Source organism: Panicum virgatum, chromosome 9K (genome assembly GCF_016808335.1).
Source record: "Panicum virgatum strain AP13 chromosome 9K, P.virgatum_v5, whole genome shotgun sequence".
NCBI classification, from domain to species: Eukaryota; Viridiplantae; Streptophyta; class Magnoliopsida; order Poales; family Poaceae; genus Panicum; species Panicum virgatum.
Genome location: NC_053144.1, coordinates 3759235 through 3812407, shown reverse-complemented (window position 1 = coordinate 3812407; position 53173 = coordinate 3759235). Strand labels below are relative to the sequence as shown.

General features: G+C 47.5%; 5 protein-coding genes across 5 annotated transcripts in view; 4 read left to right on the top strand and 1 right to left on the bottom strand.

Moving 5' to 3' along the window:
- The window catches only part of LOC120648965 (F-box/FBD/LRR-repeat protein At1g16930-like), a 4733-nt gene extending 1004 nt beyond the window's left edge, over positions 1-3729 (top strand). The window contains exons 2-5 of the mRNA XM_039925584.1: positions 1533-1542; positions 2137-2831; positions 2908-3039; positions 3163-3729. Of these exons, the coding sequence (XP_039781518.1) occupies positions 1533-1542; positions 2137-2831; positions 2908-3039; positions 3163-3561 (1236 nt within the window). The 3' untranslated portion in view covers positions 3562-3729. The remainder of the gene's footprint in view (positions 1-1532; positions 1543-2136; positions 2832-2907; positions 3040-3162) is intronic.
- A 531-nt stretch (positions 3730-4260) lies between these two features.
- On the bottom strand, positions 4261-7994 carry LOC120649437. The gene is made up of 3 exons (XM_039926229.1): positions 6642-7994; positions 6468-6565; positions 4261-4587 (listed from the first exon to the last, which is right to left on the bottom strand). Exons 1-2 carry the CDS (start codon positions 7861-7863, stop codon positions 6477-6479), a joined length of 1311 nt encoding a protein of 436 aa, XP_039782163.1. The 5' UTR covers positions 7864-7994; the 3' UTR covers positions 4261-4587; positions 6468-6476.
- Positions 7995-19499: 11505 nt separating this feature from the next.
- LOC120649436 lies at positions 19500-22805 on the top strand. Its single transcript, XM_039926228.1, has 2 exons — positions 19500-20933; positions 22527-22805. The coding sequence occupies exon 1, from the start codon at positions 19623-19625 to the stop codon at positions 20895-20897; it is 1275 nt and encodes a 424-aa protein (XP_039782162.1). The 5' UTR covers positions 19500-19622; the 3' UTR covers positions 20898-20933; positions 22527-22805.
- A 13097-nt stretch (positions 22806-35902) lies between these two features.
- On the top strand, positions 35903-40827 carry LOC120649435. Its single transcript, XM_039926227.1, has one exon. The coding sequence runs from the start codon at positions 38806-38808 to the stop codon at positions 40402-40404; it is 1599 nt and encodes a 532-aa protein (XP_039782161.1). The 5' UTR covers positions 35903-38805; the 3' UTR covers positions 40405-40827.
- Positions 40828-46462: 5635 nt separating this feature from the next.
- On the top strand, positions 46463-52584 carry LOC120649434 (cactin-like). Its single transcript, XM_039926224.1, has 13 exons — positions 46463-46809; positions 46929-47020; positions 48103-48199; positions 48505-48576; positions 48695-48757; positions 48851-48991; positions 49211-49306; positions 49753-50037; positions 50339-50477; positions 50558-50700; positions 51144-51317; positions 51783-52049; positions 52132-52584. Exons 1-13 carry the CDS (start codon positions 46486-46488, stop codon positions 52249-52251), a joined length of 2013 nt encoding a protein of 670 aa, XP_039782158.1. The 5' UTR covers positions 46463-46485; the 3' UTR covers positions 52252-52584.
- The last annotated feature ends 589 nt before the right edge of the window (positions 52585-53173 follow it).

Sequence of the window (53173 nt, the reverse complement as noted above, 5' to 3'; positions counted from 1 at the left end):
ACCCACAGGTGCGGCTCGAACTCCTCTCCATTTTCCCCAACCTAGCCCCCACCTCCGGTGCCTCCCCACACCGGATTCCGGCCACCCGCCCCTCCTCTGTTTCCCAACCCGGCCAGGGACCCATGGTGAGAAGGAAATAGAAGTCCAGGGGTCTAGATGCAAGATTTCCTTTCCTTTTTCTTTTGTTTTAAAAAACAGCAAACTTTGAAAATACCTAGAAATTCGTACAAAAATAAGAAAAATTCAAATCCAAATGTTTTGGATTACTTGTAACAAGATCTACAACTTTCATTACATGCACATATTTATTTTCTGTCTGTATTTTAATCTAGGAAAAAGATTAGATTACATAGGTTATAATTATTCTAGGAGTTCTACTCACTAACTATGGGTTATTTTTGGTGGGTAGATACTTCATACCATGCTTAGCTTTGTGTAAAAATTTGAGTACCAGTTAATACTTTTAACTAGATGAAACCCTAGTCTTGGCTAGATATAGTAGAATAATATATTCTTTTATTTCTGGATGTTATGATTTAGATATATGTATGAAACTTTTTCTGTGTATTTACAATACTAAATGAACACCACTGTACAAATTTAGTTAATTATAGATTTGTGTAGATATTTATTTTATTTAATCCTTGTTTAGTAGACTTTAATTATGAGAAATAATTTATGTTGTTTTTAAATCATGAAAATATTTCTGAGTGTTCTTTTTGAATATATTAGCTTGGCCATGAAGTTTGAGCACCAGTTCATGACTAGAACAGAAGTTAAAAATGAATCTTGTTAGATTGATGTTTGTTTTGTTTATTTTCTCAGAATTAATTCTGTGTAGATAAAATCATGAAAAATTCACAGTAGCTAATTCATCCCTGTTTCGACCTTCTGTTAAATTTTCAACTTCTGTTTTGCTCTGTTTTGACCTATATAATTCAATCTTGTTTCAAGAGTTGTCTGAATGAATGAATTGTTCGGATTAAATGGATGCATGAAAAGATATGATTTTTACAGAGTAGATTGCTCTCTGTACCTTCTATTTAGAATAATTTTTGCTGAAATTTTTTTTGTTTATGTACTGAGTTATTTAATTATTAGCAAGCCATGACCTGCATATTATAGGAATCAACTACCGCTTGTTTGTGCAGTTAGTGAACTTCTTTTGTGCCGTTGATCATGATGCCCTGGGTAGTTATAAATGTAGTTAACTACTCTATAAACGATTGCCCATGTGATATGATTGTTTGCTACTTGTTAGACTACAACTTTATCGTGAAGGAAAAATAATAGCATCTATATTGTTGAGCAACTCAGAACTGTGCATTCATACATATGCATTGCTGCATTTCATTTAGGTACGATAGATGAACTACGTGAGGGATGTGACATTGAAGCCGAGACAGAAGACAGTGAATGGTGGACACGTCTAGAAGATGGATGGATGGATGGATCCCGATGTGCATGATCCCAAGGAAGGTACTTGCCAAGCGAGTATCATCTAACTAACAGTGACTCAGTGTTAACCCCAGGCAAGCCCCGGTGCACATCCTATGACTTCAATTTATGACATCTATATATGTTTCTATTATTTGTGCATTAGGTTTAGGAATTATTTGGAACTCTAGTTGTATGATCCCTAGGTTCCCTGTAGTTATACTAGTATGTATGGGACGATAGAAATGCTATGCTTAATAAGATCTCGGTAGAAGTCGAGTGATTTCGGGTCACTCGCGAGATATAGGGTATTTAGTTATTTTGGAATATATGGAATATTGAATTATGCGAGAAAGAAAAAGAATTTGGAGACCGGGCGGGGAATGACTAACCCTGCCTGTGTCGGTTAAGGACCGTTCGTTGCCTGGCCCTGTGATCGAGTTTGAATTGTACTAACCGCATGCCGGGAGTAGGAGGTAGTCGAAACCGGTAAGCCGAGTGCTGCTTTGCTTCGAAAGTACAGGAACTCGCACCCAACTCCTGGGGCGAGTCGAGTAGTCGCAGAGAAATGAGATGCATATGTTTATTTTTTGTGGTCTCACGTTGAGCTCGGCTGACCATATGTCGTTGGACTGGTTCCTGTAGTTCGAGGCGGGGAGGGAAATGGTTGGCATGTATAATCCGACGGGGCAAATACAGTGCCGCTCGTCCTCGTCGACGCTCACCTCCTTCCCTGCGGCGACCTCACCGTCCCGGTGTCCCGCGCCCTCGCCGCGCATCCAGGTCCCTTCCGCGGCATCTACCTCACGGGTACTCCCTTGGACGCACACCGGGCCGAGGTGTCGCGGTGGCTCCGCCTCTTCGCCGCCAAGGGCGTCGAAGAACTCACTCTCTTCAACCGCGCCCAGACGATGGCGGCCAATCCGCCGCTCCCCGACACCCTCTTCAACTGCAGCTCTCTCACCCGTCTCTACCTAGGCTTCTGGAGGTTCCCGGACACCGCAGCCCTTCCCGACACCCACACTGCTTGCTTCCCCTACCTCCTGGAGCTGGGCCTGTGTGCTCTCCTCATGGAGCAACGGGACATCGCTTTCCTCATTGAGAAGTGCCCCGTTCTCGAGAAGCTTGTGATCGTTGGAAGCAGACATCCTGTGTACCTCCGCATCGAGAGTCGCAGCCTTATCTGTGTTCAAGTCTGTTCGGCCGTCGTGCCTGAGATCGTCATCTCAGATGCCGTGAGCCTGAAGAGGCTCTTGCTTTGGGAAGCTTGGGGGCCTGGTTGTCTCGCCAACATGCGCTGCAGGATAAAGATTGGTCATTCTCCTAACCTCCAGTCTCTGGGGTTCTTGGTGCCAGGGATGCACGAATTACAGATTGGTGACACCTTAATCGAGGTGGTAAAAGTTGTTTTGTTCTGTGTTTTTCTGCCTCAAGTACTTTGCTTGATTGTTTAATGGAATGTGCCTACAGGTTGGTGGTGAGGCAACTGTCCCGAGCCTGCAGATTCTCGCTGTTCAGGTGCGACTTGGAGCAAGCCGCGAAGCTAAGAAGCTGCCCGTGCTGTTGCGATGTTTTCCTAATATCGATACATTGATTGTCCAGGTAAGGTTGACCTGAATTCTACAACCCATGTGACTGCTTATCAAAGTTTTGTTGATTATTATTATACACGATTTGTGTGTCTGCTTCTTGAAAGTATGTTGACATGATTAATTCAATATGCAGTGTGAGAAGAATGTAAAAGATCATTTCAGGGGAGCTTCTCCAAAGCTTCATCAGCAGTTCTGGAGAACAACAAATGCAATGAAATGCGTGAAGGTGAGTCTGAAGGAACTGGTGCTGCACGGCTTCCAAGGGACGGTCATGGAGATGGAGTTTCTCAAGTTCATCGCCCGTCATGGAAATGTTCTGAATTCGATTGTGGTTTTCACGAGCCACCCTTTCAAACCTGCCATGATCAAACAACTCGAGAGTATTCCTTTCGCTAGTGACTCTTGTAGTGGGGTGTTACTGGTTGCTCAGTTTGAGGAGGGTACTCCATGGTGCTACAAGAGAGGGTTTGCACTTTCTATCAGGAATCCTTTTGATGTCACATACTGTCTGTCTGGGCCTTGCGGTACTTAGGGTATTAGCGGTTGCACTTTCGAACCGGGATCCTTTTGATGTCACAAACTGTCTGTATGGGCCTTGTGGTGCTTAGGGTTTTGCTAAATACAAATAACATTTGGTGAGTTTATGCTGATTACATTTCTTGTGCCTGGGCGCTGTTTGCGTGGCACATCGTTGTTCTTATTATCAGATGTAGAATGTCACTGGCAGTCCAGAAGTCTGTTTTGTTTTCATGACAATCAATTTTTGCTTGCAGTAATGAGTTTTATGGTAAATCAGCTCTGTGAGCTGCGATGTTTAAATCTTTGTACGTTGATCACACGTTAATGAGAGACCTAGAGTAGCCATCACATTGTGGATGACCATCATAACTATCCATGTAGAAGATCGACTGGATGCACTGGTGCAACCTGCTAGTACAGATGCCCAAAGTATAGATGATTCTCACAGACGCAGAATGATGTCGCACATGCAATGGAACGATCAGCATATATAGACAACGTGCATGCATATCCCGCAATGGAGAACAAAAAAAAAGAGAAATTTTGATATTTGACATGACATTAAATTCGTGAGCCTCACTTATTTTGATATCCGTATACACAGAGGACCTGAATGTACGTTTTAAATGCCAGGTTGCCATTTCCATTTGTGGGATTGTGAGAACTAAAAAGCCTACCAGTTTCCATGATGCATACTAGAAGATCCCAGATCTGACATCAGAAGAGCAAATTCTTTGCAACTTTTCAAGAGTGAGGTTGCAAACCACAGAACAAGTCAAATCTTTGTATTGCTAATTCCTAAGGAAACACATTAACCACCACATCTTGGGGTTACCACCATTTGAAACCACCTCGCTGGCAACAAGTGTATATGGGTGGGTTGAAAGTTTCACTGCTGCCGGCAACACGCCAATGGCAGAGCATGCAGTTGATCATCATTACATCATGGTGCAATTTGCTAGTGGCAAAAAAGCAATAGTCTTGGGCTGGCCAATTCAGTAGCAGGCTGCAGCAGTTGTAGTGCCTTCATCTTCAACACCTGCACATCAAAAAAGAAAAAAAAAACCTTCAGCATTTGCAATTACATCAGTGGTTAGGTTTCAACATTTGAACAGAAGATCCAAATCAATTAGAATATGAATAGGTCAAACATTGACAGAAATGTTTGTTCCAACAAATAGAACCACAGGAGAGAAAGCAAAATGTTGTACACTTATTAGAAGCTCAACTTCTAGAAAATTGTTCCAGATCAATCCACTAAACAACTGACATCATTAGGGGGGTGGGGGTGGGTTACATAATGACTGAAATAACATGCTACTGAATTCCTCAATGGACAACTATGCTTAAAAGGAGACAATACGACATTTCAGCATTATCTTGTTGCAGCATCTTTACAAATTGACCTCATAAACAGTGCATTACATGTTTTTACTATGATAACTTTGCAGTGATAAAAAATGTAGGAAAACGTCTTGGGCACTTGACCAGATCAAATATCAAATCTATTTATGCACCCTTTGTCGGATCTATAAAATGCCAAACCAGAAATGATGCATGGCAACTTTTTTTTCCCTGATTGACTTATGACTATTAGCATCCTGCCACAGTGATCAATATAAAATACTAATTCTGAGACCTAAAGCTTATCAGAATATCAAACCAGGAATGCATGGCTGCAGTTGTTCCTAATGTTCGTTTTACCCGAGTCCCCAATGGTGTAGCCATGTCAGCTTTGTAGCCTTAAATCCAAAAAGCTTATCTCAATGATCCAATGCCAAGAATGTCACCGTGATACTCAAAGAAAAAAGAAATAGTAAACCTGAGCGCATAAGATTATCCAACCCCGCCTCACTACACTTGGAACAGTTACTCATGCTCTTTAATAGGAGCAGCCAGGTTTAAATCTCTATTGAGATTTATGAACAGAACAGTATTGACAGTTGAGCCTTAATTGGCATGAATTGCCAATGTGTAGAAACTAGGCAGGTCCGGCAAAAGGCTAGAAGCAACTTTTTCAGAAAGTCACCTATTTGGATCATATCATGAAAACTCAGAGGAAGAACTTGCCAAAAGGCTAGAAGCTACTTTTACCCCAAAGTGTAGCCTAGTTGGAATTTTCAGGAGGACCATTCGGGGAAATACCAACTACTGTAATTAAGATAAATTCAATGAAAATGGCAGATAAACTGAGCTTCAGCATATCAATGCTTTGACGAAGATTGCTATTTTCATCATACATCGACAAAGAAAGAAGCAAAACGAGCATCTAGCACCGAAAAACTTGATTGTAAAAAAGGAACAGCGAGATGCTGCAAACAGTGATTAAACAAATTTATCCATATGAGAAAACTAGGTTCCTAAAGAATGTAAACTATCCTCCACACAAATGACAAGTGGATCATGAGACAAGAAGTTGCCTAAATAATTACCAAATACTCCCTCCATCCCAAACTATTAGTCGTTTTGGATTTTCTAGGCGCATAATTTTTGCTATGCATCTAGATGCATAGCAAAATTGATGTATCTAGAAAAGCCAAAACGACTAATAATTTGGAACGGAGGGAGTAACTTGCCTAAACTATCATTGGCAATTCGGCATACTGTTGACATTGGACAACCAAAAATTTAAGCAACATGAAACATCTGAGTTGTGAACAAGCAGTAAGTTCATATTTTTTAAATCCATTAACTTGCCTAAATAATTACCAAATAAGCAAGCAACTCAAATGAGCCTGTCTGCACAAACAGCCAAATAATCTCAGCCAGCCTATTTTTAAAAGTAAGCATCCATCCATAGAGCAAGCAAATAAAACATAAACAAAAGGTATTGCGCAAGCAAGATGTTGAATAAAATGGCAGTCGTCCAAAAGTGCATCTTAAGGCAATCACAGATCTTGCTACAAACGAAAATGATACCTTGGTGGCTTAGTCAATCTTGGCCTTTGTTCGCGAGGCCCCAGGGTCCAACCTCACAAACTGGTATGCATCAGGTCCATGATGAACAGGATGTGGAACTGCAAACAAGAGGAAGCGTTGGTAGCAAGATTTATTATACAGCACAATGCAATGGAGCATATGCAACTGCAATACCTGGTGTGTCGGCAATATGCCCAGCAATCTCACTGCTGAGGTAGGGAGTATTCCAGCCAAGATTCCATACAATCCCATCATATTTATGTCGCCCAAGAAGTGTTGCGTCATCCAGTTTAACTGCATAAATATGGGTGACACCTTGTCCATGCGGGACTGCCAAACAGAGCATTTGAGCATCCCCCCCTCCAAGAATCGGAAAACATGGAACTTCCGGCCCAAAGTTCATACTCAATAATTTCTCCCTTGACCACGTGTACCCGTAGTTGTCAAGCAGCCATACTGAGATCTCACAGGTCATATCAGTCATCCTCTGGACGTGGACAAGCTTGACCCTGTCTCCTGCAGTGACAGTCATGCTTCTCATCTTCCAAGCATCTAAATCTGTACCAGGTGCCATGGGAGGAAGCTCTATCCTGTGCATTGTAGCGTCGTCACTGAACACATCGTACTGCAAGAGGCAGCCATGTCTGTAATCAACCCAGAGAAGGCCATCCTGCATAGCCAGACAAGAATCGAATAGCCATGCGAAAGCATCGTCCAGCTCGCCACGGGAGGGCCATGGCAGGGTCTTCGGCTCCCATTCCCCAGCTGTCGAATGGAAAACTCTGACCACCACCAGGTCCTCGAAGCCGATGCTGGGGTGGCTCTTATGTGGCGGTTCCATGTAAGCCACAGCGTACTCGTCGCCACGGGAGATCAAGCCAGTCTCCGGTCCAGCCACGGGACGGGATGGATCACAGGGTGGCAGGGAGTATAGCGAGGCATACCCCGCATAAGCTGTCAACACAAGAAGACGGGCATTGCCTCCGCCAGGGATCTGCACCAGTATTCTGTCCCCGTCTGCTGCGACCACCGTCGGCCATCGGGTTGGGTGTTCCCCGCGCATCCGGATCACTGGGTCCTCCGCTCGATGCGCTTGGTCCACATCAGGGTGGGCAACAAGTGCCATGGACAGGACAGGAGGATCCCGGAGTATTAGCGATACGTTGAGGTCACCCTCGAACGTGTCCGCCGTAGAAGATAACGGAAGCAGGTTGAGATCTGAACGATGGCACGCGATTGCCCTGCGGTCCATGAGGACCCATCGGGCCCTAGCGAGTAGGGAAGCCGGCGAACGGCTCGGCGGGGGGAACCGTGGGTCTGACAAAGGATGGTGATGGCAGCGGAAGGAGTAGGAGGAGGAGGAGGCGGAGGCGGAGGCGGCCATGGCGGTCGCCATTTCCGCTCAGGTTGCTCGCCGGTGATCTCGGTGGGTAGGGTTTCGACCTGGCGAAAGGAGATTCGATTTCGATCTCGACCTCGATCTCGATTCGAATGTTCGATCGCGATGGGAAAAGGTCGGTGAGGAAAGCCGACGCGAGTGAGGCCGTCTTGACCCGTGTGGGCCTGCGCAGGTGACTTGGGCCTGGGACTCTGCGTCCTTTTTATTTTTATATTTTTGGAAAATATTTTTTACAGAAATATATTTTAAATATCACAATTTACAGTTTTGTACCCCTACCGCCCGGCAGGGGGGCGGCAGGGGTCCAGCCGCCCGTCAGGGGGGCGGCAGAGACTTATATGTAAATTAAAAAAAAATATTTGCGCGGAAGCCCTCGGCGGGAGCCTGCCGCCCCCCTGCCGCCACTCCACTGGGCGGCAGGAGGCCTACCGCCCGGTTGGGGGGCGGCAGGCTCCCATTAGATGTGGTTTTAGATATTTTGGATAGAAATAAAAAGCATTAGTAAAGTATATGAATATGAAAATGTATAAGTTAGCAATTCATACACATACGCAAATGAGAACGAAATAGGTGATGCCTGAGAACGAAATAAGTATAACATGACGACATGTCCATAACAAAAATACGGAAACAGCTAGAACCACCTCCTAACCACCCCGGCCACCCCGGCCATGTCGACATCTTTTACGCTGTAGAATAGGTGTGCCGCTCTAGAGGCCCTACGTCTCTACCTGGACGTCCGGTGGCCATAGGTGTCTGGAAGGTAGGATCGGCTTGCTGGTTAGGTGTAGAAAATAACCGACTCCAATATTCGAAGTTCGCCTCAAAGGTATCCTATGTGGGCCTTATACAGTAGCAATTAAGATATCTTAATCATCGTCTTATAAGTCATATATTTTGGTATATATTCATCATACGTACCTGGTGGTGGTGGATACGAGGAATGACCCATATCAGGAAGCTGGTGGTGCGATCCTGTAAACCGTTCAAATTATTTAAAATATTCATAAAAATAAGAAGCACATGATAAATTCGGGCTACAGATTAGGTATTTACCATGCGTTCCTTCTGCTGTCGCCGTAGGGTAATACGAAGAAGGTCCAGCATCATATAACTGTTGTGATCCTATATGTAAATACAAAAGGAATTAGACTTCATACCACAATTAATTGAAATTAAGATATTGACTATATGTCTACCGAAAGGTCGTGGTGGTGCCTGTGTTGGTTGAAATGAGATCCCTGCAGCTGGTGCCATGGTACTAAACTGAGTCCCTCCGTGAGGTTGGTAAGGTGGGTGTGCATCACCTGTATGGACTGAGAATTAATTATTGGCTTCAAAGTAGAAAGTTAGTAAGTATCCTCACGTACCTGGATAATGCTGCTGAGACCAATAAAGTGCTTGGGAAGACTGCTGATGTGTGGGACCACAAGGAAACGAGGTCGAGGCTTGAGACGAACCGTACGAGTCATCGTACGATGTCCGGCTACCAAAGGCTTCAAGCATGGAATGGGCTCTTTGTGAAACTCGGGTCCAGGCCGACTCTTGCTCATTCCTATCCATCATAGATCCCCCTCGAATCCTCATCAAATTCGCCCTGGCATCTAAGTCCATCAACCTGCACATTTCAAACTGCAAGCAAGAAAAAGAAAGGCATTAACACTCTAATCTAAAGTATTTGAAAAGCGATGATAACTTTGACTCACCGCCCCAGCTAATGCCTCATCCCTATGTCGTGCGTACCCATCCTGTGCTGTCGCAACATGCGGCTGTGGTTGCATGTCAGCATATATCAAGCGGCAACGAGTCTGAGGCTGGTACCAGCTCAGGTACGCCCTGTACGAAGCCTCCGTGTGTGCAGGGGTCGCAAGCGCCATGTTCTCCTCTGCCTGGTCCCAACCATCGACCCAAGGCTGCACCCTTGTCACCCATATGTTGGAGAAGGGTTGCCCAGTCCTCGATAAACTAAATATTGAAAACAATTTAGTCAAATATGATTAGTTAACTATACAATGCATAGTCACTGAAATAGTATATGAATTGTTACCTGTGGTCATGGCGTTCGACCCGATCCAATGCTGACGGCACAGGATACAACTGCCTTTGACCGAACTGTCTCCTGACTCTGTCCGGGCAGTGAGCCTCAATGTAAACGTCGTACACCAACGCTGTAGTTGTCATCCAAAAGGCCTGGTCTTGAAAGCAAACCGAAGATATCCCGATCGGTGCACGAGTGTTTATAGCCAACTCGGAGTAGGGCTCCCACACGACGTCTTCAGGTGTCAACCGATCAAACTCAGCCACAAATTCAGGATAGGCCCGACGAGACTGTACGTGGGCCCACCTCTTCTGCACAAATTTAATAATAATATGTACAAATAAGAAATACAAAGAGGGTAAAACAAAGCAACAGAATTGCCAACAGAATAGTACGAGTAGCAGTCATTTCCGTACCTGACGAGCGTACCAGAGAGTCCCCATGGTAGGCCTATCGTCCTCGGTGTCACCGTACATATCCAGCTCATACGATGAGTGGTCGACAAGCGGGCGACCAATTGCTATCCTCTCGTACGACCAAAGCTGTAGCAGAATTGGACATCCTGTAAGAATTGCATTGTGCTTATTTTGCACCGATGCCTTGCAGAGGCCACGGTACGTGGCTGCAAGTACCGCTGCACCCCAACTGTATTGAGGCATTTCCTCCACAGCTGTCTCTGCGATCTCCAGTGCGTAAGGCACAAGCACCCTATCCACATAGGCCCCGTGTGAGTTGTTGAACATTATGTATCCAAACAACCACAACAGGTATGCCTCAAGGGATCGAGTGACGCTATCATCATCAGCATCATGTGCCAAATTGTCGGGCTGCATAGAAAAGATGAACATTTATGAGTACGAGATCAATTATAAAATAAAACCATAACTGCACTTGTCAAAAGCATAACTCTAACATTAATCGTAACAAAACAAGGTATGTACCTGGAACTGGAGGATCCATGCATTGGCAGGGCCTGTTGCTTTTTGGTGCTCTTCTACATCAATCGCGATGTCAATATTTGCAAAACGCTCTTCTAGATCGTCCAACCACGTAGGCAGGACGACACGAGGCCCTACGACATCCCCACTGATAGGAAGACCCAGCAGCATCGCAACATCCTGTAGGGTCGGTGTCATCTCCCCACAAGGGAGGTGGAAGGTGTTTGTCTCAGGCCTCCATCTATCAACCAGAGCCGTCAGTAGGGACCTGTCCAGCTGTACTGAACCACTCTCAGCAAGACGACCTATAGTAAGAAGACCAGCCCCACTCAACCTGAAAAATAGAACGATCAAAGGTAAGTACATTATGTACGAAACGTATACGAAACAAACGTAATCTTAAAAACATATCACCTGGGCACCCATCGTGGGTCAACAGGAATAAACTCCGCTGGTGGACGTGGACGCAGCACGTTAAGTTTCACGCGCTGAACCACTACAAGGAAGGACCGGTGCGACGAGTCTATGACTCCGTCAAGTAGAGCTGGCGTATCTTCGGCCATACCTAACACAAAAAATATAAGTTTTCTACATTTTCTACAATTTTTCTACAATTTTTCTTAAATTTTCATAAACTTTTCTAACATTTTCGTGCATTTCCTACAATTTTTGTACAATATATTTTTATAAATATATATTTCTAACATTTTCTAAATTTTTCTGCATTTTCTACAATTTATCTTAAATTTTCATAAACTTTTCTAACATTTTCGTGCATTTCCTACAATTTTTTACAATATATTTTTATAAATATATTTTTCTAACATTTTCTAAATTTTTCTGCATTTTCTACAATTTATCCGAATGTTTCATATACTTTTCTAACATTTTCTACAATTTCTGACTATTTCTCGAATTTTTTTCTAGTATTAAACAACTAATCAATACCACAAAATTTGTTGGTAAACCTAATTGGTTTTTCTAAAAACTAATCTTAATTCTACCTAAATTATATTAAAAATATTACCTAAATCGCTAAAATATCATTACTGCTGCATACACTAATTATAGAATTAAACATACAAAAAATTTAGATCGAGAAAGTTGAGAAATATTTATTACCTGCGGTTAGGATCCAAAATCCGGCAGGGCTTCGCCGTTAAAACTCCCTCCCTCACCCCTCCTCTCTCCCTCCCGCTCTCTGGATGTCGAGGGAAGAAAATGAGGAGGGAGGGGGGAGAGAAACCTTTTATACAGTATGGGAGAGCCTGCCGCCCCCCTGCCGGGCGGCAGGCCCCCTGCCGCCCAGTGGAGTGGCGGCAGGGGGCCTGCCGCCCGGCAGGGGGGAGGCAGGCTCCCGCCAACGGCTTCCGCGCAAATAAATTTTTTTTAATTTACATATAAGTCCCTGCGGCCCCCCTGACGGGCGGCAGGACCCCTGCCGCCCCCCTGCCGGGCGATAGGGGTACAAAACTGTAAATTATGATATTGAAAATATATTTCTGTAAAAAATGTTTTCCAAAAATATAAAAATATAAAAAAATGCTGGGACTCTTCTCACCAAACGCGAGCCCGATCTCTCTCGTGGTCCGCACTCGGTGTGGGCCGAACACAAAAGGTCCTGCGGTACCGAACAACATATAGCCCCGAGATCCCCTAAAAAAAACATATAGCCTCCGGATTAATATTAAGAGAAAAGTCTGTTTTACCTTGAACTTGTCAACCCCAACCTTAAAAACCAGATATCTTGCGTACCATAACTGTCAAAACTGAACAAACTACCTCCTTGAACAGGTTAAGGCTGTTTTGCCGGCGGTTTTGCTAATGTGGCAATAGAACCCACGTGTCAGACCCTACTTGTTACAAATTTATCCTCTATCCATATCCCTCCTTCCTTTCTCTCTCCTGGCCCACCGTAACGGCCGTTGCCAACCTGTCAGCGTAATGGGAATGGGGTACAAATAACCCTAGACAAAAACGTGATTCTGATTCGCGGACTCCAAATCAAGGCGGATCGTCTGTTCCTGGTGGACCTTCGGCCATGGTGGGGTCCACATAGCAGCGTCCGCAAGGACTCAGGAGAGGGGCTTTCCTTCTCCTGGAAGGAAACCCAAGGGGCTCATGACGTCGCACTGCATGCCGCCCAGGTGTGGGGCCCGAGAAGAGCGCGGCTTCCTCATAAAAATATCATAATTACGGAGGAGCCGTGTTAGCAGACAGCAGGGAAGTCGGCTTGGGGGACGAACCTCAAAGTCGCGTCCCATCAGTTGGCAATGGACGATGGCGGGGGGCCTGAAGCGTCCCCTCATAAGAGAAGACTTAAATGTGTTACAAACATCAGTCCCAGGAGGCTGATGACACATTTATTACATCAGATGGTTCATTACCGTACAACTCTACGCGATAGTGAGCAGAGAAGTGCCACTATCGCGAGGATTACAATCCACACACACGCAATGATATTAAATATAAAAAGGGGGTCATCAGAGTATTGCACCATGTGGTATCTCCTGCGGGTGAGCCTAATCCACAGGCAAGGCTGGGTGCAGGACGGTACCCTACTCGACGTCGTCCGGAACGAAGTCTGGGTCTTCTTCTGTAAAAATTAAAAATGGGGTGAGTACAAACGTACTCAGCAAGTCCAACCACACCCACGGAGGGGGAATAAACAGAGTATCATGCACAGGGTAATTCAAGAATAAGGTTAGGTTTACTTTTGCGCAAAGCAACATTTCATGCAAGGGTTCATTTGAAAGAAAGGATTTTCAAAACCAGTTTTCTTATACCGAGTAACACAAAGGGTTGATCCACACTGGATCCAGGTTTTAAGCTGCTACCGGACTCCTCATTCGCCGTAGCACACGGCACAACTGCCGGACACATTTCCGAAACAACTCACGCCAACCCATCCCAAAGTAAACACTAGTTATGTGACCACACCGTAACCCGCCCAGTACCGTGGTGTAACGTCCCGCCTCCCCGAGGCTGGGCCCGCTTACATCTGGCTGCTTTCTAGGACACAGACTGTCCTCACAGACCAACACCAGTCTTTTCTGCACACTTTGTCCTCACTCGTGCGCACCCGGGAAGAACTTCCCGGTCGGTCACCCATCCCCAAATTTCTCCGGGCCAATCACGCTTAACCTCGGAGTTCTTTGGAGACCGGCTTCCGGAAAAGAAGTTGCAACTTGTTGGTATGAGTATCCTATTAATCCTATTAAGCCCTGGGCCGGGGTGTCACACGTGGGCACGGCTATTCGAATAGATTCTTAACTCTGCAGAGGTGTGCAACTTTACCCACAAGCGGGGTACCGCAACTCGATCACCCTAGTGTCGGTGCAGATCCCAACAAAGCCATTACCCACCTTAGCTAGACCTAACTAGCCATCACGGGATGCACCAAGGGGTCATTGACCTATCACAGAGGTATTAACCGGGGCATAAGTCACACGGGGCTTATCCCTTCTCCTTGATCACCCGTTGCTCTCAGCTCTCCTGATGGCTATCAGACTAACTAGTGGGGTTTATGCTAAGCCGTTGCCCATACAACGGTCGAGTGGTTTGCACGATAGTGGAGTTAGGTGAGATGACACACCAACTCGGTCCTTAGTTGTGACAAGATGGATATCTCCTTTCCTTGCCCTGCCACACCGGCACGAGCACACCAAATGGCAAATCATACCGAAATGCCATCCATCCCGTCTAGACTCATCTTTCGAAAATCCACTTTTATGCCTTCCCATACACTCACACATTTTCTTTATAAAACAAGTTGTATTGTGTATAAGATCCTAAGCGTTCTAGTAGCGATTAACGTCCAAATAAAATCAGACATTAATCTAGGTGGTCAAGGAATGATCATAACAAATCAATGGGTGGCTATCCAACCGTGTTTTTAGCAAGCAAAACATATGCAAGTTTGTAAAACAGTTCAATGGGTGGTGTTTATAAAAACTAGGACAAAAGCATGCATCAAAGGGCGAGATTGAACTTGCTGTCTTCGAAGCCTTCGGGGAGGTCCTGGTCGAAGCACTATCCTTCGGGCCCGGGGTCGCGGAACTGGTCCTCGTTCGCTGGCTCGTAGTACTGCTCGTCAACGGGCTCTTCTTCATTCACACCGTGGTCTATGACACACACAAACATACACACAATCAAGAAAAAGAAATAAAAGTTTTATCGTTGAGCTCGAATCGGAAATAATTAACATATGGAGTTCAAAGTAATATCTTTGGGTGGTTTCCTAATGGCATGGTCAAAACTATGTTATGAGAGGCGTGGTAAAGTTTTAGGTAGATCCGAGGTCGTTTGTCGCATGAAATGATAGGTTATAGGATGGTTTAGGGGGTTAAATAAGGGTTCAGGGACTTGTTTGTAATTATATTTGAGAAGGCAGGGGCTTGGTTTGTATTTTTAGAAAATAACCGGGTTACTCCGAAGATGTCAGGGGCTCAATTAGAATTATGTTTATATTGAAAAGGGTTCGTTTGGGAATATAACAAAAGGAAGGTTTAAATTGCAAAAGGGCTTAAGAGGGTGGGGGTTCTTTAATAAAATGGGAGGAGAGGGGGGGCCTAAAGGCAAAACGACCACTCATCCCCTTCCTCCCGACGCAGAATAGGGGAGGGGGAATCAGGGGCGCCGGCGGCCATGGGCCCGCGGCCTGGGGCGCGGCGGCGGCCGGAGTGGAGGGGGAAAGGGGCAGCAGGGTGCGGGGATTCAATTCTGCCGCCCACCTTGGCCTGGGGCACGGCGAGGAAGCGGGGCAGCAGGAGCAGGCGGCGGCGGCGCTAGGTGGCTCCGGTGGTGGCGCTAGGGGAGCAGAGAAGGGCTATGGCGGCGGTGGTCGCTCGTGGTGGCGAAGGGCGACGCGGGGGGGGGGGGGGGGATTTTATAGCCCGAGCAGGTCGGTGGAGCGGTGCGGGGGTGGGTGGCCGGCTTAGCGAGGTCCGCGGGCGGCCATTAATGGCGCTCGGCCGGTCTCGCGCGTCGCGGAGTGGTGCGAGCGGCGAGGCCGCGGCACAGGGCGAGCTCGCTGTGCGTGGGTGTGGCTCGGCGTGCTTGGCAGCGGCCCAAGCGTTGGCGCGACGCGGACGGCGGCGTGCGGCGTGCGCGCGGCCCGGCGGTTGGCGCGGTGATGCGGCCAGGCGACGTGACGCGTCGTCGGCTCAGCGGGCAGCGGCGAGCGGTGTGGTGGGGCACGTGGGGCGCAGGGCGAGCGCGGCCAGGCGGCTGTGGCGTGGCGTGGGCGCGCGCATGGCTCGGGGCGCCGCGGCGCGGCGTGCGCGTGCGTGCGCACGCGTGGGCGTGATAGGCGGGTCGGGGTGCGCGGCCAGAGGAGGCGCGCGGGGGCAGGCGGTGGCCGAGCGGCGTTCGGGGGCCGGCCGGCGGGCGCGTACCGCACGCGTGTGGTCGGCGGCACGCTGTTCTGTAGCGTGGGGGCGAGGTCGGGGGCCGGGCCGGGCGGCGTGCGTGCGGCCGAGCGGCCGGGTCGAGGGCGAGCGCGCGCGGGAGGCGAGGAGGGTCGGGCCGGTGCGTGCGTGGCAGAGGGAAGATGGAAGAGAGAGAAGGAAGGAGAGAGGAAAAGAAAAGAAAAAAATAAAAGAAAATGAAAAATGAAAAAAGAAAAAGAAAAAGAAAAGGAGGGGATAGAGAGAAAAAGGAGAGGGAGATGGAGAGATTCGCGCCGCGATCGCGGCGCCCGGTCGGCCACGCGCGGCGTTGGGCACGCGTGCGCGGTCGGGCGCGACGCGCGGGTCGAGGGCGAACTGGGAAAGGGCCGGGGGTTGAAAATCGGACACTTGGAACAGGGCCCATACCTTCAAATTCATGACGAAAATCTAAAAATTGTCATGGATTGTGTGCAATTGTGACGCTTGTTTAAAAAGTCATAAAATTTTGGGCCTAGGGCCCATACCTTCAAATTCATGACGAAAATCTAAAAATTGTCGTGGATTGTGTGCAATTGTGACGCTTGTTTAAATTGTCATAAAATTTTCGTCATAAATCACCATATTTCTTGTTGTGTGCCGCCCAGGTGTGAGGCCCGAGAAGAGCGCGGCTTCCTCGTAAAAATATCATAATTACGGAGGAGCTGTGTTAGCAGACAGCGGGGAAGCCGGCTTGGGGGATGAACCTCAAAGTCGCGTCAAATCAGTTGGCAATGGACGATGGCGGGGGGCCTGTCACTTCACGTCATATCAGGATCATCCCAGGACAGCTCGGGTCCTCGTCCGGGGTTGACTCAGGGCACCCCCGGCGGAGGTCCCCACGGTAGGAGGGCAGAGAACAACCTCGGGTCATCCCGGGACGACTCAGGGCTCGCCCTGGGATCAGCAGGGTAGGCCCGACAAGCTATCTCATCGCTCGATGGGATTTAGAACAATAACTGCAGGACGCCCCCGGCCCATTTGGGGCAGGTGTTCACACTAGCGGAGGAATATTCTGCAGACCTCCGATTGGCTATAAATAGAAACGGACTAGCACATGTAAGGGGGGCTCCCGATCACAAGTAATAAACTCTCACAACACACAGGACGTAAGGTATTACGCCTCAAGACGGCCTGAACCTGTCTAAACCAGTGGGCCCTGGGGTGTAAGTGAGATGTCGGATAGGATCTTTAATGCATTTTTGTGGCATTTTCTGCATATTTTCGTCTTATTCTAGACTTGCATTAGGTAAGACTCTTCTCACTTGCTTCTAAATTTACCATGACCGAACAAACGGATGTGAGAATTAAAGAGTAATATCTTATCTCACATTTTAAATTTCTTGATCTTGATACGCTTATCATACCATCTTTTCGTCCGCTCTTTGTTGAATTCAGCTAGTTGAATTTATCTTTTGACTCCAGTTTATTGGAGATCCATGCTCCACCTCTTAATTGCCAAAAGGGATTTAAACTCAAGTTCTACAGGAAGATAACAAGTTTTACCATAGATCAACTGGTACGATGCCATTCTTATCGGTGTCTTGAAGGCTGTTCGGTATGCTCATAGTACCTCGGGTAACTTGCTATTCCATCCCTTCCCCATGACATTCATTGTTTTTCTGCATAATATTTTTGATCCACTTGTTTGACGTTTCTGCTTGACCACTTGTTTGGGGATGGTATAATGTGGCAACCCAGTGGTCTACTCCCAACTCACTGAGACACTTTTCGAATGTCTTATCAATGAAGTGTGAGCCTCTATCACTGATCACGACTGTTGGAACTCCAAAGCGAGGAAATATGATTTCCTGAAACATTCTCTTTGAGCTCTTGAGTCGGCCGCAACGCGGAAAAGTGCTCAACCCATTTGGACACGTAGTCCACTGCCACCAAGATATACTCACACTGTCCTGACATAGGGAAGTGACCCATGAAGTCGACTCCCCATACGTACGTCGTATATTTCCATTCGGAGATCGCTCTTTTGTGGCATAGCATCTCGGAAATTGGTATCCTTATGCTTCTGACATCTTGAGCATCACCGCGCAAATTCTTTGGCATCTCCATACATGTTTGGCCAGAAGAATCTACTATGCCAATTTTTAGGATGGGTTCGGAATGCGCCGCAATGTCCTCCATAGGGTGAGGAGTGACAACACTCAATAATCATGTTGGTCTGACATAGAGGGATGCAGCAGAGGAGTAACCATCTGCACAGACTTTGAATAGATATTTGTCATCCTAAATATGAAATTTGCTGAGGTATCAACTTCTTTTTGTCTTCTCCTGGAGGCATATATCCAGTCACCATGAAATTCACCAAATTTGCATACCATGGACTGGATGAAGTGACCTTCAAATGAGTATCATCTTTCAAATCCAATCCTCTAACTTGCATCCTTGGGAGATGATGAGACACTCAATTGTCTGCTCCTTTCTTATCTTTGATTTTCAGATCAAATTCTTGTAGAAGCATAATCCAACGGATGAGTTATGACTTAGCATTGTTCTTGATTAAGAGGTACTTCAATGTAGTGTGATCCGTGTATATTATCACTTTGGCACCAATCAAGTAGAATCTGATCTTATCAATGGCAAATATCACTGCCACAAGTTCCTTCTCCGTTGTTGCATAGTTGAGCCGGGGTCCGGCCAATATCTTACTGGCATAGAGTATAGTATAATATTGCTTATTTCTGCACTGATCCAGCACTGCACTGACATCGTAATTACTTGCATCGCACATAATCTTGATAGAGACTAGGTTGGAAGATTTTACTGTCTCACTGATGGAGTCTTGAAAGTCTTGAAATATATATTATACATGAATGACTCTTTGATTTTGGTTCCAAACTCGCTTCATCAGTTTGGATGTCAACTATATTTTGAATTAAGCATTCTAGATTGTTAGTATTTGAATTGGATTCAATGAGTGGTATTTGTAATGCACTGAAATTTTTTTTTACAGGATGTACTACACGGCCACGAACTTGTAGAAAAAAACTTTCCACTTACGTCGCGTAACCCGCCACGCCGAACGCGCTCCACTTACACGAACACGCCTGGGCCATATTGGGCCTACCAAAATGTTTGTAGGCCCATTTTAAGCTCCGTGGGCGGACCAAAATCCGGAATCCGATGGGTTTCCATGGCGGTGGCGCGTACGACACCGACTCGAGCATTTTTTCATTAAATAAATATAAACAAAAAAAATTCAGGATCAGCCTCCGCCGCTCCCACATACTTTCCCTTGCGGCCTTGCCCTCGAGGCCTCGACTTCGTGTTTGCGGGTGCCCTTTCCCTTCGAAGCAAAACCCCATCCTATTCCCCCAAATCCCTAGATCTCCTTCCATGCCGCCGCCTACGGAGATGCGCGGCGGCCCGCCGCCGGTCGTGGGCCACCGGTCGGGGTTGCTATTCGATCCCCGCATCAAGGCATCAGGAGAAGACGACCCCGCCGCCACCGCGGCGGCCACCTCCACCACGAGCAACGGCCTGGAGATCCGCCTCTCCGCCTGCCTCGCCTGCCCCCCTGCGATGTCCTATGTGCGCATGCGCACCGACGAGCGGCCGGTCAAGGTTCCCAACGTCGTGGCGGCCCACGGCGACCTCCTCCTCATCCATATGGCCATCCCTTGCGACGGTCCCTTCTACTGCGAGGTTGACTGGTTCGTCTACAGGGCCGATCCCGCGCGCCCATGGCTCCGTCGCATTCCCTGCGATCGCATTCTATCGCGCCCCGCTGGCATCATCTCCCTCGGCGACGAATTCGTCGTCGCGGAACTGCAGCTAATTCGTACCTTTGAAGGCCTTGATCGGGCGGCGCTCGCTGAAGGCCGCTCTGTGGACGTCAAGGGCCTCCCGATGCTGGAACTGCCCTACCTCTTCCGCTACTCGTCTGCCACCGACCTGTGCGAGCACAAGCCGCTCGCCATGCCCTACGACGGCGATGCTCTCAAGCCCTTCGAGTGGTTCACGGACAAAGTGTTGGCCGCCGACGGATCGGTGATGTACTGGGTCGACCTCCACCGCGGCATACTGCATTGCGATGTCGCTGCTGACTGCCCTGAGCTCTGCTTCATCCGCCTGCCGGAGATCGAAATCTGGAAGGATATCGTTGATCAACGATGCACATTCCCAGAGGTAAACCGCACTGTTGGCATATGCAAGGGCCTCGTCAAGTTTGTCGATGTCGACAATGGCCGCTTTGAAACCCGAAGACTGAAGACCAGGTTCACAGTCACCACCTGGGTTCTCAATAAGATAAAGATGCCAGCGGAGTGGATGAAGGTTGCTGTCCTCCAGGTGAACGATGAGCTCTGGACGCTCCCAAACTTCCGGGACTCACCGCTTCCTCGGTCAGCACCGCTGTGCCCAATGGTGAGCGCCAAAGATGTTCGTCTTTTCCACTTCATTCTGGCGGAGGATAAGCACTATCGTTGTCAGGACTGGATGATCACATTCAACATGCATAAGAAGCTGCTGCATTCGTACGAGTGCCGTTACAATCCTCCAGGTGATCATTGTGATCTGTCTGTAGTCCCTGCCAATCCTTCAGCAAGTAACATCAAGCCAGGGGAGATGATTCCCTATCCACTTTTCGGTAAAAAGCATCAAGTCAGATAAGATCAACCAGAAAACCAACATGTGTTGCAAGCAAAGGTAATTAATTCCTCATGATAGCAAAATTGAATTACTGCTGATGCACAATGGAGCCAATTTCAGATAGTTTCACCAATCACCACTATAGGCTTGTTTTCCCAGTTTATCTGATGGAATATTTGCCGAACTAATAATTTTCCTGTTTCTATGATATAGTCTCCTAGGTTTGTAGCAAGGTCTATGAATGCCTCAACATATGCAAATTTAGACATTTTTCATTTTATTTAACATCTTGTGTGATATCTTGGGTTTAAGCTTTATTTGATTGCTCTTTGGGTGAATGTTTGTGTCCCAAGTTGTATTTTAAAAGCAGGCTGGGTGTGATCTTCCTTGGTTAAAATAGTAGTCTTGATTAATTGTTAAGTTAAGCATGGACCCTATTGTGCACATACCTTCATCCATGTACCTCTGTTTTTCCACTCACTCAACTTCATTCGAGAAATGCTATTAGAAATTGAGCATTTGCTCAGTTGTCATACAGCCCAGTTTACATGCCATGTGAGTGGGGCCTACATGTGAGCCTTTTGTAGTTACTGATCCAACACTTTTGTCATAGTATTGGTGATGTCAGATGACATCTTTTGCAATCCTAGCATTTGCTGTGAGATACATGTGATCCAATATAGGGATTACAAAGGTTCTGCGCACAAAGATTCAGGTTTGCACCCAAACTACCTAGTAGCATACTATGCTTTAGTGACTAGACAAACCTTTATCCCTGGAGATTTTATGTTGCAATGCTGGTATTGAGTTTTTTTTAAAAAAAAATCGATCCTGATAGGGGAAGATACATAAAGAAAAACTGATACCGTTGCTAATGATGATTTGAGCGTGATGGAGGGTATAGCTTAAGCAATGGCTGAAATTTGGGACAAGTTTTGATACCTCTTATCTGGGTACAACTTTCTTGCTCCTTAGATTGCACTCCAGATATTTTCCGCAAAGAACAAATAACACTGACTATTCGATGTGTTACCATGTCAAATAGCAAAATAAATCTGGAAGAGTTTTTCCTGGTATTCTTGAAAGTGGATGACACATCTGGTTCAGGGCTTGAATTGCTTAATACCTGGCCTTAATTACTTCTAATTATGGTGGATATGCTAAATGCTCAAAAACATGGCATCGTTAAATGATGTTGAATGAAGAAAGTGCTGTGCTAAGTTTGCAAAACCTTTTTTCTCAGAATGGTTCATCTAATGTCGGTTTAGATGAATTTTGTTCTGAACTAAAAAAAATGCTCTAAATGAATTTGTCAGGTGAGCCAATGTGTGTGGTGCAGATTCTCTTGAGTTTCTTAGAGGTGTCGAATATTATGCCAATGTTTTAATTGCCTATATAACTCTTTTTTACTATCCCAGTTACTAGCATTAGCTAAGAGAAGCATTTCAATGTTGAGATTACTAGATCAACTAATAGTACACAGAATGGTTGAATGATGTAGCAGAACATTGAGAAGCATATGCTAGATCAGATTGATGACTATGCATTTAGGGGTGCTCTTAGAAACAATCATCAATCAGTGTAATTCACGACTTGCTTGTTTGGCAACCATCATCGACCAGTGTAATTCATGACTTGATTGTTTGGCAGGTGGCGGATGATGCCCATGCCTCCTGCATGTCGTGCTATTGGCTAATGCTTCGGTCTTCTTTTGAATTATCACGTCAACAGTAGTCTTGGACTCGCCAATAATAACGACTATCTGATATTTAGGTTGTGCTGTTGCCTTTTAATGTATAATTAACTCGTTGCAATAAGGTACTCAGTTTTCATTTATCTGGTTGTATCTTACATTGCCTTTTAACTTAATGTATCATTAAGTCGTTGCAACAAGGTACTTTTTTTTATGAAACGTTGCAACAAGGTTCTTACCTCGGTTTCATTTAACGGTCACCATTGACAAGCCATGAAAGTTGATGAATCAATTTGTTTTATTCTAAAATGATCAAAATACCACTCGTCTAGAAAATTCAATCAATTTTTCATATTCTTCTAAGGAGTAAATTGTACTTCAGGTTATCAATCAAACTTATCTTGAAGTTTCACCTATATCTTTAAACTCTTAAATCGTGCATTTGGGTCTTATTAAGTCGCTCGTCTGAGGTTCCAAACACACCATGTGTGCTTTTGATGCTGATGTGGCATGACATGTGGAGCTGCACTACAAATATTTGCACAAAACCCTCTGCGTTCATTATCTTCTCCGATTTGGTCCTTTCTCTCCACCAAATCTCTCCCCCTTGCCCCCGCGGGGAGCTCGGCGGCCCCGCCTGCGCGGCCGCGGAGCTCGCGGCTCGTGCAGTTCCCCTACGACGCGGAGGCAGTTCTCCAAGGCGCCATCCAGGGCGCCGCCGCTCACCGCACCAGGGCGCCGCCACCTGGAGGCCCGCCGCTCGCCGGTCCAAGTCGCCGCCACCTTGAGGCCCATCGCTCGCCGCTCAGGTCGCCACCGCTCCTGGCGGCGAGACTCGAGAGCTGCTCGCTGCCACCCACCAGCGCCGCCACCCCCAAGCCTCGCGTCCTCGCCCTCCATTCCCGACCTAGGTGGCCAGGCCCTCCCTCCCACCCCCGACTGCATCCGACCCAGGCCGACCTCCACGTCCCACGTCTGGCCGCCTCCTCCCCGATCTGAAGCCGTCGTGTTCCCATCCAGGCCTTGGATGAGATCTCTATACGTCCCTCCCCTGAAGCTTGCCCGATGCACAGCTTGTGACTGGTTCTCTTTGCTCTCCTTGCTTCCAATACTGGGTGTTTAGTTGGCGAAAAAGTTTGTTTTTAGATACTGTAGCACGTTTCGTTGTTATTTGACAATTAATATCCAATTATAAATTAATTAACGTCATTAGATTCATCTCGTATGAATGAGTTAGACTGTGTAATTAGTTATTTTTTTAACTACATTTAATGCTCCATACATGTTTGAAAATTGGATGTGACGGATACTGCATAAACTTTTTTTTTGGAGCTAAACGCTAAGGTAACGTATCCATTTATTTCCTCTAGAATTTGTTGTATTGTTGGTCCTATATTAGCTATAATCTGATATGTACAATGTATTAGTGATATAGCTGTGATGCCTCGTTAATTTAATTATTTTACCTCAATTTCTGTTGCAATATTCACATGATATTATTTTGAAAGTGCTGATCTGCTGCCCTTTGTACATTGTATTTAAGATGCGTCGTTGAACAAGGACTGGACGAGCCAGCTGGTGGGAAGCTGCAGTCTAATTAAATGTAGCTAGTGCTTGCCCTTTGAGGCCTTATTTAATTTCCAAAAAAAATTCTACAGTACCTGTCACATCGAATCTTTGAACATATACATGGAACATTAAATGTAGTTAAAAATAATTAATTATACAATTTAACTGATTAGAACGAGATAAATTTTTTAAATCTAATTAACTCATTATTGGACATTAATTACCAAATAACAACAAAATGTGCAATACTACTCAAACTCAAACTTTTTCACCAACTAAACACATTATTAAAGCAAGAGTAATAGAAACGCCGGGTGCTAGCTGAGAGAACGCAAGGTCACACGCAAGCACGGAGTGGTGGTGGCGGACCCCATGTAGCAATCAATGTTCTGCAAAATTTAGTAGCAACGTGGAGGCGGAGGAGAGGCTTGAGCTGCCGAATAGTGCGTACGCTCGCTTCCGGTCGGCGACGAGCGAGTCGCCCGTTGTCTTCTTTCTCCAGCTTTTTCTTTCTTCCATGTAGGATGGAACTTATGTGTTCTTGTATTTTGCCTGTCTCGCTGACTTTATTATACTTGCTCTTATAGGAGGCTGCAATGTACGAATTTAGAGTTGCAAGGAATAACAGAAATGTACAGCTTCCCTGGATAAGAGATATCTCAGGGACACTAACCATCTAGGTCTTGGATTATCTTCTCGTGTGGGACTTGACGAGAGACGTGCAGGTAGTGGATGACCGAGCTGACAAAATTTGCTGGAAATGAACATAGGATAAACTCTACTCTACTTCCTCCGCCTACTTGGTTTTCTTTATCGGGCAGCATGCCCCCAACTGAGGGAGCGCTTCACAAGGCGCGTGCACCGGCTAATTAAGTGTAAGGTTTCGTTTGTCATAGCTTCACGAGCAACTTCACACGAAGCTATGCCAAATACTTTTTTTTTTGACTAACTTTAAGGTTGAAGCTATCCATGAAGCCAATGGCCCTGTTTGGATACCAGGGTTAGAGTTATAGTTGACTTTTTGGAGCCCATCTAACCCTAAAATATCCAAACATGAGGGTTAGAGTTAGTTAAATGCATCTAACTCACTAAAAAAAAAACTATTCCTCCAAAGAGTGCTTATTGGGGTTAGATTAAATGGGGCCTACCTTTTCTCTCCTCTCTCTCTTGCTAGAAAGAGGCCAAATGATTGGAAATGTTTATTTATTGTCAATCTAACCCTTCTATCCAAACACCTCTTTGATTAGAGTTAGTTCATAAATACTCATGAGTTAGATACTAACTCTAACTTCTAACTTAGTTAGAGTATCCAAACATGGCCAAAGTCTACATGACATAATAAAAAAAACACTAACACAGGAATAAAGTCTGGATGATTCGTCGAGGTGTGACTTACTACACATACTTCCTCCGTCCTAAAATAAAGAATATTTTAGTTTGTTCTAAGTCGAACTGTTCTAAGTTTGAAAAAAAGAGTGATAATATTTTGAATATTAAATAAGAATAATTAAATTTAATATGAAATATATTTTTATGGGGGACGCTATTTAACACCCTACGCGCTAAATAACTATTCAACGCGCCGGCCCCTTCCCCCCATGGCTCTTATTCCACTGGTGTGCAAGAATCTGTCCACAACCGGAAATTTTATCCGTGACCGGAAAATTGATTTCATAGCCGGAAAATATTCCTAACGTGAGACCCTTGCAGCAAACTGTTGAGACGTGGCCGGAAAACATTTCGTAACCGGAACTCGAGTCCCTGACCAGAAATCAATGACTGGTTCCAGCGACCAACAGGAAACAATAATGAATTGTGACAGGAAAAGGCGAGCCGTGACCAGAAATTTTGTCGTGACAGGAAATACTTGATGCTTTCATCTCGTGACAGGAAAATGTCGTGGAAACTGGAAAAAAGGCACATTTGTAGCCAGAATATAATTGAATCGAAAATAGTAAAAGCTCATTACTTTTGGTTTGAGATTAGAAAACATGTTTTGTTTACACAGTGATGACAAATCCATTCATAAATACTCCACATATATTTCATTGGTACAAGATCATGCTTGCAGATATTCACAGATGTACTAATCTGAAGAATCAAAATCTAATTTCCAGTTATGATTTTTAAATTTTCCAGTCACGCAGATCAATTTTCGGTTTGAACCTCCTAATTTTCCAGTTGCGGGATAGATGCTAGCTTTTTCTGGTTTGAAGAAGAATTTTCCGGTTTCGGGGTTACGTTTTTCCGGTTTCGGAGTTGATCCATGGCTCACACCAGTTTCAATGGGTGGTCAGTGTGCTAAATAAATTATTCAACACCCTGAGTGCCAAATAAGGAATATAATATTTTTATAATTTATTTATTATGTGTTAGATCTTATATCTCCTCTGTAAATTTGGTCACATTTAGACTATTTTAACTTAGAACAAAAAATATTTTACAATTAAGGACGGAAGAGCAGTAGGGAGCTAGGGATCCAAAAGCTTCACACATATCGTCATGTTTTCCTCCCTTTTTGTCATTCGTTTTTTCCTTTTTTTTTTTTGCGAAAGGCTCTTATCATTCGTGTAAGTAGGTCGAAGATTTACCCAAATTTTGTATTTTTCCCATATCAAGTGTAACATTCTAAAAATTCGCCAAGATAAATCACTCGCTAAAAATAATTTTCAAAACTTTTTTGTCGCTGAACTCGAATCATTTCAGAATCTTGTCCGAGCTCCTAATCTCTCAAAATCCTTCCTGGCGTTTCGCCGTCCAACACCGAATTAATCGCCGTCCCTTCTCTTTCTTTTCCTCGTCCCGTGTGTTGCGCTGCGTGTCACCCGACCGCCGCGCGTGCTCGATCGACCCCTCGGTCACCGCCGCGCGTGGTCGACCGTCGCCGCGAATCCCGCCGACCGCCGCTCTCTCTCATCCCTCTTTTCTTTTACCTTTCTTCTCCTTTTTCTTTTTTTTTTCTTTTTATCCTTTTCTTTTCTCACTCCTTCTCCTTTCTTCTCTTTCATTCCCCCTTCTCCCTATCCACGCGCGCCCCTGCTCCCTGCTCACGCACAGGCCCCCTTGTTCACCCACGCGCATCACGCGCACCCCGGATGCTCGCCGCGCCACCCGTCGTCCGGCACAGCGCCACCGTCAGCCGCTTGCGCCGTCCATCCTCTGTGCGTGCCGTGCCCCTGGCCGCCTCGTCGCGCGCACGCCCCGTCGTGGCAGCAGCGAGAGTTCTCGCGCTCGCCCGAGGAGCAGGGCCGACCACGCACGGAGCCACCTCCCTGGGCGCCGCCTCCCCCACTACGCGCCACCACCCACCCCTGCACGCCAACGCCCTCGACGCCTGTGCCGCTCCGCGACGCTCGCAAGCGGCCGAGCGCCATTAAAGCCACCTCGCCGACTCGCCGGCCGGCCACCACCGCGGGCCCCTCCTCCCCGCCCTCGCTGGTCTATAAAAGGGCCCCTCCGCGCAGCTCCCCACCTCCACGAACTCGCCCACCACAGCGCCCCCTCCCCAGCGCCGCTGCGCCGCCGCCCAGAGCGCCTCTGCCCGCCTCCCGCCGGCCCTCAAAGCCACACCTCCTCGCTCCATCCCAGCCCGAGGTGAGGACGGGAATCGGACCCCCTCGCTCTCCTCTCCCTTTTCCCCTCCCTCCTAGCCGCCTCCGTGCCCCAGGTCGCCGGAATCAGGGCCGCCGGCGCCCCTGTTCCCCCTCCCCTGTTCATGTGTCGTGGGGTAGAAGAAGAAGGGCACTTTTGCCCAAAGCCCCCTCCCCTTCTTCCTTTTCTTTTAAGAACCCCCGTCTCTCTATTCCTTTTGCCAAAGAAGCCCTCCCTTTTATTATTTTTTGAAACCAACCCTTCCACTATATGAAAACAATTATGAATAGGTCCCTGCCCATTTCCAGAGTAGCCCGAATATTTCCCAAAATTCTAATCAAGCCCTTTCACTCTCAAAACCATTTACAAATAGGCCCTCAAATCCTTATTTAACCTCTAAACCTCTCGTTAACCTGTCATTTCATGCGCCAAAGATCTTCCAATTGCCTCCAAATTCGACCACGCCATTTCTAATATAGTTTTGGCCGTGCCATTAGAAAATCACCTGAAAATATTATTCTTATCTCCATATCTTAATTTTCTCAGATTCGAGCTCGACGATAAAACCTTTATTTTTGTTTTCTTATTGTGTGTTTGTTTGTGTGCGCCATAGATACTGGTGTGAACGAGAGATAACCCGTCGAGGAGTTCGCTGAGCAGTACCGCGAGCTGGAGCCTGAAGAACCGTACCGCGAGCAGGAACTCCCGGAAGGATTCGAAGATGGCAAGTTCAATCTCATCCTTTGATTGCATATTTCGACCCAGTTTTATAAACACAACATATTGGCCTGTTTTACAAAATTGCATATGTTTTGACTGCTAAAAACATGGTTGGATAGCCACCCCTTGATTTGTTATAATCATTCCTTGACCACCTAAATTAATGTCTAATTATGATTTATTCTATTTGGATGTTAATCGCTGCTAGAGCGCCGCTTAGGACCCGGTACTCGTTTTATTACACTCAAAAATGGTTACAACATATTTTATAAAAGAGAAAATATGTGAGTATTGAGAAAAGGAAAGTTGGGTTATAAAAGAATAGAATGTTAAGATAGGATGGACGAATGGCATTTCTGTGTGAATTGTCATATTGGGGGCTCGTACCTTTGTGGTTGAGCAAGAAGATTGGAAGATATCCATCTTGTCACAATTAAGGACCGAGTTGATGTGTCATCTTGCCTAACTCAACTATCGTGCAAACCACTCAACTGTTGTATGTGGCAACGGCTTAGCATAAACCCCACTAGTTAGTCTGATAGCCATCAGGAGAGCTGAGAGCAACGGATGATCAAGGAGAAGGGATAAGGTCGTGGTGACTTATGCCCCGGCTAAACCTCAGTGATAGTTTGTCGGTACCCTGTACCAGGGATACCCACTTCTATTGCAACAAGGCAGGACTCACATAGTCATCTGTAACTAACGCCATAAGGGGTGGAGCTGCCGGGCCCCACGGGTCAGGCTCCTACCCCACCAGGCCAATGGCCCCGGACCTGCTCCCTGCTCTGGGACGGGTCCGGTGACGCCACATGTCCCAAGAGGAGGGGGAGCTCCGAACCAATGGCCGGGGGCCCGGACCCCCCATAGGGGTACGAGACCTCCCCGCGCTTGCCCAGACCTCCCATGCGCATAGAGCCCGCATACCGCCAGGGAGGTCCGGAGACTCCACGTGTCCCGCAGGTGCGGGACACGGGCACGAGTCTTCCACTGGAAGACTCGCCCACCTACCGCATTTAATGCGGATGGTTGAGGCGTGCTTTGCACCCGCTGCACGCGGGGCAACCTTTTTCAGGCCTCACTGTGGACCGCATATTACCAAGGTACACAGTGCAGCTGCCTGCGCCGCACCCACACAGAGCTCGTCTGCCACATTAATTGGATACGACGGCACGACACTTTTCCATCATGCCACCTACGCGGCAAGCTACACAGCCGTCCAGCTACGTGGCAGGCTACGCCCGGCGCTGTTTCGACAAGACAGCACCTGGACACGCCGGACGGAGGATTCCGGGAGTAGGCAAGGAAATCCAGGAGGAAGATCTCCTTCCCCTGCGACACTTAATGTATGAACAGTACTTAGTTTATACTATATTGTTGGGCCCACCTGTCGGGGACCAACGACCATGTACGCGCCTCCCTTGAGATATAAAAGGGAAGCGCCCACTGTACACGAGAGGGAGGTGGGACACAAGCTCTCCAGAGCACCCCAGACGCTCGCTGAACTCAGCTCCAAGCTCTTCCAAACCCAAGCAATACATCACACAGTGGACGTAGGGTATTACGCTCCGGCGGCCCGAACCACTCTAAATCTTCGTGTGTTCATCGTGTTTTTGAGCGAGATCGAACTATGACTAGCTAACCCCCGAGTACACACCCTCTGGCCTTAGACGGGTGTCTTCCGCCACCCGGTTGTGGTTTGTCACACCACGACATAGGTCAATGGCCCCTTGGTGGAGTCCGTGTTGGCTAGTTAGGCCTAGCTAAGGTGAGTAATGGATTGGTTGGGATCTGCACCGACACTAAGGTGATCGTGCTGTGTCGTGCTGTGGTACCCCACTTGTGGGTAAAGTTGCACACCTCTGCAGAGTTTAAAACGTATTCGAATAGCCGTGCCCACGGTATTGGGCGAGTTACGGTTTGGTCACACAACTAGCACTTCTTCTGGGATTGGTTGGGTTGGCGTGAGTGTTTTGGAAAAGTATCCGGCAGTTGTGCCGTGGGCTACTGCGGATGGGGAGTCCGGTAGCATTAAAACTTGGATCCTTTGGGTAGGATCAACCCCACTCAATATATGTTCAAGTAAAGAATTGCTTTAAGAAAACTCTTTTCAAAAATAAACCCATACATGTGTAAAATCTAACTTTACTGCAAATAAACATCAGCATGATCCTTGATTTATCCTGTGCATATCTGTGTTACCCCTCCGTGGATGGGGTTGGACTTGTTGAGTACTTTTGTACTCACCCGATATATATTTGTGATTTTTTTCTTCAGAAGAAGATCCGGACTTCGTTGTTGAAGACGTTGAGTAGAGGTTGCGTCCGCGCCCAACCCTGCCTGTGGTGTTGGTCCTCTGCAAGATGCTTCTGCTAGCGTATTACTATGAGCACGAGCTGGAGACCGTCTGGATCGTGCTTTGGTGTATCACCGTAGCTGTTTATTATTTATTATCATTTGTATCGAGTGTCCGCCTCCTCGGAGGTTTGTAGGGTGACTGAATCATCTGTTGAATAAATGCGTTATCTGTCTACTGAGACTAATATTTGTATCACATTTAGTCTCTACCTATGTGGGTACGCTTCATCAAGCCATACCTACCTTTTGAAAGAAAAGTACGAGGAATGACGCAGACCAATTGGAACGCTGGATCGAAGTCTGGAACAAACTGGTCTCGATGCCCGTTGCCATTTGCTCAAGGGAACCTTGAGAAAACGAAACCTGATGAGCAGATCACATTGTCCGCTGTCATGATCCAGTAACTGTCGTTAGCCGTTGTCACTGCCGTGGAATTCTTCGCCATTCCAGTTCCGCAAGTAGATTTAACTAGAAACACTAGCGCGGCTTTGCCGCGCCCACGTAGAGGACCAGCCCCAGGATGGCAACGACGTGGGAGATGAGGATAGAGTGGAGCCTAAATGCCTGCATTCATAATTTTTGAAAATAAAATGCCTCATTCATCTATTTAGCTGCTGACTCCTGCAGCTAAGAGTTGCAGCAGTAATTTGTATAGCTAAATTTTCACTGCAATAAGAAGTTATTGTACTATCATCATAACATACGAGATTCAGGGTAATGTGTCTCAACATTCAAGGAAAGGAAAAGTTCGTTTCAGAAGCTAAATATGTAACTGATTTTTTTTTGAAAAAAAATATTTGTTGCATTGCAGATCAAACCTGTGTCAGAATATAGGGAAAGAGCAGGTATATCTTACAAGTAGCGTTAACAACAGGAGCAGAAGCTCAATTTGCAATAATAGAACACATCACCTGGATAGTAAGGTTGTTTGCGAGACTGACACGAGGCTGAATCGCAGCCCAAGGTGTAGACTTGAATTTTTTCTAAGTAGAATTTAGCAACAGTTTCACTTCTAACTGTTGAGTACACAAAAGCTTGTAGTATTTGACTACGGAGTTTATGCCAAGGAAATGAAACACATTAGGAGAACAATATATATTACAATTACAGATCTAGCAATTTATCCAATTGGTACTGAAGACTCAGCAAGAGTTTTCTATTCTGCAGTATCCTTCCAGCATTGATGAGGTTCACATCACTGTCAGTTTAGGGGTGTTGTGGACTCATTTGTGGGCCGCACATATGAGAGAAGGAGGAAGAAAAATGCGTGAGAAGTGTTATGGGCCGATCTAGACCCACGAGTACTGTAGCACGTGCGTGAACAGTGCCAAATCCTATTTGATTAGGTTAATTTGGTTTATTAGGAAAGAGATAAGATGGATTGATTCGGTTAGGATATTGCTTAGGGGTCAAGTCATATTGCTTAGGGTCAAGTCAGTCGTCTCTATAAAAGAGACTATCTTGTATCAATGAAGAACAAGCAAGATTAGAACCAAATACTTCCCAGAGCCTCCAACGTGAGGGCGGGTAGCCTCTAATCCTGCTATCTACCATATCATCTGGTATCACGATCCTCCGATCCTGCGCCTCCAACCCCACCACCAACCCTAACCGCCATCTCGTGAACAGTACCCCCGTGGTACTGTAGCGCGGCAGCAGCCGTCCCTTCTTCTACAATCCTCTCAATCCCAACCCTAGCCGCCGCACTCTTGCCCTCGCAGCCGCCGGATCAGAGACTTCCTCACCCGGCGCCACCTCTGTCTGCCATGGCCGACGCCCAGGTTCCGGCGGACATTAGCACCAAGCTCGACGACCTCCTCCGCGCGGTCGAGCTCAACACCCATGAGATCGGCCAAGTCAAGAACCAGTATTCAGCACTGGACGTAGCCGTCAATCGGATCCAAACCCGGGTCCTGGAGAAGTTTCCCACAAACCAGTTCGAGGCCTCGGGATCTGATCCGCCATCCCCCCACCCATCGCCCACGCACAAGCTCAACCCGACTACTACGGCAAGGACGATCCGGCAATCTGGCTGCACAAATGCGAGCAGTGCTTCCAAGCCTATCGCACCCCGGAGGAGAACAAGACCTGGACGGCATCCTTCTACCTCCACGAGGCAGCCGCCCGATGGTACTTTCGGCTGGAGCGTAATCGCGGCGTTCCATCGTGGCCGGAGTTCGTTCAGGCCATCAACCGTCGCTTCGGGCCATCCATCCGCAGCAACCCCCTCGGCGAACTGGCCCAGCTCCGCCGGACGGGTACGGTCGACAACTTCATTGACCAGTTCCTCACTCAACTCGCCCGCTGCGACGACGTCTCCGAACGGCAGCAGACCGACCTGTTTATGGCCGGTTTGGGCGGCACACTGCAGATCGATGTGGAGATGCAGCACCCGGAGCACCTCGAGGACGCCATGAATCTCGCTCGGGTATACGAGCGGCGTTTGACTTCGATCGCCTCGGAGTCGCGATCTGCGTGGCGCCCTCCTCCCCGGGGTTCCAGATCATCGTCAGCAGCGGCGTCACCGGCCGCCCCAGCGTCCGTGGCGACCTCCCAGCATCAGCCGGCGCCCTCTGCGTCCACGGCCGTCCCTCCACCGCCGCCAGATCCTTCGCCAGCAACCCCGCCGTTTACACGCTTTCGGCGGCTGTCCGCAGAGGAGATGGACGATCGCCACACTCGCGGCCTGTGCTTCAACTGCCCCGAGAAGTTCGCTCCCGGGCACAACAAGGTGTGCAAGGGCAAGGGGGTCTACACCATTGAGATATCCAAAGACTCCCCCTGGAAGACGATGCCTCTGACAACGACTCTGAGCCGGCCGTCGAGGTGTCCATGTGCGCCATGACGGGCCTCGGCAGCACTGACACCTTCCTCCTCGAGACCGACATCGCAGGCGTCCCCTTCACCGCCCTGGTCGACTTGGGATCCACGCACACTTTCATGGCGTCATCCACAGCAGACCGCCTGGGCATATCTCCAGAGTCCTTGAGCGGCGTCCACGTCAAAGTAGCCAACGGCGTGCGGCTGCAGTCATCCGGGGTTTGCCGTGCGGTCCGCGTCATCATCGGCGGCGAACCCTTCAACATTGATGTCTTTGTCATCCCACTGGAGGGCTACGAGCTGGTCTTGGGGTACCGTTGGCTGCGCTCCCTCGGCTCCTTCAACTGGGACTGCGCGCGCCAGCGCCTATCTTTCTAGAACGGCGGCCGACGGGTGCGCCTCGTGGGCAAGGGCGCTCCTTCTAGACCGCGCCTTGCTGCGGCCGTGGCGGCGATCGACTACCTCCAGCTCCTCCTCGACTCGTTTGCCGACCTCTTCGAGCCGCCGATAACTCTCCCACCGAGCCGCAGCTTCGACCACCACATTCACCTGCTGCCCGGGACAGCTCCAGTGGCGGTTCGACCGTACAGATACCCTCAGCTGCTGAAGGACGAGATCGAGCGTCAATGTGCGGACATGCTGCGGCAAGGCATCATACGCCCCAGCACATCTGCGTTCTCCTCCCCGGTCTTGCTGGTGCGCAAGAAGGACGGGGCATGGCGATTCTGCGTCGACTACCGCGCCCTCAATGCCGTCACCGTCCGCGACATGTTCCCCATCCCTATCGTCGACGAACTCTTGGACGAGCTCCGCGGCGTCGTATTCTTCACCAAGCTCGACCTGAGTAGCGGCTACCACCAGGTCCGGATGTTCGCCGCCAACATCGACAAAACGGCCTTCCGGACCCATCATGGCCACTTCGAGTTCCTGGTGAGGCCCTTCGGCCTCACAAACGCGCCGTCCACGTTCTAGGCGCTCATGAATGAGGTACTGCGCCCTTTTCTCCGTCGCTTCGTTCTTGTCTTCTTCGACGACATCCTCATCTACAGCAAGACATGGAGCGAGCATCTGCAACACGTCCGTGCCGTCTTCGACACCCTCCGGGCGCACGGGCTGGTGTTGAAGCGGTCTAAGTGCTCTTTCGGCGAGAAGAGCATGGCCTATCTGGGCCACATCGTCACCGGCGATGGCGTGGCCATGGATCAGTCCAAGGTAGCGGCTGTTCAGGCCTGGCCGCTGCCTAGGACACTGCGGGCGCTTCGGGGCTTCCTCGGCCTCACAGGCTACTACCGGAAGTTCATCAGCAACTACGGCGTCATCGCGGCGCCCCTCACCGGCCTCCTCAAGAAGGAGGCCTTCTGCTAGACGCAGGAAGCAACGGACGCTTTCCGCGCCCTCCAACACGCCCTCACCACAGGACCCGTGCTACAACTTCCTGACTTCGACAAGCCGTTTGTCGTCGACTGCGACGCCTACGGCTCGGGCTTCGGGGCCGTGCTACATCAGCTTGACGGCCCCATCGCGTTCTACAACAAGACGGTCGCGTCCCGTCACATGAAGCTGGCGGCCTACGAACGCGAACTAATCGGTCTTGTCCCAGAGCCTCCAACGTGAGGGTGGGTAGCCTCTAATCCTGCTATCTACCATATCAAGGGGCCCATTTCTATCTCCTAATATAGATGAAAAATAGAAATTACAAGATAGATGACAAAGGAACTGAAGGAATGAAATATGGCAGTAACTACAGAAAACAAGAGTTTCTGACGAAATAATGCAAAGTAGAAAACAAGTGTAACTCTGGTAACAAGTGAGATGCAGGACCCGACGCAATCTGCGGAAATATTCACATTATACACTTCAGTTCTTATAGAAATCTGCATTTTAGCAATGTAGCCGGAGCTGCTTAGTTATGACTGTCCACATAGATTGTATATAACCTTGTTTTACAACATCGCAAAGTATTTTTTCTGTTTGAACAATCGATTAAAACAGTTCGTCAGTCACCACATAGAAAATTCTGGAAATATTGTTAATCATGTTAGTTATAATCTGTCTTTTGGAGAAAGCTGGCTTTCATTCCTGTTGCATTCAAAAAATGATTATTTCTTAACTGCGTCGCCCACGCCTGCAGCACCCTTGGCCATGTCCACGGCCGCGCCACCCACGCCGGCAGCGCCCTCGGCCGCGTCCACGACTACCTCGCCGAAGTCCCTCGCCCCGACGCCGGCCACGAACCCTTCTTCGCCACGCGCCACCACCGTGATGCCCACGCCATAAGTGCCGACGACCGCGTCGAGTCCACCCACCACCGCGGTCGCCGTCGCCATCTTATTTCGGCTTCGGATGCCGCCGTTCCTCGCCGCGAAGAAGAAGATCGCTAAGACGACCAGGCGCCCTCAAGCGCGTGCGCGCGCTGCAGTACGTCTCCCTGCAGAGCGTGTGGCGGCCGCCGCCGCCCATGGACAAGGAGGCGGCCGCGCTCCACCGGCATTGGAGCTGACTCTAGGAGTGGGTCGGTGCGCAACCCTCCTTCGACAAGGATGTCCCCGTGCAGCACAAGTTGGCCAACAGCTGGGACGCCGCCACCGCCGCCAGGCAGCTTCGCCCCTGCGCCTTCCTCCTCGGACCCGTACCAGATGCCGCCTTCGGCTCCATCCTCTTGGGCACCGCTGGCGACGCCGCCTCCACCACCGACAAATGCAAGCTGGACGAGGCTCGCAACCGGAGATCGTCGTCGACGTCGTCGCCATCGAGCGCGAGTTCGGCTGCGACGCGCTCCCCGTCGCGCTCATCAGCATGAACGGCGCCCTCGTCAGCCAGTACATCGAGTTCGTCGCCGACCACTTGCTCATGGCATTCTGGTTGCCGTGGATGAGGTCACCAGCTTCTCGCCCACGACATGTTCGATGCAATGCCTCAACTGCGACATCGCTCCAGCTTTATGCTCGGCAGCCTCCCCACTCAGAATTCACAATGCTTGCATATTGGAGAGCAAGGAAATCAGGTACATCACCAGCCGCTACTATTCTCACTTGATTGGTGCTGTTCCGGTTGAAGTTGCCACCGATGTTCTTGAGGACTGCATGATGCTTGATATAATGATTGAGACGAATCCAGCGATTTCTTGGCCTTCCCCGTGGCAGGATATTAACACTTCGCCTTCTGAAACAACCTGGCTATGCTTCATTTTATGGCTGCCATTCAGTTGTGGTTTGGCTGGAGTGCAGAATAGGCCACCATGGCCACCACCTGTGCAATTGGAAAGGTTATCTTCAAAGGTGTTTGCTGTTCAGTCAGAGAGCACAAAATGAAGCCATAAAAATTAGTTGTGTTTGCTAAATGGTGGAATTAGAGAGCTTCTTATGCTTAGCAACACAACTACTTGCTTGGACCAGAGAAATGATGTTGATAAGTTACAGCTTGATGTCAAGATTTCTGTTACAAGTCATTCATATTATTTGGCGTTGCTCACTGTGGATGGCACAAAATTCACATCACAGCCGTCAGTTACCCACTGTCACACAGAAGAGCAACAACTTGATTACAAAGCACTCAAATTAAGTGAAGTGAAATGGTCAAGTGCAGCTCGTATAAGGAAGGCTAGTGGACTCAGACATCTATTTCGCTACAGCAGGAAGGCACCTTTGCTTCTAATCACTTCATCAGTTTCTTTTGCTTGGACTAATTTTGGCCACTTTGTCTGGTGTTTGAGAGTTCAAGAAAAGAACCGTTGGTTAAGTGCTAAGGCCGATTGGCCAGATCATGACTGTTACCTCATATTACAGTTCGTGATGTTGTTCCAGTCACATGTTGCAGTTGTTCAGTGGCCTCAGTTACCTTCATCTCTACAACAGAAAACTGGTGTTTGGTTATGGGCTTGCATTGTTGAGATATTTCACTTGAATATACTTATACAGATAAAGATCAAGGGGTGCCAACAATATGCTCTTGCTCAGTCAGTCCTGCCGCAGTTCTGGACTTTTGGTATTTATTCAGAGTTGTTTGCTGCAGCTGTTGGTCAAATGAAACATGATAATGCTACCATATTACTGCCTCATGTTAGTATATCAGGCCATGCTACATATATATTCAGTTCAGGGTAGAAGTGCTCCACATTGTGCAGAAGTGGAGTCTACTGCAATTCTATGCTTCTCCTGGAGTTCCATGCGACAAGATTGCATGTTCACTAGTGAGGATTACTGGGACAGTGATAATATTTCACTACTGAAAGCATGTGCTAAGCTCCTGAATATTTTTGTGGTATCTACTGATTGTAGCATCAGTCGCATCGCAGCCACATGTGTGATCAAGTATTGTTGGGGCACAACTGAAGAGGATAAGCAATCAGAGAAGCAATGTTCGTATGCATACCAAATTATGCTGCCTTGGGATCGAGGTGTTGTAAAGCATAACTTCAAGAATTTCTTATCATGGGCTTGGGGGCAAGCCGATTTTCAAGGGAGGAGGAATGTCATGACCCAGGTAGGTAATAGGACAGCCATGGGCCGTTGAGTATGTTCAGGCCATGGGCCGGTGGGATGTATTGGGCCTGAGGCCATCTATGTACTGCAACATATATACCTGGTCGCTTTGCTGCAAGGGGCGTCGACGAGAACATAACTGAACCTCTGAATCCTTCTCTGTTCTTCATCGAGTTCTTGTGTTCTTGCTGAGTTCTTTCCCCTAAATCCCTCCAATCACCCCTAAATGCTGAGTTCTTCATCGAACCTCTGAAGCAGCATGGAAAGAGATGGCCGTGGCAGTTTGCCAAGCACAAGGGGACACACGAACACTTAGTTAATATTGCTTCATGGGTTTAGTTTAAAGCCTAATCGGTAGCTAAATCACCTCGATGTTTTCACAGGAAGGAGATGATCACACTGAAGAGTGCAGACACATGGCCACTTCTGTTGGCCAACCACGCACGGCACAACATCGACCGATCAGTAGTTCAGTACAGTGCTGGATATCTCTGATTTCTTGATATATCCTTCCCACGTGGCAGAGCTGAACCCTCTAAATATCCAAAGGAAAGCATGAGATGGTTCACTGCAGGAGTCCAGATCAGGAATCACAGCATCAGCATGCTTCAACACGCTCTCCTTCAAGGACCTGGGCGCCAACGTGGGCGTCCTCTCGGGGCTCATCAACGAGGTGACGCCGCCGTGGGTGGTGCTCGCCATGGGCGCCGCCATGAACCTCGCGGGGTACCTGATGATCTACCTCGCCATCGACGGCCGTACGGCGCGGCCCCCCGTGTGGCTCATGTGCATCTACATCTGCGTGGGGGCCAACTCGCAGTCCTTCGCCAACACGGGGGCGCTCGTCACCTGCGTCAAGAACTTCCCGGAGAGCCGCGGCATGGTGCTGGGCCTGCTCAAGGGCTTCGTCGGCCTCAGCGGCGCCATCTTCACGCAGCTCTACCTCGCCATCTACGGCGACGACGCCAAGTCGCTGGTGCTGCTCATCGCCTGGCTCCCCGCCGCCATCTCCATCCTCTTCGTCCACACCATCCGCATCATGCCGTACCCCCGGCGCGGCCGCGGCGCGGGCTCGGCGGCGGCGGCGACCAGCAACGATGCCTTCTTCTGCTTCCTCTACATCTCCATCGCCCTCGCAATCTACCTCCTTGTCATGATCGTCGTGCAGAAGCAGGTCAACTTCTCGCACGCCGCCTTCGCGGTGTCGGCCGCGGCGCTGCTCCTCGTCCTCTTCCTGCCGCTCGCCGTCGTCGTCAAGCAGGAGTACAAGATCCAGAAGGAGCTCGAGGAGTCCATCCGCGAGCCCCCCACGGTGACCGTCGAGAATCCAGCTGCCTCGCTGCAGATGGCATCGGCAGCTGAGCCGCCGGCGGCCAAGAGCCAGCAGAAGCAGAGCACCACCACTGGGGAAAATGGAACAGAGCCGCCGCCGCCGCCGCCGTCCAGGTCCAGTTGCCTGGGATCGTGCCTGAGGCACATGTTCAGCCCGCCGGCGCAGGGGGATGACTTCACCATCCTGCAGGCCCTGGTGAGCGTGGACATGCTGGTGCTGTTCCTGGCGACCATCTGCGGCATCGGCGGCACGCTGACGGCGATCGACAACATGGGCCAGATCGGCCAGTCCCTGGGCTACCAGGCCAAGAGCATCAACACCTTCGTCTCCCTCATCAGCATCTGGAACTACGCCGGCCGCGTCACCGCCGGCTTCGCCTCCGAGATCTTCCTGGCGCGCTACAGGTTCCCGCGCCCGCTGATGCTCACGCTGGTGCTCCTCCTCTCGTGCGCCGGCCACCTCCTCATCGCCTTCGGCGTGCCGCACTCGCTGTACGCCGCCTCCGTGGTGATCGGCTTCTGCTTCGGCGCGCAGTGGCCGCTGCTGTTCGCCATCATCTCCGAGGTGTTCGGGCTCAAGTACTACTCCACGCTCTACAACTTCGGGTCCGTGGCGAGCCCCATCGGCGCCTACGTCCTCAACGTCCGCGTCGCCGGCGCCCTCTACGACGCCGAGGCCGCCAAGCAGCACGGCGGGTCGCTGGACGCCGGCGGCGACAAGACCTGCATCGGCGTGCAGTGCTTCCGCAAGGCGTTCCTCATCATCACGGCCGCCACAGTGGCCGCCGTGCTCGTGTCGCTGGTGCTGGTGTGGCGGACCAGGAACTTTTACAAGGGCGACATCTACGCCAAGTTCAGGGACAACGCCGCCGCCGACGATGACGACGACGCGGAGGAGGAGGGTCCGAAGTGGCCGAAGAAGGAGGCGGAGGGGGAGTCGACATCGGTCAACGGGAGGAAGGGGTAGCGGCGTCCATGCCGGCCGGCGACTGCGTTGACTCGGTCCAAGCACGCGCACACAGTCTCACAGCGAGCTATCGCTCGGTTTTGACTTGGTATACGACGGGTTGTCTTGTCTCCCAAATCCCATTCCATGCTGCTGTTCTCAAGCTCAAAGGGAGCTCAACCGAACGGCAATGGAGGGAGGGCGCAGTCAGAGCGCGGCTATCACTGCATATGGCAGGTGATTAGGCGCGCGATTAGTGTGTAATTTTAGCAGACGAGTAGTGATGATGACAGTATAGAACAAATGCTTTCTTTTTAGTGCTGTTTGGATGCATACGTGTTACAGCCACTCTTGAAGGATCTTGAACCAATTCGAGAGAAAAGGGCCAGGTTCCATGGTTCGAATGTTCTTGGCAGGTTTTTAGAAAAAGGAAGTTCTTGGTAAGCTGCATGCAGAACCCATACTAGTCTGTCCCATAGTCACCAACCGACAGTACCACGATTACTACTGCAAAATTGCGATTAGCGATGAGGTGAGAAAGGTTAAGACGGCTGCTTTGGAAGCGGATCGGAGGAGTTAATGGCCGGTCGCCGCCGAACGGCATCGGATGGACGGACCCCATCCATCCAATGATCCAGGACATACGGAGAGGAGACTGAAATGAATGCCAGCCACACCCTGTTCTTTTCTCGGAGGTCCATGGGCTATGGCCAGCTCCCTTCCTGCAGCAATGGCGACAGTGATGTCTGAACCATGGGACGGCGTGGACGAGGACGAGACGACACCTTGGCTCGTTCCGTCGTTCGGCGCTTGGCCATCGGATCGGAGCAGGCTTTTGGCAGACGCTTTGCTAGACTGCGGTATGTACTCTGTCGTGGAGCATGGGTCGATAGGGTCAGGACAGGCCGAGAGGGATTCAGGATCTTCAGGCCCTGTTTGGATCCCAACTTTTTTCAGAAGTCTCTATCACATCAAAAGAAATTTTACTATTTTATAGTATTAAATAAAATCTGTTTATAAATGTTTTTTGACAGCTGAGTGCTTTTTCGCGAAACGAATCTAATGAGCCTAATTAATTCATAATTTACTACAGTGATGCTACAGTAACCATTCGCTAATCATGGATTAAGATAACTCATTAGATTCGTCTCGCAGTTTAGCCCCAAAATTCTGCAGTTAGTTTTATAATTAATATTTATTTAATACTTCTAAATATTAAAAAGTCCTTGGGACTTTTTTTAAATTCCTATTCCAAAACACCCCCTCAGATTACCCACAGGCTTTGGCGCTTTGCTAGCACTGCCAGTTTTCAGCCAGGATTCAGGGCTTCCGGTGCTCGTCGCTCTCACTGGTTTTGATCTGATTCCATGTGTTTCATTTCAGGGGCTGTTCGGCTGATTTAAAAGTCGGCTGATTTCGGCTGATTTAAAAGTCGGCTGATTTCGGCTGATTTAATAGTACCATATGAGAAGAAATAAGTCAAAACAAGCCGAAATAATCCGGGAAAAGAGAAGCGAAAGGGCCTCAATCTGAGACCCGGTTGCTCACATTGTCAGGCCTGAATGTTCAGTGTGATGGAAGGACATGTCTTTAAGGCCGAATTGTACTGATCCACCGTTGGGGGCACACTAATGGTCATGGCACCAGTCGTTACTTGCATCCAAGGACGCCCTTTTCCTTTCCCTTGTTTCTAATTTCTTTTTTTTTTTTGGGAACAGCTGCTTCATTCATTCATTAAACATGATTACAATCATCTTGCAAAGCCTGCAAGAGGAAACTAGGAGGCGTAGGTGCCCAAACCTCAAAAGCACTAGAAGCGGCATGGCGAGCACAAGCATGGGCAGCCTGATTGGCCGTGCGCTTGGCATGCATTACATAAAAGGAAGAAAAGGAAGAAGCTAGTTCCTGGATGTCGTTGAAGATCGGCGCATACTCGGATCTCTGAAATGTCCTGTTATTCCACAGGTCCACCACTTCCATAGAGTCAGTTTCCATCCTCACCGGCCCAGTACTCACTGTGTGAATCATCTGCACTCCTGCACGCAAAGCCTCTGCTTCTGCTGCTCGTGCTGATGCCACAGCTGGGAGCCGCCGAGTCATGCCCATCAAGAATTCTCCCTCAGCATCCCTGGCCACCGCCCCGATCGCCCCTGACTCTTCTGCTACAGCAAACGCCCCATCAACATTGACTTTCACAGTATTTGCCGGAGGTCGTTGCCAGCGTTGAGGTGTCGGAGTTTTGTTAGGGGGTGTTTAGTTCATTTTGCAAAATTGTGTAAAGATGTAAAGAGGGCATTTGAAGTACTAAATGAAGTCTATTTGCAAAACTTTTTGTATAGGTGGGTTGTAAATCGCGAGACGAATCTAATGATGCTAATTAATCCATGTTTAATCAATAATTATCGGATGGTTACTGTAGCATCACTGTTGCAAATCATGGATTAAGTAGGCTCATTAGAATCGTCTCGCGATTTACAGCCCATCCATGCAAAAAGTTTTGTAAATAGACTTCATTTAGTACTTCAAATTAGTAAGATTCCGTTTCACTTTAATGCGTTTACGACTTTTTTGCAAAAAACTGTAAAGATCTAAACAGGGCCTTAGTTCCTTCTGTATTCTCCTTGACAGAGCAGAGATGGAAGCATACATCAAGTGCCCAGTCGACCGCTGCACCCGTGTTAATCGGGGCCTTGCCATGCTGCCGGTCATTCCTCGATCGCCAAATCGACCACATCCCACATAATATTATTGACTGGTCGCTCTCTCCACAAATATTGTCATCCAGCAATGCTGATGCCCATGAGTCCGGTGTCAAAACTGGGAGCTTTATACCAGTGAGCTCATATAATTTGACCCAGAAAAACCTCACATAAGTGCACTCCACTAGTGCATGGAAGGTCGTCTTATCGCGCGCCCCACATGTGTCACAAATGCTCAGAGGATCGATGTGCCATCGATGTAGGTTGGCCTTGCTTGGTAAGTAGTCATGGATAATGCGCCACCAGAAGACACGGACCTTTGGAGGAACCTTGCTCTTCCACAATTTTTGCCATCTTGGGTCACCTGAGTGATTCGAGTGAGTCGCCTTCCCCTGCCTAAAGTCTCGCTGCTGAGCCTCGGCCGCAGCTAGCAAACGATAGCCGGATTTGACAGTGTAGAGACCATGCCGCTCCCCTGACCATGCCCAGATATCTGACATTGAGCGACCAAGAGGAATCCGCTTTGCTGCTGCTGCATCGAGTGGAATTAAGTTTTGATCGAGAGCTTCATCGTCCCATGACAGTCCATCTGGGCTCATTAGTTTACTAACTTGTTCCGCCAAAGCTCCATCCTTACGACATAAAGGTTTGAAGCCCACACCTTCTGGCAGCCATTGGTCTCGCCAAATATTTGTTGTTGTTCCATCCCCAATACGCCTGATGCAACCCATCTGAAGGACCTTTCTGCCTGCCATTATAGCACGCCAAGTGTGAGAGGTGGTCTTCTTTTTTGTAGTTGCCATGAAGTCACAGTTGGGGAAATATTTGCCTTTCAGCACCCGGGCACACAGTGATTCAGGGTTAGTCATGAGTCTCCACCCTTGTTTGCCCAACATCGCCAGATTGAAGTGCTTGATGTCACGGAAACCCAGCCCGCCTTGAGCCTTAGGTAAGCACATATCCGGCCAATTCCTCCAATGCATCCCTCTTCGATCAACGCCACTGCTCCACCAGTAATTGGAGGTAGCCGATGTGATCTTCTGACATGTTGAAGGGGCAAGAACAAAACAGCTCATCGAATAGGTGGGAATAGCTTGCGCCACCGATTTAATCAGAGTCTCCCGAGCCGCACAACTAAGCTGCTTTTCTCCCCACCCATTCATCAGTCCACGAATTTTATTTGGTTTAGCTTCAAAAGCTTCCTTGGTGCTTCTTCCAACCGCCGTAGGTAGGCCTAGATACTTCTCACAGAGAGCCTCATTTTGAATCCCTGTCGTTTGCTTTACAATCTCCTTGCTAGAATCATTACAGTTCTTGCTAAAAAAGATCACCGATTTTGACATGTTCACCAATTGGCCAGAGCCCCTTTGGTACTGATCAAGGATGTCCCTCAGGCGTTGTCCACCTCTCTCTGAGGCCTGTGTAAAGATCAAACAGTCATCAGCAAAGAGGAGGTGAGAAATCCAAGGAGAGTGGACTCCCACCCGAATTCCTCTTGCTAGGAACTGGGACCGACATTCTTCAGCATGCTTGAAAAGCCTTCTGCACACAGCAGGAACAAATAAGGCGACAGTGGATCGCCTTGTCGGATGCCACGTGATGGAACAAAGGCCTCAGATAGTTTCCCATTCACCTTCACTCGAAAAGACACCGTCTCAACACACTTCATGACAAGCTGCACAAAATTTTCATGGAAGCCCAACTTGAGCATAATGGTCCGGAGGTAAGCCCATTCCACTCTGTCATAAGCTTTTGCCATATCGAGCTTCACCGCACATGCACCATTCTGTCCTTTCTTTTTCTTCAGGTAGTGGATACATTCATATGCCACTAGGACGTTGTCTGTTATCAGTCTGCCTGGAACAAACGCAGATTGCTCCTCGGAAATAATCTCGTCCAATACTAGCCTGAGCCTATTTGCAATAACCTTGGAGCATATCTTATACAAAACATTACATAGCAATATAGGTCTGAAATGTGTAAGCTCCTGTGGATTTCTCACCTTTGGGATCAGCACAAGAACAGTACTATTAACCACTGTCGACATCTCACCTCCATTCAGAAAAGTGAGAGCTGCAGTTGTGATGTCGTGGCCGATCAGCTCCCAGTGACGCTGGTAGAAACCAGCCGTGAATCCATCCGGCCCTGGGGATTTGTTTGGATGCATCATGAACACGGCTTTCTTAATCTCCTCCGGGGAATATTCAGCTGTTAAAGCATCATTCATCATCACCGTGACTTTCCTCGGCACATGCTGCGTCATCATCTCAGGTACCGTATCCTCTTGCGCCATAAACAAGTTCCGATAGAACGCAGCTGCTAATTCCTCTAGCTCTTTCTGCTCCTCACACAATGATCCATCAGCTCTGCGAAGCGCCGTGATTTTATTTGTTCTGGCACGTTGCTTCGCCTTGGCTTGGAAGAATCCTGTGTTTCGGTCGCCCTCCTTCAACCATTGCACCCTAGAGCGCTGCTTCTCCATGGCTTCCTCCCGAGCTAGGAGCTCTCCCAATAGTCCGGCTACGAATGTATTCCAGATGCTTTCTCAATTGGCGCAGCTCTCCCTTGACAGAGCCAAACTCCTCTCTGTCCCAATGGATCAGAGTGGATTGCATAAGTCCCAGGCTTGCATTCACATCCCCCAGGCTCGTGCATCCTCCGCTCCACGCTTCCGCTACCGTGTCATTGTAGCGGTGATGGCGTTGCCACATATTCTCATATCGAAAAGGTTTGCCTCCTCCACCGCCTTGTGTGATCCCGGACCGAATCACATGCACGTACACTGCACAATGATCTGATTCCGCTGTTTGAACATGGGTAACAGTAGATTCACCAAACATATCAAGCCAGGCGTTGTCTGCTAGTCCTCGGTCTAGTCTCACTTTGATGTTCCGGGACCCCTCTCTCCGATTATCCCATGTGTACGGCAGTCCCCTGTAGCCCAAGTCTGAGAAGCCACAATATTCTACCGCTGCACGAAAGCCATCCATACACCATTCCTCTCGGTCATTTCCTCCCAATTGCTCCTCCTCATGAAGGATTTCGTTGAAATCGCCCACACACAGCCATGGAAGGTCCGTCTGATTTCTGAGGATACAGAGAGAGACTGGACAGTAATCACAGGCTCCATCAAGGATACAGAGAGAGACTGGACAGTAATTTCCATTTGAATTGAAGGAGGATGCAGCTAATTCCATATTTCCATTTAGCAGTCCCATTTGGGCCTGAGATGTCTTGCACACCGTGGGCCTTCTGTATGGATGGGCTCCATTTTGAAAAGAATATGGATGGGCTCCTTACGGTCCAGCCCAACGAACATGAATAACCGACCTCACAAATTAATCTATATACAATTTACCAGCCCACGACTCTGTGACAGCTTCCCTCTCATCGCCGACGAGACATGCCGAAGCGGGACCGCGACAGCGAGGGCAGGCGGCCCTCGTCGTCGTCGCGGCGGCGGCGCAGCCCGTCCCCGTCCGACTCGGACGCCGCCTCGGACTCCAGCGGCTCGCCACGCCGGAGGCGGAGCCGCCACAGCCGCCGGAGCCGCCGCCGGAGGGACACCCCGTCCTCCTCCAGCGACGCGAGCGGCAGCGGGAGCGAGGATTCCGGGTCGGACTCCGGCGGCGGCCGCGGATGCCGGGGGAGGAGTGGGAGCCGGAGGCGCCAGGACGTCACCGAGGAGCAGATCGTGGAGTACATGGCGAAGAAGGCGCAGAAGAAGGTATCGAGATTGGGCGGTGGAGGGGGGGGGTGGATTTCCGTTTGTTTGGGCTGGAATTAGGGTTGCGGTCAAGGCTTCAATTGCTGAATCATTGTTGCTGGTGACGGTTGGTTGTGCAGGCTGAGAAGGTGGCGAAGAAGCTGAAGGCGAATGCGGTTTCAGGGTACTCCAATGATTCGAACCCCTTTGGCGATCCCAACCTGACGGAGAAGTATGTGAAATATTTTCCCTCATGCAAAATTATGCAAAACTTCAGTAATTGTTCTTATCTCAGGAAGAGACTTGGGCTCAAATTTGCCCGGAGTGCATTGACAAAACTAGTTCATCTATTAGCACCTATAACAACATAGCAAACATCTTATTGCTCTTACCCATCTTGTATCCAAATAAATACTGCTCCTAATGGAGCCTATAATAAGACTGAAGAAATAGAACTTGTGGCAACTAAATAAAACTAACATTTTGTGGCAACTAGTGGCACGTTCTAGATGATTGTACTTGGGCACTTGCATAGGCACCAGGGTGATTTTACTTGTACATCAATACTGCTTACTCACCGGCATGGGTGATAAAATTGTAATGGTATTTGCCATTACCATTAGCTAAGCTGATTTAGGTTGCTAGATGCAGCTGATAGCTCGAGGAAAATAATTTGGCATCCTGACTAATTAGGCTATTATGGAAACAATGCATGAACAGTTGAACAGCTTATGCTGTAGTAAAATAGAAATTGAAAGTGGAGCTTAGTGATGCAACAACTAGTATGTATGCTTACTACTATCGCAGTCATGATAAGTTTTCTTAAATGGCTAGTTTGACCAGATTATGTTTTCATGAGAATTTTCTGGCATGACCATGGGGATTCTATTTGTTCGCGGCTTATGTGGTTCTTTAAAGGAAGTTATGCAAATTTTAATCACAGCTTTGGATTAGTAATGTTCATTCGAAGTTACCTAATTTTTGTTGCCGTGTCCATTAGTGTGTTAAGATCTTGCATTCTTACTTTTCTACTATATGACATATATGTTTCCAGATACCATATTTTGCCTTATAGTTTGGCATATTACTGCACTTCTATGTTCACACTTTTATGATAGCATAAATTTACCTCGGGATAAGTTTTCTAATGTTAATCTATCAAGCAAATAAAAATGTTTGTGGCTTCCTTTAAGACCCAGATTATTTGCTACCCTACTTTTTTGCATTACAACTATAAGATTCCTTGAACCGCTGCTTTCGCTTGTGGCAAAACAATATTCAAAGAAGAATGCCCTCTATCTTGTCTCTTTACAGGTTTGTGTGGCGGAAGAAGATAGAGCGTGATGTATCTCAAGGACAAAAAGTGGACATTTCTGTCAAATCTGAGAAGAAGAGACAGCTAGAAAGAATGGTACTATGAACCATCAATTTCTCTACTAGTTCTATATATCTGTTTCGATTGTTTATCAGTAAAAACTTAAAGCATATCGTAGTCATTGGACCCTCCTTTACTTGGAGAGTACTTTCATTGAACTAACAGGGTTCATAACTCAATGTATATGATTTTATTTTTAGTTAAGTCTTTCATTAGTTTTGTACTGTACAGTAGTTGTTTTCTAGCCAGCAAATGTGCTGTTCAGTTTTCTTCCAAAACAAAGTTGAAGTTTATGTTTTTCTTGCAGCGCCTAATCCTTTTACTCACTCTGTCAAATATAGGCTGAAATAGAAAAGGTTAAGAAAAGAAGGGAAGAAAGAGCAATTGAAAAGGCACAGCATGAAGAGGAAATGGTTCGTATTTGATGATCATACGTCTCTTTTACAATAATTTCAAAGGTTTATGTCTCGTATATAAGATCCAAATCATTTTTGCATTTGGAATTAAATACATGTATTTGCCATTTTGAAGGCATTGCTGGCTAGAGAAAGAGCACGTGCAGAGTTTCAAGACTGGGAGAAGAAAGAGGAAGAGGTTACTATTTAGAACCTGGCAAATACCATGCAATTCTTGTTGTAGTCAGTATGGACTTTTTATTTATCTAACTTTTCTCATTGTGAAATGCAGTTTCATTTTGATCAAAGCAAAGTCAGGTCTGAGATTAGGTTGCGGGAGGGGCGTACTAAGCCTATTGATGTTCTCCTGAAGAATCTTAGTTTCTCTGATGAATTTGACGTTGAGTTAAATGAGCCCTATCTGGTGTTCAAGGTAAGCATCATTTGTTCATCTTTATGCCATTGCAGTTTAAACTGGGCAAAAGAAAAAAACCCAACCCCAGCAGCATTTACCTTAAGCATTACCAACTGGCTGCCTGCCCTGTGTAATATTCCGTACGGATTTCAACTCATGACCATTGTACAATAGGTTTAAAAGAGATGGTGTTTATTGCTTAGCACTTTCTGAAACATGTCTTTTGCTAAATATCAGGGGTTAACAGTGAAAGAAATGGAAGAGCTACGTGATGACATTAAGATGCATCTTGATCTGGACAGGGAAAGCCAAACAAATGTGAAGTACTGGGAGGTACATGCCCTTTTCTTTTACCCTTTCTTCCTGAACAACTGTGCTGGCACTAAGATGCATCGTTATATTACGTTCTTCCTGAATAACTGTGAGTGTGATGTATAAAATGTATAGTTTTTTTATGTTGAAATGCTTAATACGGAACAGTGTAGTCCTAAATAGGGATTGGCGGGATACAAAACTGACAGTAGCCTCCATTCTCTTATGATAGATTCTATTTGACTAGGAAAAAAAATGATGTACTGTAGTTTGTCAGTATATAATCTCTAGCTCCTTATATGATTTCCCCTTAGTTCCTTATAAAAGCTATATCAAGTTTGATATATAGTCCCTAGTATGACAGGAAAAAAACTTGGACGTTCAGGTTATTTGGTTTTGTGTTTCTCTGTCCATATTATTAGCGAGAATGCTATTACATAATGTTCACCTTGTTCTGAATTCATCAGGCACTCATGGTGGTATGTGATTGGGAGCTTGGTGAGGCTCGGAGAAGAGATGCCCTAGATCGGGCTAGGGTCCGTGGTGAGGAACCACCACCTGAGGTTCTTGCAGAAGAGAGGGGTTTGCATGCTAGTATTGAGGGGGATGTAAAAAGTCTCCTGGATGGTAAAACATCCACAGAGCTTGAAGATATGCAATGTCAAATTGAGTCCCAAATGCGCTCTGGAACTGCGAAAGTTGTTGAATACTGGGAAGCTATTCTGAAACGGCTTCATATTTATAAAGCAAAGGTATGCCGATGGCTCTTCAAATGCCACCCACATTCTCTGTTTTTTTTTAGAGTTTTACATTCTCTGATTTGTATAAAGACACTAAAGGATTAATGGGTATATTGGTTAGACCTCTCAGTCATAGGCGCTACTTTGCCACCATTGGTTGGTAGCCTGTGGTGCATTGCATTATTCAAAAAAAAAACCTGTGGTGCATTTGCATGTTCTTCTTTAAAGGCTTATAATCTGGAGCTGCGCTATTTAAGTTTTGAATACTGATTTTGCAATTTATCCTTACGGAAAATGCTTGTTTCCATTGCAGGCTTGCCTGAGGGAGATCCACGCTTCTATCTTAAGGAAGCATCTGCATCGTCTGGAGCATCCTGGTGCTGCTGAACAGGATGTTGAATCTGAGAAAGAAGTGGAAGACCAAGTGGAAGATGAGATGCATGATGATGAAGGTTTACCTTCATTTCTGATTACTTCACTAACTCTGTCTTCGAGATGCTCAAGTGATTTCTGATATGTGTTCTATTTGCAGATGATAAAAGATATTCACCTGAACCTATACTTCAGCAGACAGATAATTATTTGGAAGAAGAAGATGGATCCTTTTCTCCACAGCTAATGCATGGCAATGAAGATGAAGATGCAATTGATCCTGAAGAGGACAAGGCTGAACTGGTAGAGTCCTGTGTTTCTATTTCTAATAATATTATTTGCTACAGTGCAGTTAGATGAGTAGATTAAGTGTCATATATGGATTCTTAGTAATTGGACACCAAACTTGGAACAAAGAAAAAGCTATCGAACAATATTAGGATGAATAGTCCCTAAAAAAAAATACTAGGACAAAGCGGTAAAGTCTTTTTTTTTCTTAGGACAACCTTTCAAGCTTCTGCAGGCCCTTCATGCATGTCTTACCCTGAGAGGGGCATTGATTATTTAGATCTTAATTTTTATGGCAAAGCTCCTTATGGTGACTTCCATTTGAGGGCTCCCTAGAGTTCATATGCAAACAAAATGGTTATTAATAACATCATGTTGCTATGATTCATTCTAGGAGTTGATTAGACATGAATGAGGTTGGCAACTGACTTATGTTCTTTTAATTTAATTATATTCAGGACCGAAAACGTGAAGCTGTAGTTTTGGAGCATCAAAGAAAGGTTCAGGAAGCTATAAAAGCAAAGGCAAGAGTACCTGATGAGATGGAGATGAAGGCCATAAAAACAATGGGAGCTATGGAGGAAGGGGATGCAGTATTTGGTGCAGGTGCTGAAGTGAACCTTGATTCACAGGTTTGCACGATTTGCCTTCTGGATCCTATTTCATATCTTGCATTGTAACATGACAGTAGCTGCATATCCACACCATCCATTATTCTGTTTCTGTACTGTACTGGCGGGAGGGCTCTCAGAATCCAGCTGGGATTTGGCATAACTGTGACAATTTTTTTAGTGCTGCTCCAGGAAGACTTATGGTTATCTTGTTACATTTTGAATCCAATATAATTTTTTTTCTTCAAATAATCTCATAAAAGCTATCTGTTGAACTCTGAATTCATTTATTTTGTAATTGAGTATATGATGACAGTTGAATATAGGGCTAATGCTATATTTGAGTTTGATACCGTCAGTGGTAACGAGCTTTACACACACACAAGCACACACACACTAGATAGAAGTGTGATTTAACAACTCCGGTGGATGACCTACTGCATGTAAATATTTACTCAGATGGATGCTGATGGCATATCCTCACAGGTATACTGGTGGCATGACAAGTATCGACCAAGAAAACCGAAGTACTTCAATCGGGTGCATACTGGATATGAATGGAATAAATACAACCAAACTCATTATGACCATGACAATCCACCGCCTAAAATTGTTCAAGGCTACAAGTTCAATATATTTTATCCTGATCTTGTGGATAAATCTAAGGCACCAACATACAGTATAGAGAAAGATGGAAGCACTGGCGAGACTTGCCTCATAAGATTTCATGCCGGCCCTCCATACGAGGATATTGTAAGCCTTGTGCCTCCATTTTTTTTGTTTTATTTTTCTTAGCTTTTTCCATTGGCAGCTTATTCACTTTGTTTTCCTCCAGTCTTTCCGTATTGTGAACAAGGAATGGGAATACTCACACAAGAAAGGGTTCAAGTGTACATTTGAGCGTGGGATTCTCCATCTCTATTTCAACTTCAAGCGTCACCGCTACAGGCGTTGAAATATCCGAGGGGCAGCAAAGAACTGGATCAATTTGACTGCTGTATTGTGGTTCTGCTGTCTGCTCGCATGGATCAGTCAAGTATGCATCAGAAGTTAGATCCTATGCAAAATGAGATTGTACAAGATTTTCCCCTTTTGCGAGGTTTAACGATATTACAGCGTTGCAAGCTGATAGTTTTTCTATCAAAATTTTAATGCTTGCTAGTTTCTACTTTCAGTAGAATGGAGATCTGTACTAGATTGTGTAAACGATAGCTCTGTACATGTGTTCAACTGGTATACACCGGATGCCCTTCTAATTCCATGGAATTATCTTTTGCAGCAAAAGCAACGAGGCTGTTTATGCAACCTGAGGTTTGAGCTTGCTTTGTATATTGTACTACTGGTGTTCCAAGTTGCAGCACGGTCTTGCTCCGTGCTCTTATACGTTGTACCTAAAACCGGTATTCCATGCCGTCGATGTGCTGGAACACTGCGGAGAGGGTTTGTTCACAGCCCGGCAATGACGTAAAGAATTCAGCCGAATAGAGAGGGTTTGTTCACAGCCCGGCAATGGCGTAAAGAATTCAGCCGAACAGATCGTCACATAGCGATTTGTAGAGTATTTTGTTCATGTTATACATCCATCCTATCACGTGTACAAGACCATCTATTGAGTTGAAAGATGATACCATCTAACCAAATGAACACAGCTGTACTCCGTGAGTTAGTAGGATCTCATCAATTGCGAAGTCCGGCCAAGGAGAGGCAGACCCTCGCCGCTGTCCCGATGGCGAGCAAACCAAAAACCAGCACAGGACACAAAAAGCATCTTCTTATGTACCCAAACTTCACAAAATCGTGACCATGCATCAAAGGATTCCACTATCCTTTTATACAGCACAGCAGACCAGAAACAACAATAAATTGCTATGGGCAGA

What these genes read in the sequence shown, in the direction of transcription:
- LOC120649435 (XM_039926227.1), top strand. Translation starts at nt 38,806, where the DNA reads ATGGGCGCCGCCATGAACCTCGCGGGGTACCTGATGATCTACCTCGCC.
- LOC120649437 (XM_039926229.1), bottom strand. Translation starts at nt 7,863, where the DNA reads ATGGCGACCGCCATGGCCGCCTCCGCCTCCGCCTCCTCCTCCTCCTAC. An exon ending in GCATATTGCCGACACACCAG is followed by an intron (nt 6,566 to 6,641) that starts GTATTGCAGTTG and finishes TCTTGTTTGCAG; the next exon opens with TTCCACATCCTGTTCATCAT.
- LOC120649436 (XM_039926228.1), top strand. Translation starts at nt 19,623, where the DNA reads ATGCCGCCGCCTACGGAGATGCGCGGCGGCCCGCCGCCGGTCGTGGGC.
- LOC120649434 (XM_039926224.1), top strand. Translation starts at nt 46,486, where the DNA reads ATGCCGAAGCGGGACCGCGACAGCGAGGGCAGGCGGCCCTCGTCGTCG. An exon ending in GGGAGAAGAAAGAGGAAGAG is followed by an intron (nt 48,758 to 48,850) that starts GTTACTATTTAG and finishes TGTGAAATGCAG; the next exon opens with TTTCATTTTGATCAAAGCAA. An exon ending in TGAGATGCATGATGATGAAG is followed by an intron (nt 50,478 to 50,557) that starts GTTTACCTTCAT and finishes TTCTATTTGCAG; the next exon opens with ATGATAAAAGATATTCACCT.